Source organism: Bufo bufo, chromosome 4 (assembly GCF_905171765.1).
Source record: "Bufo bufo chromosome 4, aBufBuf1.1, whole genome shotgun sequence".
Classification (NCBI taxonomy): Eukaryota; Metazoa; Chordata; class Amphibia; order Anura; family Bufonidae; genus Bufo; species Bufo bufo.
This window is the reverse complement of record NC_053392.1, coordinates 233,443,306-233,515,394: the sequence shown is the minus strand read 5'-3', so window position 1 is coordinate 233,515,394 and position 72,089 is coordinate 233,443,306.

Below are 72,089 nucleotides of genomic sequence, written 5' to 3'. Positions count from 1 at the left end.
AGGTTATCAATAGAAATAACTTGGACAACCCCTTTAACATATTAACAGTACTGATGAGAAAAGCTCCACAAAGTTATGTTGCTAGTGTTTGCCCCAAACCTTATATGCTGCATTTAATATGTCAAAGTGCTCAGCAAGAGGAGGGACCTGGTATTTGCCTACCCGTCCCCACCCTTATTTCCCCAACACAGAGAACTTCAGTCCTTAATGTGAACTAGCTCCCTTCTGTTGTAAACTTGTAGATACTATGTGGTCACTTCTAATGTCTGATGCCTTTCAGCTGAGTTCCATTCCCTAAAAATGAATATATGATCAGCACTATTATAGCTGGTGCTGTTTTCTTAAGCTAGACCATTTTACTCCTATAACTGCCATTTTTAGCTCTCTAAATATATTTAAATTGTAACAAATGAAAAAGTAGTAATTGTGTATGGTTAAAGGGGTATACCAGTTAGAAGTTTTTCCCTATACACAGGATATGGGATAACTATCCCATCCTACTGCTAGGATCCCCATCGATCACGAGAAGGGAGCCCCATACCACTTACAGCCCTCCTGAAATGAACGGAGCGGCCGGTTAGGCATGCGTCTGGCCACTCCATTCATCTCTAGGGAAATTCCAGATACAGTATAGCCGAGTGCTGTACTCAGATATCTCCACAACACTCATAGAATTGAATGGAGCAGACACGTCCATGTGCGACAGTCTGCTCTGTTCATTTCGGGGGTGCTGCAGGGGGTACAGGGTCCACATTCTCGTGATCGGTGGGGGTCCCAGAGGTAGGACCACCAACAATCTGATAGTTATTCCCTATCCTGTGGATAGGGGATAACTTCCAACAACCGGAATACCCAGGACCGTCTTTAATATTGATTGGACCCTGGGCAAGAATTTACTTGGACCCCTGGATCCCGCCTTCCCACACCCTAGCATGCAATCACGCCCTCCACCACAACACACACAAAAAAAAAAAGTAGTATATATAATATAGCTTACAGTGAATTACTGTAAATATTTACAGTTCTGAAGACTCCAGCAGGCTCAGGATCAGTGCTCTGGGCAGCTGGGCTCAGGGCTGGAAGTGGGCACCGCTCTGCAGTTCAGGAAGGAGACCGGGGCTCGGCTCACCCTACCGTTGCAGTGCCTCTGCGTGACGTCACGGAGCGCGGTGTACGCAAAGGGCAGGGGAGATCGGGAGGAGGAGCAAGCACCGGGGGAGATCGGGAGGACAATAATAAAAAAATATTTTCCATTACACCTCAGGTCAGACCCCCAATGTTAATCAGACCTCAGCTGACAGACCCAATCAGACCCCCAATGTTAATAAGACCCTCAATCACACCTCATATCAGCCCCCCAATGCCATTTATCATCCCCCCAGCCTAATATATCATCCCCCCAATGCTATATATCAGGCCCCCAATGCCATATATCAGCCTCATGTATCAGGCCCCCAGCCTCATGTATCAGGCCCCCAGCCTCATGTATCAGGCCCCCAGCCTCATGTATCAGCCCCCCAGCCTCATGTATCAGCCCCCCAGCCTCATGTATCAGCCCCCCAGCCTCATGTATCATCCCCCAGCCTCATGTATCATCCCCAACCTCATATCAGCCCCCCAGCCTCATATCAGCCCCCCAGCCTCATGCATCAGCCTCATGTATCAGCCTCACAGCCTCATGTATCATACCCCCATGCTGCCCCTTTTGCCCCAGGTTAAAGACAGCCCTGTAAATACCTCTTTAATGATCAAAACACTGTCTGGACTCAAAACATCCAGGAGTTCATCTATAACTTTACAGTGGCGGTTGCTCTTGGCTTTATCTGCAGATCTTATTACATAATATATTAAATGAGAAAAATCAAAATTGATGGATTTCAACTAATAAAAAAATTTCCTTGTATTTCAACTCCAAATGTTTTAGGATTTTTAAACATTTCATTTATGAACCTGAACACTTTCTTAGGCTACATGCACACAAACGTATTTTGTTTCTATGTCCATTCCGTTTGTTTTGCGGATAGGATGCGGACCCATTCATTTCAATGGGTCCGCAAAAAGTGCGGACAGCTCACCGTGTGCTATCCGCATCCGTATGTCCGTTCTGTAGCCCCGCCAAAAAAAAAACATGTCCTAATCTTGTCCGTTTTAGGCATTGTTACAACGGATCTGCAAAAAAAACTAATGGCATGCGGATGTCATCAGTTTTCTTTTTGTGGATACGCAATTTGCGAACCGCAAAACACATACGGTCATGTGCATGTAGCCTTAGGCTACATGCACATGACAGTGAAAAAAAACAATTTTTAACGGACATTTTTTTCACGGATGCCTTTCTAAGAAATGGACGTTAAAAATGGACCCATTCAATTGTATGGGGGCAGTCTGTCAGTGAAAAACGGACAAGATAGAGCATGTTCTATTTTTTTACATCCATTTTTCACTGACAGTCAGAAAAACTGCCATGTGAATAACCCCATAGACTATCATAAGTCTTAAAATGGACATGTGATGGCCGTTAAAAAAATCATGTCCGTTTTTCACTGTCTTGTGCATGTAGCCTTATTCTCATGTTTTGTGAAGTTTGAGAATCTGGATTCTAGGATGCTTTGTTGAAGTGAATTCTATTTGTATACAAGAATCTGGTGTTTAACGTGTTTGATTTTAATTACTGTATTATGTATGTTCCAGCATTTTTATTATTTGAAATATTTCAGACCATATAGGACAGTGCTCTGTCTCCACCTAGTGGCCAGTTTCATGCTATAAAAGTCAGTAGCCTCTGTAATGTGTCAAACATGATTCTATAAGAGTTAGACTTTTACACTTCAATGTTCATGTTATGCTATGTGTCATGTAGTGTAAGTACAAATGGAACCATCACTTTTCAGACTGCTCCAATGTTTTTACTGACTGATATTGGCGATCTTATATTTCAATCCAATGCACATAGTGTGCATTAGTTATGACAGACAGGTTGTGGAGTGTGAATATGTAAACTGTGATTTCAGCCACGTAAGGCTATAGACTAAGGCTATGGGAATTTTGCACTGGTGTTTTCTATGTATTTTTTTTTGTGACAGTTTTTGTGACATTTTTTGTGTTTGTTTTTTTCTTATCTAAATGGCCATGTGAACTATGGGGGTCATTTAGGGAAACAGAAATATGCCTATATTAGGCATAATTGTGGTGCAGATCGCAGCGCAATGGTCCTTTGCACTGCATTCTACGACTTTTCTTTTTTTAATAGTATCTTTTTATTTATTAATTTAGCAAAAAGCATAACGAACACATCAAATACAGACAATCATCAATTGAGTCTAGTACAAATCAAATACATGGGATCCATCATAACAGTTCCTCATGACCCAAGTTCGGGACAGAAGAAAAAGATATCACTTTCAGGATGAACAGTACCCAAGATATCAATCCTAAGGAAGATTCAAAGTACTGCACACACGCACACACATTCACACACGCCTTCATTGGTCAGAACAGTCTTTCAGTCATCTATGGTACTAGAGTCTGGGCTCCAATGCAGGGGTCCCATATCTTCATGAAGCGATCAGGGGTCCCTCTTCTCTCAAACACAAACTTGTATAATTCAAGATCAGCATTAACCACCTCAGCCCCCAGTGCTTAAACACCCTGAAAGACCAGGCCACTTTTTACACTTCTGACCTACACTACTTTCACCGTTTATTGCTCGGTCATGCAACTTACCACCCAAATGAATTTTACCTCCTTTTCTTTTCACTAATAGAGCTTTCATTTGGTGGTATTTCATTGCTGCTGACATTTTTACTTTTTTTGTTATTAATCGAAATTTAACGATTTTTTTTGCAAAAAAATGACATTTTTCACTTTCAGTTGTAAAATTTTGCAAAAAAAACGAGATCCATATATAAATTTTGCTCTAACTTTATTGTTCTACATGTCTTTGATAAAAAAAAAAATGTTTGGGTAAAAACAAAATGGTTTGGGTAAAAGTTATAGCGTTTACAAACTATGGTACAAAAATGTGAATTTCCGCTTTTTGAAGCAGCTCTGACTTTCTGAGCACCTGTCATGTTTCCTGAGGTTCTACAATGCCCAGACAGTACAAACACCCCACAAATGACCCCATTTCGGAAAGTACACACCCTAAGGTATTCGCTGATGGGCATAGTGAGTTCATAGAACTTTTTATTTTTTGTCACAAGTTAGTGGAAAATGATGATTTATTTTTTTTTCTTACAAAGTCTCATATTCCACTAACTTGTGACAAAAAATAAAAAGTTCTATGAACTCACTATGCCCATCACGAAATACCTTGGGGTCTCTTCTTTCCAAAATGGGGTCACTTGTGGGGTAGTTATACTGCCCTGGCATTCTAGGGGCCCAAATGTGTGGTAAGGCGTTTGAAATCAAATTCTGTAAAAAATGACCAGTGAAATCCGAAAGGTGCTCTTTGGAATATGGGCCCCTTTGCCCACCTAGGCTGCAAAAAAGTGTCACACATCTGGTATCTCTGTATTCAGGAGAAGTTGAGGAATGTGTTTTGGGGTGTCTTTTTACATATACCCATGCTGGGTGAGATAAATATCTTGGTCAAATGCCAACTTTGTATAAAGAAATGGGAAAAGTTGTCTTTTGCCAAGATATTTCTCTCACCCAGCATGGGTATATGTAAAATGACACCCCAAAACACATTCCCCAACTTCTCCTGAGTACAGAGATACCAGATGTGTGACACTTTTTTGCAGCCTAGGTGGGCAAAGGGGCCCATATTCCAAAGAGCACCTTTCGGATTTCACTGGTCATTTTTTACAGAATTTGATTTCAAACTCCTTACCACACATTTGGGCCCCTAGAATGCCAGGGCAGTATAACTACCCCACAAGTGACCCCATTTTGGAAAGAAGACACCCCAAGGTATTCGCTGATGGGCATAGTGAGTTCATGGAAGTTTTTATTTTTTGTCACAAGTTAGTGGAATATGAGACTTTGTAAGAAAAAGATAAATAAAAAAAAAAATCATCATTTTCCACTAACTTGTGACAAAAAATAAAAAAATTCTAGGAACTCGCCATGCCCCTCACGGAATACCTTGGGGTGTCTTCTTTCCAAAATGGGGTCATTTGTGGGGTAGTTATACTGCCCTGGCATTTTCCATGGGCCCTAATGTGTGGTAAGTAGGTAAATGACCTGTGAAATCCGAAAGGTGCTCTTTGGAATGTGGGCCCCTTTGCCCACCTAGGCTGCAAAAAAGTGCCACACATGTGGTATCTCCGTACTCGGGAGAAGTTGGGGAATGTGTTTTGGGGTGTCATTTTACATATACCCATGCTGGGTGAGAGAAATATCTTGGCAAAAGACAACTTTTCCCATTTTTTTATACAAAGTTGGCATTTGACCAAGATATTTATCTCACCCAGCATGGGTATATGTAAAAAGACACCCCAAAACACATTCCTCAACTTCTCCTGAATACAGAGATACCAGATGTGTGACACTTTTTTGCAGCCTAGGTGGGCAAAGGGGCCCATATTCCAAAGAGCACCTTTCAGATTTCACTGGTCATTTTTTACAGAATTTGATTTCAAACTCCTTACCACACATTTGGGCCCCTAATATGCCAGGGCAGTATGACTACCCCACAAGTGCCCCCATTTTGGAAAGAAGACACCCCAAGGTATTCGCTGATGGGCATAGTGAGTTCATGGAAGTTTTTATTTTTTGTCACAAGTTAGTGGAATATGAGACTTTGTAAGAAAAAATAAAATAAAATAAAAAATCATCATTTTCCACTAACTTGTGACAAAAAATAAAAAATTCTAGGAACTCGCCATGCCCCTCACGGAATACCTTGGGGTGTCTTCTTTCCAAAATGGGGTCACTTGTGGGGTAGTTATACTGCCCTGGCATTTTCCAGGGGCCCTAATGTGTGGTAAGTAGGTAAATGACCTGTGAAATCCGAAAGGTGCTCTTTGGAATGTGGGCCCCTTTGCCCACCTAGGCTGCAAAAAAGTGCCACACATGTGGTATCTCCGTACTCGGGAGAAGTTGGGGAATGTGTTTTGGGGTGTCATTTTACATATACCCATGCTGGGTGAGATAAATATCTTGGTCAAATGCCAACTTTGTATAAAAAAATGGGAAAAGTTGTCTTTTGCCAAGATATTTCTCTCACCCAGCATGGGTATATGTAAAATGACACCCCAAAACACATTCCCCAACTTCTCCTGAGTACGGCGATACCAGATGTGTGACACTTTTTTGCAGCCTAAATGCGCAAAGGGGCCCACATTCCTTTTATGAGGGCATTTTTAGACATTTGGATCCCAGACTTCTTTTCACGCTTTAGGGCCCCTAGAATGCCAGGGCAGTATAAATACCCCACATGTGACCCCATTTTGGAAAGAAGACACCCCAAGGTATTCAATGAGGGGCATGGCGAGTTCATAGAAATTTTTTTTTTTTGGCACAAGTTAGCGGAAATGGATTTTATTTATTTTTTTCTCACAAAGTCTCCCTTTCCGCTAACTTGGGACAAAAATTTCAATCTTTCATGGACTCAATATGCCCCTCACGGAATACCTGGGGGTGTCTTCTTTCCGAAATGGGGTCACATGTGGGGTATTTATACTGCCCTGGCATTCTAGGGGCCCTAAAGCGTGAGAAGAAGTCTGGAATATAAATGTCTAAAAAATTTTACGCATTTGGATTCTGTGAGGGGTATGGTGAGTTCATGTGAGATTTAATTTTTTGACGCAAGTTAGTGGAATATGAGACTTTGTAAGAAAAAATAAATAAATTCCGCTAACTTGGGCCAAAAAAATGGCTGAATGGAGCCTTACAGAGGGGTGATCAATGACAGGGGGGTAATCAATGACAGGGGGGTGATCAGGGAGTCTATATGGGGTGATCACCACAGTCATTGATCATGCCCCTGTAAGGCTCTATTCAGACGTCCGTGTGCGTTTTGCGGATCCGATCCATCTATCAGTGGATCCGTAAAAATCATGCGGACGTCTGAATGGAGCTTTACAGGGGGTTGATCAATGACAGGGGGGTAATCAATGACAGGGGGGTGATCAGGGAGTCTATATGGGGTGATCACCACAGTCATTGATCATGCCCCTGTAAGGTTCCATTCAGACGTCCGTGTGCGTTTTGCGGATCCGATCCATCTATCAGTGGATCCGTAAAAATCATGCGGACGTCTGAATGGAGCTTTACAGGGGTGTGATCAATGACAGGGGGGTAATCAATGACAGGGGGGTGATCAGGGAGTCTATATGGGGTGATCACCACAGTCATTGATCATGCCCCTGTAAGGCTCCATTCAGACGTCCGTGTGCGTTTTGCGGATCCGATCCATCTATCAGTGGATCCGTAAAAATCATGCGGACGTCTGAATGGAGCTTTACAGGGGTGTGATCAATGACAGGGGGGTAATCAATGACAGGGGGGTGATCAGGGAGTCTATATGGGGTGATCACCACAGTCATTGATCATGCCCCTGTAAGGCTCCATTCAGACGTCCGTGTGCGTTTTGCGGATCCGATCCATCTATCAGTGGATCCGTAAAAATCATGCGGACGTCTGAATGGAGCTTTACAGGGGGGTGATCAATGACAGGGGGGTAATCAATGACAGGGGGTTGATCAGGGAGTCTATATGGGGTGATCACCACAGTCATTGATCATGCCCCTGTAAGGCTCCATTCAGACGTCCGTGTGCGTTTTGCGGATCCGATCCATCTATCAGTGGATCCGTAAAAATCATGCGGACGTCTGAATGGAGCTTTACAGGGGGGTGATCAATGACAGGGGGGTAATCAATGACAGGGGGTTGATCAGGGAGTCTATATGGGGTGATCACCACAGTCATTGATCATGCCCCTGTAAGGCTCCATTCAGACGTCCGTGTGCGTTTTGCGGATCCGATCCATCTATCAGTGGATCCGTAAAAATCATGCGGACGTCTGAATGGAGCTTTACAGGGGTGTGATCAATGACAGGGGGGTAATCAATGACAGGGGGGTGATCAGGGAGTCTATATGGGGTGATCAGGGGTGATCAAGGGGGAATAAGGGGTTAATAAGTGACGGGGGGGGGGTGTAGTGTAGTGTGGTGCTTGGTGCAACATATTACTGAGCTACCTGTGTCTTCTGGTGGTCGATCCAAACAAAGGGGACCACCAGAGCACCAGGTAGCAGGTATATTAGACGCTGTTATCAAAACAGCGTCTAATATACCTGTTAGGGGTTAAAAAAATCACATCTCCAGCCTGCCAGCGAACGATCGCCGCTGGCAGGCTGGAGATCCACTTTCTTACCTTCCGTTCCTGTGAGCGCGCGCGCCTGTGTGCGCGCGTTCACAGGAAATCTCGGCCATCGCGAGAGGACGCGCCGGCGCGTCCAGGAGGAATGAATCAACCACCTCCAGGACGCATCTGTGCGTACAGCGGTCCGGAGGTGGTTAACTAGATGTACCCATTGTTGCACAGTAGGATTCTTAGGAGGTTTCCAGTTGAGAAGGATAGTTTTCCTAGCATAGTACAGGGAGTGCAGAATTATTAGGCAAGTTGTATTTTTGAGGATTAATTTTATTATTGAACAACAACCATGTTCTCAATGAACCCAAAAAACTCATTAATATCAAAGCTGAATATTTTTGGAAGTAGTTTTTAGTTTGTTTTTAGTTTTAGCTATTTTAGGGGGATATCTGTGTGTGCAGGTGACTATTACTGTGCATAATTATTAGGCAACTTAACAAAAAACAAATATATACCCATTTCAATTATTTATTTTTACCAGTGAAACCAATATAACATCTCAACATTCACAAATATACATTTCTGACATTCAAAAACAAAACAAAAACAAATCAGTGACCAATATAGCCACCTTTCTTTGCAAGGACACTCAAAAGCCTGCCATCCATGGATTCTGTCAGTGTTTTGATCTGTTCACCATCAACATTGCGTGCAGCAGCAACCACAGCCTCCCAGACACTGTTCAGAGAGGTGTACTGTTTTCCCTCCTTGTAAATCTCACATTTGATGATGGACCACAGGTTCTCAATGGGGTTCAGATCAGGTGAACAAGGAGGCCATGTCATTAGATTTTCTTCTTTTATACCCTTTCTTGCCAGCCACGCTGTGGAGTACTTGGATGCGTGTGATGGAGCATTGTCCTGCATGAAAATCATGTTTTTCTTGAAGGATGCAGACTTCTTCCTGTACCACTGCTTGAAGAAGGTGTCTTCCAGAAACTGGCAGTAGGACTGGGAGTTGAGCTTGACTCCATCCTCAACCCGAAAAGGCCCCACAAGCTCATCTTTGATGATACCAGCCCAAACCAGTACTCCACCTCCACCTTGCTGGCGTCTGAGTCGGACTGGAGCTCTCTGCCCTTTACCAATCCAGCCACGGGCCCATCCATCTGGCCCATCAAGACTCACTCTCATTTCATCAGTCCATAAAACCTTAGAAAAATCAGTCTTGAGATATTTCTTGGCCCAGTCTTGACGTTTCAGCTTGTGTGTCTTGTTCAGTGGTGGTCGTCTTTCAGCCTTTCTTACCTTGGCCATGTCTCTGAGTATTGCACACCTTGTGCTTTTGGGCACTCCAGTGATGTTGCAGCTCTGAAATATGGCCAAACTGGTGGCATGTGGCATCTTGGCAGCTGCACGCTTGACTTTTCTCAGTTCATGGGCAGTTATTTTGCGCCTTGGTTTTTCCACACGCTTCTTGCGACCCTGTTGACTATTTTGAATGAAACGCTTGATTGTTCGATGATCACGCTTCAGAAGCTTTGCAATTTTAAGAGTGCTGCATCCCTCTGCAAGATATCTCACTATTTTTGACTTTTCTGAGTCTGTCAAGTCCTTCTTTTGACCCATTTTGCCAAAGGAAAGGAAGTTGCCTAATAATTATGCACACCTAATATAGGGTGTTGATGTCATTAGACCACACCCCTTCTCATTACAGAGATGCACATCACCTAATATGCTTAATTGGTAGTAGGCTTTCGAGCCTATACAGCTTGGAGTAAGACAACGTGCATAAAGAGGATGATGTGGTCAAAATACTCATTTGCCTAATAATTCTGCACGCAGTGTATAAGAGTATTCTATACAGCTTCCTGCCAAATTTGGTTGGAACAATCTCGTTGGCTACTCCCAACAGACTAGTGAGCTCAGTACAGACGTTAGGAAAGCCTAGTTTGTCATTAATATATTTATGGATTTCTTCCCAGAAGCCATGAATAATCGGACACTGCCAAACCATGTGTATAAGACAACCGTTTTCATGTCCACATCTTGTGCAATGAGGGTTCGGCAATTTACCCATTTTAAATAGCCTCACAGGAGTATAATAAATTCTATGAAGCCATTTAACTTGAATCAACTGATCCCTAGCACTTACCACTGTAGATCTCCATGTACAGCTAGATTCTTTAACATGAACATCTTCCAAACTTTCAATGTCCCTTTTCCACCTAATAAATGCCCTGTCCAGGGGGGAGTCCTGCAACGCCATCAATGACGCATACAGGGTCGACACTGGTTTGACCAACGGAACCCTCCTAATCGCTGCCTCAACTGGACCACACTCCAGCTTTAAAGGTTCTCTACCAAACTGAGCCTGACAAGCATGCCTGAGTTGAAGATATCTATACAAACAACGCTGGGGCAAATTAAATTCCTGTTTCAAACTATTAAAGGTTCTAAATAGGCCTTTATCATATAGTTGGGTAAGGTAGTGCACCCCCCTCTGAGGCCAAAATTCAAACTCCAGTAATGAGAACAGCTCCGGAAGCACTCTGTTTCTCCACAAAGGCAAATATGGCGACCAAGTAATATCATTCTCATCAGGGTTACATTTCTGACCCCATTTGACCCACATCTGTACTGCAGCAGCCATCGATTGGGTGTAGTGTACTGTAGACCTAGCCCCCCTCCTATATGCCAAGTTCGTAAGTGCCTCATAGGACCCCAATAAAGCTGCCTCCAACACTACCGCCGGGTTACCTGAGTCAGCCCGTACCCACCACGCCACATAGCTCAGCTGCACCGCTACATAGTACATGTACAGGTTTGGCAAGGCAAGACCCCCCCGCAGGTAAGACGCCTGGAGGGTGGATCTCGCTATTCTGGGAGAAGACTTATTCCATAGAAAGGGAGCGATTATCCTATCCAAAGTAGCAAAATGTCTCTTGGGGAGTAACACTGGGGCAGCCCTATATAAGTATAGCAATTTTGGGAGAAGAATCATTTTTACCACATTGATACGCCCAACCAGAGTTAAAGGAAGGTTTTCCCAAGCCTCTAGCTTTCGAGTAATGGATTGCATTGTAGGAGCAACATTCAAATCATAAAATTTTGCCACTTCTCTATGAACAACAATCCCCAAATATGTAAATTGCTCCACAATCTGAAGCTTATTGTTCACCGAAATGCGAGCTGGGTAAACATCATCAACCAGACACAGACTAGACTTAGCCCAGTTCACACGGAGACCCGAGAAACCCCCAAATTGATCAACAACACCTAAAAGGGTATCCAAGGATTTCCCTGAATCTGCTAGGTAAACCAGCATGTCATCAGCATATAATGAAAGCTTTTCTGATATTCCAGCTATTTCCCAACCTTCTATACCTGAGTTAGAGGATATGAGTATCGACAAAGGTTCCATGATTAATGCAAAAAACAGGCGGGAGAGAGGGCAGCCCTGTCTAGTGCCTCTACCCAAGGGGAAGGAGTCCGATGTGTACCCATTCACCCTGACTCTCGCCGAAGGGGATCTATAAAGCATTTGTAACCAGCACAAAAAATTCTCCGGAAAGCCCATTTGAGTCAGCACTGCCCACATAAACTCCCATTCTACTGAATCAAATGCTTTTTCATTGTCTAAGGACGCAAGAGCCCTCATACCTCTGTTATCATGTTTGACCTGAAGATTAGTGAACAATCGCCTTAAATTAATATCTGTGGTTTTCCCTGGCATAAAACCCGATTGATCTACCCCAACCAAGGAGAGAATTACCCCCCGCAATCTTAACGCCAGTACCTTCGCAAAGATTTTGACGTCAAGATTCAGAAGTGAGATAGGTCGATAAGAGCTACACTGGTCAGATGGCTTGCCCGACTTGTGAATCACTACTATCGTTGCCTCCAGAAAGGACGGTGTCAACGAACCACTTTCCAGTGCATACCTCAACAGGTTCCCAAATCTACTAACCAGGTCTTTAGAAAATCGCTTATACCATTCAGCAGGAAATCCATCGGGTCCCGGGGTTTTCTTGGTTGCTAAGGAACTAATGGCCGTTTCAATCTCCAGGTCAGATATGTCTGCCGCCAGGGCTCCCCTGTCATCTCTGTCCAAAGAAGGGATATTAATACCTGCTAAGAAATTGACAATTTCCTCCGAAGTACACGTGATCTTGGGGGCATACAATGTCTCATAATAGGAGGCAAACTGTCGGCAGACATCTCTGGGCTCCCTCAATAAGAGCCCCTGATCATTCAGAATTCCCACCACCACCGTTTGTTGAGTCTCAGATCTAGTCAAGTACGCCAAGGCCCTGCCACACTTATCACCATCTGAAAAAATTGTTTGCCTCTGATTTAAAAGTTTCTTCTCAGTATATTCAGTTAAATGCAAAGTAAACCTACGCTGCGCCTCAAGCCACAAAGTCTGCTTCTCAGGGCACGGATCTAGTATATATAACCTCTCCTTATCAGCTAGTTCCGTCTCTAGTTTTATCCGTTTGATATTCAGTTCCTTTCTATGAGTTGCAATAGCAGCAATCAATGCCCCTCTCATTACTGATTTGAAAGCATCCCATTCTACCAGAGGATTCGTAGACCCTTCATTCTCTGCCCAGTAATTCCCCATTGCATCTAGACTCTCGCTCACCACAGGTAATACCTCGAGCCACATAGGGTTTAACCGCCACTGCTTATCAGTCGAAGCCAGCGGCTGTGACAGAATCAGAAGGAGGGGGGCATGGTCTGAAACCCCTCTCGGTAGATAATCACTGGACTTGATATAGGGGGATAAGTCTCTGCTGACAAAGGCCAGATCTATACGAGAGAGTGAGCCAGTAGAAGCTGAATAGCAAGAGAATTGTGCATCTGTGGGGTGGAAATAGCGCCACGTCTCTACCAAATCATAAGTATTAGCCCAATGTGATAGGACATTGTTGTGTGAGGCCTGGGGAACCCTTCTGTCCCGTATAGGATCTAAAGTGGCATTATAGTCACCCATAATAATATAAGGTATTGCTGGAAATCCTGCTATTTTAGCTGTAATTAAGTCTAGGACCTCTCTGCGGAATGGCGGAGGAATATATAATCCCACAAATAGGTACTGCAGGCCTCTGACACAAGCATGTAAAATCACATACCTACCATAAGGGTCCAGCTGTACAGACAGTATTTGAAACGGAAGACATTTAGCAATTAAAATAGACACGCCTCTAGCGTGATTTGAGTAAACCGCATGATATGTGGGGCCTATCCATGGGCGCCGCAAAGCTAGTACTTTCTGGCCCTGCAGGTGCGTTTCTTGCAATAACATTATGTCAGGGTTATACCTCCTCAGATAATTGAACACTAAAGACCGTTTAATTTTATCATTCAGACCCCGAACATTCCACGAAAGTAGCTTAATTACCGCCATTTATTCTTCCAAAGATAACATCTCCATAATCGCCGACCAATGAAGGCACATTCACGCACACATACAATCCACATCAAAGAACCCCTCAACAGAGAAACCCTCTCCAACCCACCCATTCCCAACCTCCCTAACCCATCCTGCCCAAACCTTCCTAACATGGTTGAGCCTGACACCCCAAACTAGCAACTCCTGGGTACAGTAACCTACCCTAACTCATAAGAACATATATACCATATAGGTACGTTGGTGATAGGAAGCAAGTATATACGTCTACCCACAACAGTGCATAGTCATACAGGGTGTTGCCACCCAGCATACCAATATGGGGTTAAACATCTGATCAATAATCAAAGTCAAAGAACAGGGATTCTAACAGGAGTAATAATGGTGCATTTAAACCAGATACTCCCCCCCTCCCCCAACCATCTTGTCAGCAAAACAATTTAACATTTAATTATGTATTATTTGCTCCAGCTGCCAACACTATAGTATAGACCATCAACGGTGAGGCCTTGCATTTAGATTTCTCTCAATCCATTCATTAGCCTCTTCAGGAGTACTAAAAAAACGGACTGTTTCACCATCTTGCACCCTCAAGCGAGAAGGGTAGATCATGGCATATTTCACATTTTTGTCCCTTAGCCGCGCTCGGACTTCAGTAAACTGCTTCCTTTTCTTCTGGACCTCTGCGGTAAAGTCCGGGTAAAAGGACAAACGGACATTCTCATAGCTGACATTCCCCTTCTGTCGAGCAGCTAGCAAAATAGCGTCTCTGTCCCTGTAGTTCAGGATCTTCATGATGAAAGGTCTAGCAGGGGATCCCGGTGGTAAGGGCCTGGTTGGAATCCGATGCGCCCTTTCTATAACAAAGCAACTGGAAAGTGAGATGGGATGTAACACTTCTTTTATGAGCTGTTCCGCAAAAATTTCTGGGGTAGACCCTTCTGCTCGCTCCGGTAAGCCCAGGATACGGACGTTGTTACGTCTATTGCGGTTCTCAGCGTCCTCCGCCCTGGCTTGCAGCATCTGTACCTGTTGCAGCAGCTGCCCGGTGTCATTTCCAGCTGCTCTGGATGCATCTTCCACATCACTCACTCTTTGCTCCACTGCAGATGTTCTTTCACGTATTTTGTCAAAATCGTGTCGCAAACAGCTAAGGTCAGACTGTAAATGGTCTATCTTTGATGTAAGAGCAGCTTGACAATCAGCTATAGCTTTCATAATTTGAGAGGCTTCAGCAGAGGAACCAGGGACAGGAGACCCCTCACTTTCCTGTTCAGTTTGACTCATGGCGTCCATGAATCGTTTAACAGATGATGGAGCCACAGAAGAAGTTTTGCGGCCCATAGAAATAGTCCACAGACACTTTAAAGATCTGCTGGGGTTTGTCACTCATGCAGCAAAACAAGATAAGGCTTTGTTAAATTCAGCAAGTCCTGCCACACAGCCAAGTAGACTGCCAGATATCTTTACATTCCTCAGGGGGAGGGGGATAAGTACACCAGCACCACCACTAAACTTTCATATTAACTGCGGTGAACTCTGCAGCTTTCATACATAAGGGCTCCCAAGAGGATTACCACTGCAGGACTTCAGGATAATAGTGGAAGTAGGGAGATACAGAGCGTTTCGCAGATCCACTCCGTTTGCTGGGGCAGAGAGGAGCGCCGCTGCACATACACTTAACGGCAAGATGGCGCCCACCGCGCAGCTTCTTCCTGCCTCGGTCGCCGGGCTCAAGACTCCAGCAGGTATCGGCAGCAGTCCAAGGTAAGTTGTTAGCAACTTTCGGCAAGCCGTACCTGTGCTGTGTACCTTGCGGCGGATCGTGCCCCGACCTCACTCCACACTCTCCTCAGTTTGCGTCCCTCCGCTCCTCTCCCTCAATCCGTCGGCATCCACAGCGCCACACCCAAAACTCAGCAATCCAGCACCGGGCAGAGTGTCCCCAAGTATGAAGGGATCCAACATATGATGAATGAGCTCAAGAAACCCCGATTATGCCAGGTGTATAAAGGATATTTCACAGGATTTTGTAGGAGCACTGCAATCCTGCTTCCTCACTCCATGCTGGCTCGGCCACGCCCCATTCTACGACTTTTCCCCGCTCACACCAGGTCAAAAAAAGTGGGCGTGGCGCGGGTGGGGAAGGGGACGTAGAAGAAGGTCTAAATGTAAGACAGCTAGGAAGCTGTCTTACATTTAGAAGCGGCGGTGGATTATGTAGAGGTGTAAAATTGCTTTAGCTACAGCCTGCTGCGTTTTCGAAAAGAAGTCAGAAGGACCAAAAATTTTACCCAATTAATAAAAATTCCAGATTCAAAGAAAAACATTTTCTATTTCCGATAGATCTATAGCTAACATCTGGGGCTGGCGTATTTACAGCAAAAAATGCAGCGGAAGAAGTCTTTAGAAGTCTATGGCCAGCATGATGTTTTGTAATGGACATGCAGTAGACAGGGTCCACTGTGAGGTCACAATCCCTGACAGCTGAGTTGACTTCATTGTGACACGTGCAATGTTCCATCGATACAAGGAATCTTACAGTACCAGTCAGTCTACATTTTGATCAAAACAGTTGCCGTCATCCACAGCTGCGTTTTGCAGCCCTGAAGGGTGATCCAACAGATTGCAAAATGGAAATTAAGCATTCACAGGTGTTGCTGAGATCTTCCATGGTATGGTATGTCTTCAGGTGGACCTGCAATATATATCCATGCTGTATATTTGCAGCAGATATTTTACAAGGTAGGTACATTTTGCTTTAAAATATGTGGGAAATAGGGATGATTCACCACGAATCCTGCCAACAGTTTCTGGGAGGCATCTACTATCTTACTACTGCTACAGTTGCTTCATTTCATTTCTATCATTAGCTCTCCACTCAGGAGCATCTGTTAGTGGCTGCTTAGGTGTAGCTTGTTACCTAGAACAAGTAGAGCAACGGAGTGGGGCGCAGACAGTAGCAAAGTGTAACTTGACTTAGGGGGAAGTGTGTAGGCAGGAAAGGGTTAAGTTTGTGTTTTCGGGTTAGGTGTCGGTATGGTTAAGAAAGGGGGCGGGGGTTAGCTAAATTTGCGGTCTGTATATAATCTAGTGTAGAGGTGGGATCTGCATCCGGTATACCGGTGAGTTAGGAGTTGCATGTGAGTAGCGCTGCAGCTCTTAGTTAGTGATTATGGCTTCCCTGGACGAGTTGTTAGTTGCGGTCAGGGCTGTGGCAGAACAGCATGGTTCTGCGTGGCTTCAAAGGAGCTTGCAGGCAGCTATGGAGGCACCCACTGCTCTTCCGGCTACGTTGGTAGGTAGGGTTAGGGCCCGGCGGTCTGTGCCACCTGCGCGTTTGAGCTCTGAGGCGACCCCCTGGGTGCTGGTATGCTTCCGGAGCCTCCTGTCATGCCCGGCTCTGACGGTGTGCGGAGGTCTGTCAGATTGGCAGCACGTGTCTAACCTTTTGTTTGTTTTGGAATCATGCTGGATCCGCCTTCCTTCAGGTGCTCTGGGTGGGGTCATTGGCTTAAATTGCCTTCAATCTCAGAGGGCCGTGCGTGTTATAGCTTTCTCTCTGGCCTTGGATTCAAAAAAGGAAGGATTGTCTGTTCCAGCTCAGATAAGTTTGATTTCTGTTTGTGTTGTTTGCGGTCTAGAATATTTGTGTGTCTTCTGCCCCTTCTCCCCTCTCACCATCTCAGGGATCATAGGGTGTTTGCAGTCCAGGCACGTGGACACTTCATTCCTACCATTAAGGTCTGAAAGTGGGCTTAGCAGCATAGGGCGAGAAGTCAGGGATGTGCTAGGAGGTGACCTGTCCCCAGCATCTAGCCTAGACACTTGTGTATTTGGTTGTTTGTGTATCTGAGTTCCTGTCCGCTGTGACATTATAACACGCCATACTGTGACTGCCATCACTCAGCGATTTTGTGATGGTGTCAATTGATGCACTGGTTGACCGCATGCAGGTATTGTCTCTGGAGGTTGCGGATCTGCGTGGTTCGGTCACACAGTGTCAGAGGGTTCTGGCATCAGGTGCAGGTCAAATTGGTGGGGAGCCTAAAGTCGCTCTTCCCGAGAAATTTACAGGGGGTGCGGATGATTTTGTCTGCTTTAAAGAGTCATGCAAACTGTATTTTCGACTGCGTCCATTGTCGTCAGGTGATGAAAGTCAGAGGGTTGGTATCATCATGTCTCTGCTTAACCGCCTCCGGACCGCCTAACGCAGGATCGCGGTCCGGAGGCGGCAGCGCTGCGCACAGTCACGCATATACGCGTCATCTCGCGAGACGCGAGATTTCGCTCAAAGCCGGCCAGCGCATGCGCATCGCGGGCCGGCAAAAGTTAGAGGACAAGTTCGTCACCAGCCTGCCAGCCAATGATCGTGGCTGGCAGGCTGGGTATTTTTAAAAAAACGAATGAAAAGCCAGATAACACATCATATTAGTAAATATGATGTGTTAAATGGCTTGTCTGCTCCTCTGCTGGTCCTTTTCGTCGGTTGGTTCCAGCAGAGGAGCAGAGATCACTGTGAGTACCCACCAACACTACACTTAGCCCCAGATCACCCCCCATCACCCGAATTAACCCCTTGATCACCCCTTGATCGCCCCTGTCAATCACCTAGTGAAAGGAAAAAAGTGATCAGTGTAAACTGTCACTTTTTTTTTTTCACTGGTATTGACTGTTAGGTTTTAGGATAGTTTAGGCCCCTTGGTTAGGTAGTTTAGCGTCGGTTAGCGCCCAGCCCCCCGCACCGCAGTCACTGATTCGCTGATTAGCGTATCGCTAATCAGCATTTGTACATTTATAGTATCTGTAAGTGATCAAAACTGATCACAGTCAGATCTATAATTGTAATAGTGTCACCTTAGCTCGCCCTCCCAAAACGCAGTGTTTGCCCGATCAGGCCTGATCGGTCGCCCACACGTGCGTTCACCCACACCCGCCCCGCCGCAGTGACAAAAAATATATATATTTTTGATCACTGCACAATCACTTTCCAAGCGCTGCGGCGATAAAAAAATCAGTTTTGATATTTTTTATCAACCGCAGCGGCTTCCGGTACTTCGCTAGCCTCCTCTTTGTAAGACAGGCTTGCTTTTTTTCTTGGGTAGTCTCAGGGAATACCCCTAAATTTAGTAGTCCAAATGTCAAACAGGGGGTATTCTTCTGAAGAGGCCTACAGGATTCTGACCCAGTCGGATGAGGAATGGGAACCCTCATCTGACGAATCTAGCGGGTCAGAATACGAACCTGTAGAGAGCAGTGGCAGTCTGACCCAAAGTTCGGACGAGGAGGTGGAGGTCCCTGATAGAACCAGGCGTACCCGGCCCCGTGTCGCTAGACCACAGGTTGCGCAGGATCCGCTTCAAGAGCAGCAGAGTGGGGCTGGCGCTGTCGGATCACGTGGTGAGGCATACACCAGCAGCGCAGCCCTCCCTGGACCTAGTACCAGCACTGCCGTACAACATGGTGACGTGGCGAGCACCAGAAGGGCAGTTGAAGCTGGTACGGTGGCACGTGCAGTAGTTACCCCGTCGCAGCCCAAAAAAAGGTAAGCAAAAAAGTTAACTTCAGTTCAAAAAGTAAAAAAAAAGTTTATATGTTCTGTTCAAAAGTTATAATAAAGTTAATAAAATTTATTGTGTTGCGGCCTGGTTTTTTCTTTTTTGTTTTGTTTTTTTTACCTTCCAGGTGGACCAACCGATCGACTAGCTGCAGCACTGATGTGCATTCTGACAGAAGCATTGCGCTGCTGTCAGATTACACACAAGTCGGTGTATGCGGCGCTGCAAGACGAGATTTCTCCTCTGCAGTAAAAGATACGTTTGCCGAGGCATATGAGCTGAGGAGGTGGCGGTGTTCATATTCTTTGGCAAACACTTTGTATATATATAAAAAAAAATAAAAAATCCCGGCAATGATTTATTCATCCACATCGATTGATGTGAATGGGTAAATCTGGTTTGCCAGGGCATACGAGCTAAGTGGGTATGGATGTTGGGCGGAGCTCCTATGTCCTGGCAGACGCCTTTCCCCTCCTTTTTTTTTTTTGGCAGAGATTTTTTCATCCACATCCCCAAGGTATTCCGTGAGGGCATGGCGAGTTCCTAGAATTTTTTATTTTTTGTCACAAGTTAGTGGAAAATGATGATTTTTTTTTTCTTACAAAGTCTCATATTCCACTAACTTGTGACAAAAAATAAAAACTTCTATGAACTCACTATGCCCATCAGCGAATACCTTGGGGTGTCTTCTTTCCAAAATGGGGTCACTTGTGGGGTAGTTATATTTCCCTGGCATTCTAGGGGCCCAAATGTGTGGTAAGTAGTTTGAAATCAAAATCTGTAAAAAATGGCCGGTGAAATCCGAAAGGTGCTCTTTGGAATGTGGGCCCCTTTGCCCACCTAGGCTGCAAAAAAGTGTCACACATCTGGTATCTCCGTACTCAGGAGAAGTTGGGCAATGTGTTTTGGGGTGTCATTTTACATATACCCATGCTGGGTGAGATAAATATCTTGGTCAAATGCCAACTTTGTATAAAAAAAAATGGGAAAAGTTGTCTTTTGCCAAGATATTTCTCTCACCCAGCATGGGTATATGTAAAATGACACCCCAAAACACATTGCCCAACTTCTCCTGAGTACGGAGATACCAGATGTGTGACACTTTTTTGCAGCCTAGGTGTGCAAAGGGGCCCACATTCCAAAGAGCACCTTTCGGATTTCACCGGCCATTTTTTACAGATTTTGATTTCAAACTACTTACCACACATTTGGGCCCCTAGAATGCCAGGGCAGTATAGCTACCCCACAAGTGACCCCATTTTGGAAAGAAGACACCCCAAGGTATTCGCTGATGGGCATAGTGAGTTCATAGAAGTTTTTATTTTTTGTCACAAGTTAGTGGAATATGAGACTTTGTAAGAAAAAAATAAAAATAAAAAAAATAATCATTTTCCACTAACTTGGGACAAAAAATAAAAAGTTCTATGAACTCACTATGCCCATCAGCGAATACCTTAGGGTGTCTACTTTCCGAAATGGGGTCATTTGTGGGGTGTTTGTACTGTCTGGCCATTGTAGAACCTCAGGAAACATGACAGGTGCTCAGAAATAGTGATGAGCGGCAGGGGTCATATTCGAATTCGCGATATTTCGCGAATATTTTGCAGAATATTCGTCAAATTTGCAAATTCGAAAATTCGCGATTTTTTTTTTTACTCAAAAAATCGGAAAGGTAATGATTGTGTAATATGCGAATTTTCGGATTCAAACTTTTTATTGCGAATTTTTCAACTTACAACTATTAGACAAAGAAGATTATATCACTATATTAGCTAAATTGCTCTATTCGATTTTTTTCGAATATTCTCTATATTGCTATAACTTCGTTTTTTCAAATATTCGTAATATTCTAAAACAAAAATATATAGCAATATAGCGAATATTAAAAAAAAAAGAATATAGAGCAAAATTCGCAAACATTACTACTCCTAAAGTCAAGTATATTGCAGCCTTCTTATTGGGCCACAAGCTAGAAGCAGTGAGGGATCATGTGTACTGATAAAAAAAAAAAAAAAAAAATCGAAAAAAAAATCTGAAAAAATTTGAATATTCGAAATTTCGAATATATATAACTATATTCGTAATTTTTGCGAATTTTCGAAGTACCTATATTCGCGATAAAAATTCGAAATTCGAATATTCGTGATCAACACTACTCAGAAAGTCAGAGCTGCTTCAAAAAGCGGAAATTCAAATTTTTGTACCATAGTTTGTAAACGCTATAACTTTTACCCAAACCATTTTTTTTTTACCCAAACATTTTTTTTTTAGCAAAGACATGTAGAACAATAAATTTAGAGAAAAATTTATATATGGATGTCGTTTTTTTTGCTAAATTTTACAACTGAAAGTGAAAAATGTCATTTTTTTGCAAAAAAATCGTTAAATTTCGATTTATAACAAAAAAAGTAAAAATGTCAGCAGCAATGAAATACCACCAAATGAAAGCTCTATTAGTGAGAAGAAAAGGAGGTAAAATTCATTTGGGTGGTAAGTTGTATGACCGAGCAATAAACGGTGAAAGTAGGGTAGGTCAGAAGTGTAAAAAGTGGCCTGGTCATTAAGGCTCCATTCACACGTCCGCAAAAAGTGTCCGCATCCTTTCCGCAATTTTGCGGAAAGGGTGCGGACCCATTCATTCTCTATGGGGACGGAATGTGCTGTCCGCATCCACATTTGCGGATCCGCACTTCCGCATCCGTGCTTCCGTTTCCGCAAAAAAATAGAACATGTCCTATTCTTGTCCGCAATTGCGGACAAGAACAGGCATATTCTATTATGTCGGCAATGTGCGGTCCGCAAAATGCGGAACCCACATTGCCGCTTTCCGTGTTTTGCGGATCCGTGACTCCGTGTATCCGCAAAACACATTGCGGACGTGTGAATGGAGCCTAAGGGTGTTTAAGCTATAGGGGCTGAGGTGGTTAAAGGGGACGCGCAATCCTGGGCTTTTTCTCTGCCGCCCGGTTCTCTGACCCTCCGGTCGGTGGAGGAATTTTTCAAAGCCCTGGGATTGATTTACGATGACCCAGATCGGGTCTCGATGGCAGAATCTAAATTGCGTAACTTACTACAGGATAAACATACTGCTGAGGTTTACTGCACAGAGTTTAGGAGGTGGGCTACTGAGTCGGGGTGGATCGACCCCGCCTTACGTAGTCAGTTTTGTCAGGGGTTATCTGGAAGGTTGAAAGATGCCCTGGCTTTTCATGAGTACCCGGATACTCTAGAGAATGCAATGTCTTTGGCTATACGGTTGGATAGACGTATCAGAGAGAGGTGTAAGGGTCCCTCTGTGCAAGGTATCCCTTCTGCATGTGGTTTTGTCTCACCTACTGCCCAGGGTGATATTACTTATAACTCTGGGGTAGGGGAGGAACCCATGCAGTTGGGTCAGATATCTTTTCGTTCTGGTAGGAGAAACTTTAGGAGATTACATAAGCTATGTTACTACTGTGGTAAAAGTGACCATCTTGTTTTTGCTTGTCCTTTTGTTAAATCACGTGATGATATGAAAGAAAGAGAAACCGTCCTGACTCTTGGAAGCGTGAATGGAGTAGTGGAACAAGCTCCCTGTAATTCTCATTTTCTCCTTCCAGCCATGGTGGCGCTAGACTCAAGAAAATTCTTTGTTGAGGTATTCATTGACTGTGGTGCTGGCCTAAACCTTATTGACTTTCTTTTCCTTCAAAATCTGGGTCTAAGTACGTGCACTTTGGAAAGGGAGATTCCGGTGTTTGCAATAGATTCTTCACCTCTCTCTCAAAGGAGTCTCACTCATATTGCACATAATATTCAGTTGAGGTTGGGTGATTCACATGTAGAGCTTATTTCTTGTTTTGTCATGAGTAGGGATGAGCGAACCCGAACTGTATAGTTCGGGTTCGTACCGAATTTTGGGTTGTCCGTAACACGGACCCGAACCCGAACATTTTCGTAAAAGTCCGGGTTCGGTGTTTGGCGCTTTCTTGGCGCTTTTTGAAAGGCTGCAAAGCTGCCAATCAACAAGCGTCTTGCCTACTATTGGCATGGCTGTGATTGGCCAGTGCAGCATGTGACCCAGCCTCTATATAAGCTTGGGTCACGTAGCGCTGCACGTCACTCTGCTGATACAAGCGTAGGGAGAGGTTGCTGCTGCGACGTTAGGGTGAGATTAGGCAGATTAACTCCTCCAAAAGACTTAATTCAGTGATCGATCTCCAGCTGTGGATCATTGAAGTGTTGATATTGAATTGCTCACTTTTTTTAGGCTGCCCAGAGCGTTTTTATATCACTTTTTTCTGGGGTGATCTGCGGCCATTTTGTGGCTTGTGGTGCGCCAGCACAAGCTACCACCAAGTGCATTTAACCATCAATAGTGTGGTTATTTTTTGGCCATATACTACATCAGGTGCAGGCTGAGCCTGTGTCACCCAAGTGCATTTAACCATCAATAGTGTGGTTATTTTTTGCTATATCCTACATCAGGGTCAAGCTTTCATCAAGTGCATTTAACCATCAATAGTGTGGTTATTTTTTGGCCATATACTACATCAGGTGCAGGCTGAGCCTGTGTCACCCAAGTGCATTTAACCATCAATAGTGTGGTTATTTTTTGCTATATCCTACATCAGGGTCAAGCTTTCATCAAGTGCATTTAACCATCAATAGTGTGGTTATTTTTTGGCCATATACTACATTAGGTGCAGGCTGAGCCTGTGTCACCCAAGTGCATTTAACTATCAATAGTGTGGTTATTTTTTGGCCATATACTACATCAGGGGCAAGTTGAGCCTGTCACCCAGCGCCTAAAAAATAGGCCTGACATTTCTATTCCTCCAAATCAGTACAGTTTTAGCTGGTCAAGTTATATTTAGTGACCGTAAAAGCACAGTTTTTGTTCTGGGTTGAAAAACTATTCCCAAATTTGCCATTCTCAAAATTAGTAGTTTCTGCTATATCAGGCCTACTTTAAATCTATCCCAAAAAGGATATCTTAGATTGAAGGTGCTGATAGTGTCATTCTGAAAAACTTAACACACACGCTACAGTGCAGATACAAGTCTAATTCTGTGATTAAAGGTATATCTGTCACACAGCGCGTAAAAAATAGGCCTCACATTTATATTCAACCAAATCTGTACTGTTTTAGCTGGTCAAATTATTTGTAGTGACCGTAAAAGCACAGTTTTTGTTCTGGGTTGAAAAACTATTCCCAAATTTGCCATTCTCAAAATTAGTAGTTTCTGCTATATCAGGCCTACTTTAAATCTATCCCAAAAAGGATATCTTAGATTGAAGGTGCTGATAGTGTCATTCTGAAAAACTTAACACACACGCTACAGTCCAGATACAAGTCTAATTCTGTAATTAAAGGTATATCTGTCACACAGCGCGTAAAAAATAGGCCTCACATTTATATTCAACCAAATCTGTCATTACTTGTGTGCCTGTATTAGTGTAATACGGTACCTAAATAGATAGCCAGACAGTGTTAGGTGTCTGTAAAAAAAAAGGCCTAAATTTTAATTCAATACATTGGCCCGAATAATATTTTTCTTATTGTGGTGAACGGTAACAATGAGGTAAACAACTAGTAAGGGACGCGGACGTGGACATGGTCGTGGTGGTGTTAGGGACCCTCTGGTGCTGGGAGAGGACGTGGCCGTTCTGCCACAGCCACACGTCCTAGTGTACCAACTACCTCAGGTCCCAGTAGCCGCCAGAATTTACAGGGATATTTGGTGGGGCCCAATGCCGTTCTAAGGATGGTAAGACCTGAGCAGGTACAGGCATTAGTCAATTGGGTGGCCGACAGTGCATCCAGCACGCTCACATTATCTCCCACCCAGTCTTCTGCAGAAAGCGCACAGATGGCGCATGAAAACCAAGCCCATCAGTCTGTCACATCACCCCCATGCATATCAAGGAAACTGTCTGAGCCTCAAGTTATGCAGCAGTCTCTTATGCTGTTTGAAGACTCTGCTGCCAGGGTTTCCCAAGGGCATCCACCTAGCCCTTCCCCAGGGGTGGAAGAGATAGAATGCACTAACGCACAACCACTTATGTTTCCTGATGATGAGGACATGGGAATACCACCTCAGCACGTCTCTGATGATGACGAAACACAGGTGCCAACTGCTGCGTCTTTCTGCAGTGTGCAGACTGAACAGGAGGTCAGGGATCAAGACTGGGTGGAAGACGATGCAGGGGTCGATAAGGTCCTAGACCCCACATGGAATGAAGGTCGTGCCACTGACTTTCAGAGTTCGGTGGAAGAGGCAGTGGTGAGACCGAGCCAACAGTGTAGCAAAAGAGGGAGCAGTGGGCAAAATCAGAACACCCGCCGCCAAGAGACTCTGCCTGCTACTGACCGCCGCCATCTGGGACCGAGCACCCCAAAGGCAGCTTCAAGGAGTTCCCTGGCATGGCACTTCTTCAAACAATGTGCTGACGACAAGACCCGAGTGGTTTGCACGCTGTGCCATCAGAGCCTGAAGCGAGGCATTAACGTTCTGAACCTTAGCACAACCTGCATGACCAGGCACCTGCATGCAAAGCATGAACTGCAGTGGAGTAAACACCTTAAAAACAAAGAAGTCACTCAGGCTCCCCCTGCTACCTCTTCTGCTGCTGCCGCCTCGGCCTCTTCTGCTGCTGCCGCCGCCTCGGCCTCTTCTTCCGCCTCTGGAGGAACGTTGGCACCTGCCGCCCAGCAAACATGGGATGTACCACCAACACCACCCCCTGCGTCACCAAGCATCTCAACCATGTCACACGGCAGCGTTCAGCTCTCCATCTCACAAACATTTGAGAGAAAGCGTAAATTCCCACCTAGCCACCCTCGATCCCTGGCCCTGAATGCCAGCATTTCTAAACTACTGGCCTATGAAATGCTGTCATTAAGGCTGGTGGACACAGACAGCTTCAAACAGCTCATGTCGCTTGCTGTCCCATAGTATGTTGTTCCCAGCCGCCACTTTTTCTCCAAGAGAGCCGTGCCTTCCCTGCACAACCAAGTGTCCGATAAAATCAAGTGTGCACTGCGCAACGCCATCTGTGGCAAGGTCCACCTAACCACAGATACGTGGACCAGTAAGCACGGCCAGGGACGCTATATCTCCCTAACTGCACACTGGGTAAATGTAGTGGCGGCTGGGCCCCAGGCGGAGAGCTGTTTGGCGCACGTCCTTCCGCCGCCAAGGATCGCAGGGCAACATTCTTTGCCTCCTGTCTCCTCCTCCTCCTACTCAGCTTCCTCCTCCTCTTCTTCCACCTGCTCATCCAGTCAGCCACACACCTTCACCACCAACTTCAGCACAGCCCGGGGTAAACGTCAGCAGGCCGTTCTGAAACTCATATGTTTGGGGGACAGGCCCCACACCGCACAGGAGTTGTGGCGGGGTATAGAACAACAGACCGACGAGTGATTGCTGCCGGTGAGCCTCAAGCCCGGCCTGGTGGTGTGCGATAATGGGCGAAATCTCGTTGCAGCTCTGGGACTAGCCGGTTTGACGCACATCCCTTGCCTGGCGCATGTGCTGAATTTGGTGGTGCAGAAGTTCATTCGCAACTACCCCGACATGTCAGAGCTGCTGCATAAAGTGCGGGCCGTCTGTTCGCGCTTCCACACCCTGCTGCTGCACGCCTGTCTGCGCTACAGCGTAACTTCGGCCTTTCCGCTCACCGCCTCATATGCGATGTGACCACCAGGTGGAACTCCACCTTGCACATGCTGGACAGACTGTGCGAGGAGCAGCAGGCCATAGTGGAGTTTCAGCTGCAGCACGCACGGGTCAGTCGCACTGCGGAACAGCACCACTTCACCACCAATGACTGGGCCTCCATGCGAGACCTGTGTGCCCTGTTGCGCTGTTTAGAGTACTCCACCAACATGGCCAGTGGCGATGACGTTGTTATCAGCGTTACAATACCACTTCTATGTCTCCTTGAGAAAACACTTAGGGCGATGATGGAAGAGGAGGTGGTCCAGGAGGAAGAGGAGGAAGAGGGGTCATTTTTAGCACTTTCAGGCCAGTCTCTTCGAAGTGACTCAGAGGGAGGTTTTTTGCAACACCAGAGGCCAGGTACAAATGTGGCCAGACAGGGCCCACTACTGGAGGACGAGGAGGACGAGGATGAGGAGGAGGTGGAGGAGGATGAGGATGAAGCATGTTCATAGCGGGGTGGCACCCAAAGCAGCTCGGGCCCATCACTGGTGCGTGGCTGGGGGGAAACACAGGACGATGACGATACGCCTCCCACAGAGGACAGCTTGCCCTTAACTCTGGGCAGCCTGGCACACATGAGCGACTACATGCTGCAGTGCCTGCGCAACGACAGCAGAGTTGCCCACATTTTAACGTGTGCGGACTACTGGGTTGCCACCCTGCTGGATCCCCGGTACAAAGACAATGTGCCCACCTTACTTCGTACACTGGAGCGTGATAGGAAGATGCGCGAGTACAAGCGCACGTTGGTAGACGCGCTACTGAGAGCAATCCCAAATGTCACAGGGGAACCAGTGGAAGCCCAAGGCGAAGGCAGAGGAGGAGCAAGAGGTCGCCAACGCAGCTGTGTCACGGCCAGCTCCTCTGAGGGCAGGGTTAGCATGGCAGAGATGTGGAAAAGTTTTGTCACCATGCCACAGCTAACTGCACCACCACCTGATACGGAACGTGTTAGCAGGAGGCAACATTTCACTAACATGGTGGAATAGTACCTGTGCACACCCCTCCATGTACTGACTGATGGTTCGGCCCCATTCAACTTCTGGGTCTCCAAATTGTCCACGTGTCCAGAGCTAGCCTTTTATGCCTTGGAGGTGCTGGCCTGCCCGGCGGCCAGCGTTTTGTCTGAACGTGTATTCAGCATGGCAGGGGGCGTCATTACAGACAAACGCAGCCGCCTGTCTACAGACAATGTGGACAAGCTGACGTTCATAAAAATGAACCAGGCATGGATCCCACAGGACCTGTCCATCCCTTGTGCAGATTAGACATTAACTACCTCCCCTTAAAGGGAATCTGTCACTAGCAATTTACAATTTTTTTTTTTTCATGAATCCATGTTTAACAGAGTACCTTTTTTCCATCTGTCTGATTCTTTTGATTGTCAGTCTTGTCATTTCTTCATAAAATCGATTCTTATGATATGTAAATGACGCTGTAAGGAGCCCAGAGGGGCGTTCTTCTTTCTCCACGGTGCCCAGGAACGCCCCTCTGAAGTGCCGTGCCCGCCTAAATTTGAAAACTAATAACGCCTCCCAGAGGCGCGGCTAAGTGCTCAACACCCCCCTCCTCAGCGCCGCGCTCTGCGGCAAACACCCCGATCCTCCTCTCGCCGGCATCCCAAATCCCGCGCAGGCGCAGTGCCGTCAGTCATCTTATCATAGCGCAGGCAATCGATTGCCTGCGCTATGATAAGATGACTGACGGCACTGCGCCTGCGCGGGATTTGGGATGCCGGCGAGAGGAGGATCGGGGTGTTTGCCGCAGAGCGCGGCGCTGAGGAGGGGGGTGTTGAGCACTTAGCCGCGCCTCTGGGAGGCGTTATTAGTTTTCAAATTTAGGCGGGCACGGCACTTCAGAGGGGCGTTCCTGGGCACCGTGGAGAAAGAAGAACGCCCCTCTGGGCTCCTTACAGCGTCATTTACATATCATAAGAATCGATTTTTTGAAGAAATGACAAGACTGACAATCAAAAGAATAAGACAGATGGAAAAAAGGTACTCTGTTAAACATGGATTCATGAAAAAAAAATTGGGGTAAATTGCTAGTGACAGATTCCCTTTAACAATATATTATTGTACTCCAGGGCACTTCCTCATTCAATCCTATGTTTATTTTCATTTTACCATTATATTGCGGGGCAACACAAAGTTGAATGAACCTCTCCTCTGTCTGGGTGTCGGGGCCTAAATGTGTGACAGTGGCCTGTTCCAGTGGTGGGTGACGTTAAGCCTGATTCTCTGCTATGACATGAAGACTGATTCTGTGCTGACATGAAGCCAGATTCTCTGTTACGCGACCTCTCTCCTCTGCCTGGGTGCCTGGGCCTAAATATGTGACAGTGGCCTGTTCCAGTGGTGGGTGACGTGAAGCCTGATTCTCTGCTATGACATGAAGACTGATTCTGTGCTGACATAAAGCCAGATTCTCTGTTACGGGACCTCTCTCCTCTGTCTGGGTGCCGGGGCCTAAATATGTGACAGTGGCCTGTTCCAGTGGTGGGTGACGTGAAGCCTGATTCTCTGCTATGACATGAAGACTTATTCTCTGCTGACATGAAGCCTGAATCTCTGTTATGGGACCTCTCTCCTCTGCCTGGGTGCCTGGGCCTAAATATGTGACAGTGGCCTGTTCCAGTGGTGGGTGACGTGAAGCCTGATTCTCTGCTATGACATGAAGACTTATTCTGTGCTGACATGAAGCCAGATTCTCTGTTACGGGACCTCTCTCCTCTGTCTGGGTGCCTGGGCCTAAATATGTGACAGTGGCCTGTTCCAGTGGTGGGTGACGTGAAGCCTGATTCTCTGCTATGACATGAAGACTGATTCTCTGCTGACATGAAGCCTGAATCTCTGTTATGGGACCTCTCTCCTCTGCCTGGGTGCCTGGGCCTAAATATGTGACAGTGGCCGGTTCCAGTGGTGGGTGACGTGAAGCCTGATTCTCTGCTATGACATGCAGACTGATTCTCTGCTGACATGAAGCCAGATTCTCTGTTACGGGACCTCTCTCCTCTGCCTGGGTGCCGGGGCCTAAATATATGACAATAGACTGTTACAGTGGTGGGTGACGTGAAGCCAGATTCTCTGCTATGGCATGAAGACTGATTCTCTGCTGATGTGAAGCCAGATTCTCTGCTATGGGACCTCTCTCCAATTGATATTGGTTTATTTTTATATATTTTATTTTTATTTTTATTCATTTCCCTATCCACATTTGTTTGCAGGGGATTTACCTACATGTTGCTGCCTTTTGCAGCCCTCTAGCTCTTTCCTGGGCTGTTTTACAGCCTTTTTAGTGCCGAAAAGTTCGGGTTCCCATTGACTTCAATGGGGTTCGGGTTCGGGACGAAGTTCGGGTCGGGTTCGGATCCCGAACCCGAACATTTCCGGGAAGTTCGGCCGAACTTCTCGAACCCGAACATCCAGGTGTTCGCTCAACTCTATTTATCTACCATTAGTTTCCAAATTTGACATGCTCATTCTATTCCGCAAATTATTCATGTTTTCTATAAATAGATACTGATATCGACACTTTGTGTGTTTGGTCAAACAGATGTTTGAATAGCACAATAAACTTTTCACACTTTAGCTTCCTTTCCAGATTAAATCTGGTTGAAGTGGTACTCTTAAGTTGAGCAATGCACTTACATGGCAGGTGTTTGAATGATATTTGTGATCACCTGAACATGCTGATTACCAGTAAGTTATGGTTTCCCCTTCTTAAGAACATACTTTTTGTTGATTTATGTTTCTTATTTTGTCTTGGTTACCAGAACTACCGTAATATAGATCTATTAGAAACCATAACCGTAAGTGCTTTCAATTAGACAAGTGTTTTCAATTAGACAAGTGTTTGTTTAGTCTATGAGATTTTATTTGCTTATGAAATAGCAACACAATAGGGGTATGTTCCTTAAAGGGACTTTTTCACTGTGATCTTGGACTATTATCTGCAATACTACATGAGTAGTTTTTTGCGATACAGGGTGTAGCATAAAAGATGGGCTCAGAATGACAAACAGGCATCTTGTTCATACACTGCTCAAAAAAATAAAGGGAACACAAAAATAGCACATCCTAGATCTGAATTAATTAAATGTTCTTCTGAAATACTTTGTTCTTTACATAGTTGAATGTGCTGACAACAAAATCACACAAAAAAAAAATGGAAATCCAATTTTTCAACCCATGGAGGTCTGGATTTGGAGTCACACTCAAAATTAAAGTGGAAAAACACACTACAGGCTGATCCAACTTTGATGTAATGTCCTTAAAACAAGTCAAAATGAGGCTCAGTAGTGTGTGTGGCCTCCACGTGCCTGTATGGCCTCCCTACAACGCCTGTGCATGCTCCTGATGAGGTGGCGGACGGTCTCCTGAGGGATCTCCTCCCAGACCTGGACTAAAGCATCTGCCAACTCCTGGACAGTCTGTGGTGGATAGAGCGAGACATGATGTCCCAGATGTGCTCAATTGGATTCAGGTCTGGGGAACGGGCGGGCCAGTCCATAGCATCAATGCCTTCGTCTTGCAGGAACTGCTGACACATTCCAGCCACATGAGGTCTAGCATTGTCTTGCATTAGGAGGAACCCAGGGTCAACCGCACCAGCATATGGTCTCACAAGGGGTCTGAGGATCTCATCTCGGTACCTAATGGCAGTCAGGCTACCTCTGGCGAGCACATGGAGGGCTGTGCGGCCCTCCAAAGAAATGCCACCCCACACCATTACTGACCCAATTCCAAACCGGTCATGCTGGAGGATGTTGCAGTCAGCAGAAAGTTCTCCACGGCGTCTCAAGACTCTGTCACGTCTGTCACATGTGCTCAGTGTGAACCTGCTTTCATCTTTGAAGAGCGCAGGGCGCCAGTGGCGAATTTGCCAATCTTGGTGTTCTCTGGCAAATGCCAAACTTCCTGCACGGTGTTGGGCTGTAAGCACAACCCCCACCTGTGGACGTTGGGCCCTCATATCACCCTCATGGAGTCTGTTTCTGACCGTTTGAGCAGACACATGCACATTTGTGGCCTGCTGGAGGTCATTTTGCAGGGCTCTGGCAGTGCTCCTCCTGTTCCTCCTTTCACAAAGGCGGAGGTAGCGGTCCTGCTGCTGGGTTGTTGCCTTCCTACGGCCTCCTCCACGTCTCCTGATGTACTGGCCTGTCTCCTGGTAGTGCCTCCATGCTCTAGACACTTCGCTGACAGACACAGCAAACCTTCTTGCCACAGCTCGCATTGATGTGCCATCCTGGATAAGCTGCACTACCTGAGCCACTTGTGTGGGTTGTAGTCTCAGTCTCATGCTACCACTAGAGTGAAAGCACTGCCAGCATTGAAAAGTGACCAAAACATCAGCCAGGAAGCATAGGAACTGAGAAGTGATCTGTGGTTACCACCTGCAGAACCACTCCTTTATTGGGGGTGTCTTGCTAATTGCCTATAAATTCCACCTGTTGTCTATCCCATTTGCACAACAGAATGTGAAATTGATTGTCACTCAGTGTTGCCTCCTAAGTGGACTGTTTGATTTCACAGAAGTGTGATTGACTTGGAGTTACATTGTGTTGTTTAAGTGTTCCCTTTATTTTTTTGAGCAGTGTATATAGTCAGTAGGGGTGAGTGAATCAAACTTTGGATCCAAGATCCGAACTCGATTTGTTTCTAAACTTCGTTTTAATGCTGTCAGAGACCTGTCTCCAGCATTAATATGTTTGTGCCGCTCTGAGGCAAAATTCGTTAAGTCCAAAGTCGCGCAAGGCTTCGGTGAATTACTTCGGGCTTCGAACATTTTAAAACAGGAATCCGAAGTCGGCTCTGGCATCGGCTTTCCTGCATAAAAAAAAGTTTAGGAACGAATCAACTTTGGATCTTGGATTGTGCCCACTGAGAGAAAAGGCACTTGAACAGACACATCTCCGCTGACACTAAATAACAAGATTCATAAACTCTCAAGTTTGGGGTTGAAGGGTTGGTTTATTCATTCATCTCTACAAGGCAACTTTTCAGCTCCTCACTGGAGCTATATCAAATCGAAATTTCACACTGCATGAAAATGTCTCCAATGAGAAGCTGAAACATTGCCTTGTAAATACAGTGGCGGAAATAATTATTTGACCCCTCACTGATTTTGTAAGTTTGTCCAATGACAAAGAAATGAAATGTCTCAGAACAGTATCATTTCAATGGTAGGTTTATTGTAACAGTGGCAGATAGCACATCAAAAGGAAAATCGAAAAAATAACTTTAAATAAAAGATAGCAACTGATTTGCATTTCATTGAGTGAAATAAGTATTTGAACCCTCTAACAAAAAAAGACTTAATACTTGGGTGGAAAAACCCTTGTTTGCAAGCACAGAGGTCAAACGTTTCTTGTAATTGATGACCAAGTTTGCGCACATTTTAGGAGGAATGTTGGTCCACTCCTCTTTGCAGATCATCTCTAAATCCCTAAGGTTTCGAGGCTGTCTCTGTGCAACTCTGAGCTTGAGCTCCCTCCATAGGTTTTCGATTGGATTAAGGTCCGGAGACTGACTAGGCCACTCCATGACCTTAATGTGCTTCTTCTTGAGCCACTCCTTTGTTGCCTTTGCTGTATGTTTTGGGTCATTGTCGTGCTGGAACACCCATCCACGACCCATTTTCAGTTTCCTGGCAGAGGGAAGGAGGTTGTCGCTCAGGATTTCACGATACATGGCTCCGTCCATTTTCCCGTTTATGCGAATAAGTTGTCCTGTGCCCTTAGCAGAAAAACACCCCCAAAGCAAAATGTTTCCACCCCCATGCTTGACGGTGGGGACGGTGTTTTGGGGGTCATAGGCAGCATTTTTCTTCCTCCAAACACAGCGAGTTGAGTTAATGCCAAAGAGCTCTATTTTGGTCTCATCAGACCACAGCACCTTCTCCCAGTCACTCTCTGAATCATTCAGGTGTTCATTGGCAAACTTCAGACGGGCCTGCACATGTGCCTTCCTGAGCAGGGGGACCTTGCGAGCCCTGCAGGATTTTAATCCATTGCGGTGTAATGTGTTTCCAATGGTTTTCTTGGTGACTGTGGTCCCTGCTAATTTGAGGTCATTAACTAACTCCTCCAGTGTAGTTCTAGGATGCTTTTTCACCTTTCTCAGAACCATTGACACCCCACGAGGTGAGATCTTGCGTGGAGCCCCAGAGCGAGGTCGATTGATGGTCATTTTGTGCTCCTTCCATTTTCGAACAATCGCACCAACAGTTGTCACCTTCTCTCCCAGCTTCTTGCTAATGGTTTTGTAGCCCATTCCAGCCTTGTGCAGGTCTACAATTTTGTCTCTGACATCCTTGGACAGCTCTTTGGTCTTTCCCATGTTGGAGAGTTTGGAGTCTGCTTGATTGATTGATTCTGTGGACAGGTGTCTTTTATACAGGTGACTAGTTAAGACAGGTGTCCTTAATGAGGGTGACTAATTGAGTAGAAGTGTCTAACCACTCTGTGGGAGCCAGAACTCTTAATGGTTGGTAGGGGTTCAAATACTTATTTCACTCAATGAAATGCAAATCAGTTGCTATCTTTTATTTAAAGTTATTTTTTCGATTTTCCTTTTGATGTGCTATCTGCCACTGTTACAATAAACCTACCATTGAAATGATACTGTTCTGAGACTTTTCATTTCTTTGTCATTGGACAAACTTACAAAATCAGTGAGGGGTCAAATAATTATTTCCGCCACTGTATAGGTGAATATTTGCTGCTTCTCCTGGGAGACTAGCCTTTCGAAGCATTGCAGAGACCTTTTGGGGGTTTGGTGGCTATCATGATGCTCTCTCTCTGTTTCTCCAGTTTACAAGAATTATCTATTTCTATTGTTTACATTTACCTTATACCTTCTATGGAAGAATTGATTCACTAGAATCATGACTTGTAGCTAAATAGTTGGACTTTAAAGAATCAATTGAAATGAGAATTTGTATATATTTGCTGATCCATTATAACTTTTTATGTTTTTCCTTCACTCCAATGTAACTGTGTCATAGAATACTAAATGTCGGGTGCAGAACTAAAGATTGGTTCATTTTCTGCTCTGTACACAAGAGCATATCAGAGAACCACAAGAGGGCAGTCATAACCTATTACACAATTATGCACAATCATGTATTTTATGTATAGCATTTTCTAACTTTTGTCTTACTTTTGGAGAGCAAGTGCTGCATATCTTCTGACAGCAGTGGGACGATGCATTTGCAATACAACTGAGTGAATCGGCCATCAGATTCTATTTCAGTCCAATTTAAAAGTGCCCCAATTGCCCTGAATAGTTGTGTATGAAACTCTAAGGTCTCCTAGAACTGTATCTAAGCTCTTTAGTGCTAAAATGGCATTAGTAACAGCATTAGTATGGTTGTGGGTAAACATATGGTAGCTGGTGGTAACAAACAGCCTGTTTAAAAGCAATTGTCTGGTTTAAATGAAAAACTGGTCCAAAAAGTATATCATTTTAGTGGCAGATTACTTCTTTTTATGTCTTCTAATGTGTAAAGTAGTAGCCACCATTTTGAGCGATTCCTGCAGGATTAATTAAAAAAGCTTTGGATTCAGGACAATTATAATCTTTTGGGAAAATCATAATTTGTCTACAATCGATTTGCTCATCTCTAAATTAAAATCATATCATAAAACTCAGTTTAAAAAAAACAAAAAAGGCAAAAATGCATTGTAAGGGCAGACATAAATCCCAAAGTTGGGGTAACAGCAAACTGATCCAGCTTTTATTATACTTAATACTTTAAGCTCAAAGATTGGGGCGCTAAATAACTTAAGAATGAAAATTTAACTTAAGAGTGAAAATTAAAAATTTTTGACTCTCACAGGACGTTATAGTCTGGGCTGATGTATTATATGTGGATGACATATTGCCGTCACCAACGGAGCTCACGATCCAAGTTCCTTATGAGTTTGCCTTTGGAGGAAACTGCAGTACCCCACGCAGGCACAGGGAGAGTATACAGATACAGATGTTGAATCTAAAAAAAAAAATTCTGTATTTTTATTTATATACAAGGCTTCTAACACAATTGTTTCCCAGAGCCTTGTAATGGCACCTAAGCAAATATGAACAAAATTAGGGGATTGTGCAACGACACAGATGTTCCTGGTTTCACAGCTGCACGGGTAGTAATAGGCCAAAAGGTGTCTCTTTAAGGTAGTCTTTCTAAATCTTGCACGTCATTAGCTGACCCTGGCATCCAGATGTGGGGTGTACGTTTCAGACAATACAATGCAACCAGAGGGCGGTTTCTTCAATGCCAGGCAAACTCTTCTGCACCTTTTTTGAACATATTGCTGCACTTACATCACACTTTCATGATATCCACCTTGGAATGTGGAGATGCACACAGGTGATCAAGCTGCTTAAATGCATATCCAGGCACAGAAGACTTCTCCTGGACATATGTGCCGTAGAGCCTATGAGTACTTTTTAGACAGTTATCTTCTTCTGGACTTTCTATACACCTCTCCTATCACCTGGTCTGCTTCTTGTAGTTGTTTTGGGCCTGTCCTGGGTAGTACCAGGCCCAGGATGAGCTTGAATGTCAGCTCCACACGTGCTTCCTCCTCCTAGCCCTACATAGGCTAGACTTCTAACTAACTAGAATGTTCTTTCTCTTCATTTAATATAGAGGTTGATAACAGCCCCATCTAGTGGTGGCTATAATTATGGCCTGTTGTTACCATGTGCACATACACTGCCGAGCAAAAGGGTAACAATATTTTGAACTTTTGACTTTGAAGCTTCATATCTCACCGTCCACTACAGCTTCAAATGTGAGACTATCATCATTTAATAGACAATCATCTTGGCTATCCTATACATAAATTGGACTTGCAACTATTTAGCATATGATTAGTTTTGCAGATTCTTGTCATGTAACTGCTGTCACGGCTGAGGATGGGGGAAACCCTCAGCCGTGCGATGCCAGAAGATGTTAGGTCGCTGCTCGACCAGGACAACAGAATTAGGGAGCAGGTCACCTCCTACAGCGTTCCTAACTCTGACCCTGACTCGTAGCTGTATGAGCCAACCCTGATGGTAGGAGGGCTCATACTCCGTAACCTTGGGGTCCCTACTAGCCCTCAGGGTGGCCCTGAACTAGGAGCAGAGTAAGACGACCTGTTCCTCCCGGACATGGAGGAACAGGAGTCTCACTGGCCAAGCTGCAAGGAAGGGGAAACACATGAGGAACTCAAAAAGGGATGGGCTATGAGACCTCCTACCATCGGCTCATACAGCTAGGAGTAGGGTCAGAGTTAGGGACGCTGTAGGAGGTGACCTGCTCCCTAATTCTGTCATCCTAGTCGAGCAGCAACCTAACATATTCTGGCATCGCACGGCTGAGTGTTTCCCCTTATCCTCAGCCGTGACAGTATGACCACAAAATGTCACAGTGCACACCAGACAGGGAAAGTGCACACAAACACACACACATAGCCAGAGGCAACCGCACGCATACCTGTTGTCCGTGGCAACCGCACTTGAGGCAAACTACTAACAGCCCCCAGCTGCGGTTGACAAAACACTCAGACCGCGGGCAACTGCATGCGGCTCCCAAGGAGTCACGACCATAACCATGGGCGTGACAACTGCATTGTTACTGTTTTGCTCCTGGTGCTGGAACAATTTTTTTGTTCTTGTATACTACAAATTACAACCTGTTCTCATATTCCCTAAATCCCTAATAGCTCAGTGTGCTATTAGGTTGATTCTCAAGCAAAAGGTCACTGGTTTGACTCCATGAGCAGCCATAAAGAAGATTTCCCAAGAAAAGAGAAATGGCATCATCCAGCACATTGATAGCAGTATCTTGACCAAGAAAATTGCCAAACTGCATCATGTGAGTGCCATGACAGTTGGAAGAATATAAAATGAAGTCCGTTCATCCATTCCAAAGACAAGAGGTGAATGTCCAGTTCTGGTGCGACAAACGCAGCAGTGGAGGTGGCTCGTATGCTTCATAATAGTGAGATCACAAACATCCATGCAAGCACTCTCCAACACGCATTATATAAGTCTGGAATAATGGCCCGAAAAAAAGGTGAAGAAATTTCAACTTCAATATGGTCAAAATAAGCGCCGGCTCGAGTTTGCAAAAAAGTACGAACAGTGGACAGTAGATGAAATGAGTGATTTGGAATGATGAGATGAAGATCAATAGACTGGACTCTTATTGCAGCTAATGGATCTGGAAAATATCCCTGAAAGTATGCTGTGTGAAACAGTGATCTTCAAATGGGAGGCCTATATATACATGCAGGGCTGGGACAAGGTCCACCACCAACAGAGGCTGAGCTGCCCAAGTGCGCCCCCCCCCCCCCCCTTCCCGGGGCGTTCCTTGTAATTTTACCCCATCCAGAACCCCATCAGACCTCAGATCAGACGGAAAAGATTATCCTCATTTAAGAACTATCTTACTTCACTTCAGGGCAGACTCTCACGCTGTATCCCTGCTGGGGCCTGGGCTGGGTCATGACACAGTGCTGTGCTGCTGCCTGCTGCTGCCCGCGCTGCTCCGGGTCTCCAGAGGGCGCACATGTGACCTGACTGCGTACAGCGCGTCAGGTCAAAGTGCGCGCTGTACGCAGCCCGTCAGGCAAGCGACTGAGCAGAGACCAGAGCAGAGGAGCGGCCGAACCAGGAGGCGGAGCGGGGAGGGAGCATGTAAGTCAGTGCCAAGTGCTCACTACTCCCTCCGTCCTCCAGGGCGGCCGGCAGCTCGGCAGGCGCGGCAGCAGCAGCGACGTGGTCAGTGGCCTGCCTGCCGCCCAGAGGCTGGGGAGCTGGCCTGCGCCCTGAGGCTGGAGCCTCCCCAGCCTCTGTGTCGGCCCGACCCTGTAAATACATGTCTCCATGATTCAGAATGCTGTAATTAAAATCCACAAGAGAATGTACATTGGAGGAACAAAATGGCGGACATGTCAGATCTCAATGCTGCAGCATTTAAATGTTGGTAAGTGATCCCAAATAATGCTAAATAGCCCGACTATAGATAAAGTATAGTGTGTCCTTCTGTATGGTGTTTTGGAGGAAATTATTTGTATCTTAGCATTTTCATAGGCTACTTTCACACTAGCGTTCGGGTGTCCGCTCGTGCGCACCGTTTGAAGGGGCTCACGAGCGGCCCCGAACGCATCCGTCTGGCCCCAATGCATTCTCAGTGGAGCCGGATCCACTGAGAATGCATCCGCCTGCCAGCGTTCAGCCTCCGCTCCGCTCAGTGAGCGGACACCTGAACGCTGCTTGCAGCGTTCGGGTGTCCGCCTGGCCGTGCGGAGGCGAGCGGATCCGTCCAGACTTACAATGTAAGTCAATGGGGACGGATCCGCTTGAAGATGACACAATATGGCTCAATCTTCAAGCGGATCCGTTCCCCATTGACTTTCAATGTAAAGTCTGAACGGATCCGCTCAGACAACTTTCACACTTAGAAAATTTTCTAAGTTTTCTTGCAGACGTTCTGAACGGATGCGAACGTCTGCATTATCGGAGCGGATCCGTCTGATGAAACATCAGACGGATCCGCTCCGAACGCTAGTGTGAAAGTAGCCATACTTTGTCTTGAATGACCTTATATAGTGCTACATTTTTTCTTGCCAACAAGGGTAACTGTACAATTATATTATCTGGTGATTTTAACTATTGATGGTTAGAATAAAACCAGTACCACTATGTTCTGCTCACTATGTTCTGCTAAGCCCCACTTTCAGATTTACAGTACAGCCTGGGCAGATATGTTACTGTTCTACAGCTAGGAAGGGGCTCCTTCTCTTATGGGCCCCATTGCAGCCCTCTGCCCATTTAATTGTTTATTTCAGCCAACTTTTTGTGGCCAGCAGGGGGACCCTGATCTCAGGGGCACCATGCATTTGCTTGGTTTGTGTTTTGGTAATATCCACCCCTAGGTAATCTAAGGAAACAAATTTGTTATTTGCATAAAGCATTTGCTAAACAAGAAATTTAGCAGGAGAGAGTACACAAATGATTAGTGTTAAGCGAGCATGCTTGGCCGAATACCTGTACGGCTTGAGCATCGCTAGGTTCGACACATGGCGGTATTTGGCCGAGTACCGCATGTGCTTGAGCGCCGTGCTCGAGTCTCCTTCCCGCACGTTATGCGGCTGCTAAGCAGCCAATAAATGTGCAGGTATGTACTGCCATCACTGTAATGCCAGTAGCCATGTTGGCTACTGGCATTACAGTGATTGGCTGGCCAAAATGCCTCATCGGGTGCTATATATCACTTGATGACGTGGGTTCGGCTCATTGAGTCAGGGAGAGCTGCGCTTAGGGACGGATAGTTTCGGGAGTGTGATCGCAATATATTCGATAGAAAAACATTTCAAAGACCGAAAAGTCCTTTTAACCCCTTAAGGACTCAGGCCTATTTCACCTTAAAGACTTGGCCATTTTTTGCAAATCTGACCAGTGTCACTTTAAGTGCTGATAACTTTAAAACGCTTCGACTTATCCAGGCCATTCTGAGACAGTTTTTTCGTCACATATTGTACTTCATGACACTGGTAAAATGAAGTAAATAAAATTCATTTTTATTTATAAACAAATACCAAATTTACCAAAAATTTATAAAAAATTGCAAATTTCCAAGTTTAAATTTCTCTACTTCTATAATACATAGTAATACCTTCAAAAACAGTTATTACTTTACATTCCCCATATGTCTACTTCATGTTTGGATCATTTTGGGAAAGATATTTTATTTTTTGGGGATGTTACAAGGCTTAGAAGTCTAGAAGCAAATTTTGAAATTTTTCAGAAATTTTCAAAAACCCAATTTTTAGGGACCAGTTCAGGTCTGAAGTCACTTTGCGAGGCTTACATAATAGAAACCACCCAAAAATGACCCAATTCTAGAAACTACACCCCTCAAGGTATTCAAAACTGATTTTACAAACTTTGTTAACCCTTTAGGTGTTCCACAAGAATTAATGGAAAATAGAGATACAATTTAAAAATTTCACTTTTTGGGCAGATTTTCCATTTTAATAATTTTTTTCCAGTTACAAAGCAAGGGTTAACAGGCAAACCAAACTCAATATTTATGGCCCTGATTCTGTAGTTTACAGAAACACCCCATATGTGGTTGTAAACCGCAGTACGGGCACACGGCAGGGCGCAGAAGGAAAGGAATGCCATACGGTTTTTGGAAGGCAGGTTTTGCTGGAATGTTTTTTTTTTACACCATGTCCCATTTGAAGCCCCCCTGATGCACCCCTAGAGTAGAAACTCCATAAAAGTGACCCCATCTAAGAAACTACACCCCTCAAGGTATTCAAAACTGATTTTACAAACGTCGTTAACCCTTTAGGTGTTCCACAAGAATTAATGGAAAATAGAGACACAATTTAAAAATTTCACTTTTTGGGCAGATTTTCCATTTTAATAATTTTTTTCCAGTTACAAAGCAAGGGTTAACAGCCAAACTAAACTCAATATTTATGGCCCTGATTCTGTAGTTTACAGAAACATCCCATATGTGGTCGTAAACCGCTGTACGGGCAAACGGCAGGGCGCAGAAGGAAAGGAATGTCATACGGTTTTTGAAAGGCAGGTGTTGCTGGACTGTTTTTTTTGACACCATGTCCCATTTGAAGCCCCCTTGATGCACCCCTAGAGTAGAAACTCCAAAAAAGTGACCCCATTTTAGAAACTACGGGATAGGGTGGCAGTATTGTTGGTACTAGTTTAGGGTACATATGATTTTTGGTTGCTCTATATTACACTTTTTGTGAGGCAAGGTAACAAGAAATAGCTGTTTTGGCACAGTTTTTATTTTTTGTTATTTACAACATTCGTCTGACAGGTTATATCATGTGATATTGTTATAGACCAGGTTGTCACGGACGCTGCGATACCTAATATGTATACAATTCTTTTTATTTATGTAAGTTTTACACAATGATTTCATTTTTGAAGCAAAAAAAATCATGTTTTAGTGTTTCCATAGTCTGAGAGCCATAATTTTTTCAGTTTTTGGGCGATTACCTTAGGTAGGGTATGTTTTTTGCGGGATGAAATTACGGTTTAATTGGCACTATTTTGGGGTGCGTATGACTTTTTGATCGCTTGCTATTACACTTTTTGTGATGTAAGGTGACAAAAAATGGCTTTTTTAACACCGTTTTTATTTAATTTTTTTTACGGTATTCACCTGAGGGGTTAGGTAATGTGATATTTTCATAGAGCAAGTTATTACGGACGCTGTGATACCTAATATGTATACTTTCTTTTTAGTTATGTAAGTTTTACACAATGATTTTATTTTTGAAGCAAAAAAATCATGTTTTAGTGTTTCCATGATCTGAGAGCCATAATTTTTTCAGTTTTTGGGCGATTACCTTGGGTAGGGTATGATTTTTGCGGGATGAGATGACAGTTTTATTGGCACTCTTTTGGGGTGCGTGTGACTTTTTGATCGCTTGCTATTACACTTTTTGTGATGTAAGGTGACAAAAAATTGTTTATTTAGCACAGTTTTTATTTTTTACGGTGTTCATCTGAGGGGTTAGGTCATGTGATATTTTTATAGATCCAGTCGATACGGACGCGGCGATACCTAATATGTATACTTTTTTTTTATTTATGTAAGTTTTACACAATAATATCATTTTTGAAACAAAAAAAAATATCATGTTTTAGTGTCTCCATATTCTGAAAGCCATAGTTTTTTTAAGTTTTTGGGCGATTATCCTAGGTAGGGTCTCATTTTTTGCGGGATGAGATGACGGTTTGATTGGCAGTATTTTGGGTTGCATATGATAATAGCTTTTTTAAAACTAAAAAAATGATGTTTTAGTGTCTCCATATTCCGAGCCATAGTTTATATATACTTTTTTTCCCCCTATTTTTTACCAATTTTTTTTAACTTTATTTGGGGAAAATGACGTTTTTGTTTATTTTTACTTGAAACTTTTAATTTTTTGGGGGGAAAACTTTATTTTTTAAACTTTTTTTTTCACTTTATTTTTTAAACTTTTTTTTTCACTTTATTTTTTAAACTTTTTTTTTCATTTATTTTTTGTCCCACTTTGGGATTTGAACTTTTGGGGGTCTAATTCCCTTTACAATGCATTCCAATACTTCTGTATTGGAATGGATTGGCTGCATGAGTAATACTGTGTGTATTACTCATACAGCTTCCGGCCTGTGAGATCCAGGGGGCTTCCTTAGACATCGCGCTGCCTTCCATGCCATCGGGTCCCCCCTACAGCCGCATGGGGATCCAATGGCACCGCCGCCCGCCGCTGCCGCACCAGGTAAAAGCCGCAAACCACAGGTCTGAATTGACCTGCGGTTTGTGGTGATCGCCAACATCCTGTTCCGATTAACCCCCGCCGCAATCGCATTTTAAAGTTAGGCGGTACCGGTACGCCCTGGGTCCTTAAGGACTCGTGAAACAGGGCGTACCGGTACGCCCTAAGTCCCTAAGGGGTTAAGGACTATTGTGTGTGGTGGAGGCTGGCAGCAATATAATTTAGCCAGTGAATTTCTTTTTCAACACTTTACAATACTTTTTCGATAGAGGGTGTCTGCAGTGGCTTGTGACATCTGTGCTGCAATACCTTCTGTGTGTCAGGGCCAGATATTGAGAAAAATATTACTGACAACAAATATATATTTTTTTTCCATAATTTATCCACACTTTGCCTATAAACGGTGTCTGCAGTGAATTGTCACATCTGCGCTGCAATAGCATGTGTCAGGGCCAGATATTGGAAAAAATATTACTGACAACAAATATATTTTTTCCATAATTTATCCACACTTTGCCTATAAACGGTGTCTGCAGTGAATTTTCACATCTGTGCTGCAAGCGCGTGTGTGTGTGTCAGAGCCAGATATTGGAAAAAATATTACTGACAAATATATTATTTATCCACATTTTTCCTATAAACAGTCCCTTATAACATATAACATTTAATAGGAAGAAGGCGAGAAGGGACGGGGAAGTGCCCGTGATGCTGATGGCGCACACAGAGGCCGTGGCCCTGGGCACGGTGAAACTGTGCCTGCTGCCAGAGCACAAGAAAAACAATCATCCAAGATACCTGGCTTCATGTCCCAGTTTGCAGGGCGGCGCAGGACACCACTCTTGATGTCAGCCCAGTGCGAGCAGGTGGTCCGTTGGATTGCAGCAGAGAGTGCTTCCAGTCGGTTAAGCACCATACTGTCTTCCACCAAGTCCAGTCTCGGTAGCCAGGAGTCTGGTCCACACAATCCTCACCCTGATCCTCCTTCCTCCCACCATTTACAGTCTGGCCAAACAAGTGATCCCACACTCGGATATTTTGAGGACCTCTTTGCATCACCATTAATTGATTTGACCCTCTCGCCAAGCACGCTTGAAGAGGGACCTGAGATCTTGTGCCCTGATTGCCAACCTCTTGAGCATCCAGAGTCACCAGAAAATGACGCAGGGGAACGGCAATTAGTGTGTAAGGAGGTGGATGATGTGGAGACACAGTTGCCAATGACTCAACCGCAATTACTGTCTCAAGAGGTTGAGGAAGAGGATGACACACAGTTGTCAATCATTGAGGTTGTAGTTAGGTCAACAAATCAGGAGGATGATCAGAGTGCAGAAGTGGAAGAGGAGGTGCTGGATGACGAGGTCACTGACCCAAACTGGGAAGGAGACAACAAGCCGAGCGAGGAGAGCAGTACAGAGGGGGCGGGATCTGCAACAGGCTGGAAGAGGCAGTGGGGTGGCAAAAGGCGGGCACCACTGAACAGTCCCACAACTGTTCCACGGAGCATCCCCTTGCGTAAATCTCCCTTGCCAAGGGATAGGTGCTCGGCACTATGGCGCTTTTTTAAGAAAAGTGCGGACAAAAAAAGAATAGTAGTTTGCAACCTGTGCCACACCAAAATGAGCCTTACCCCAGGCATTTCAACACAAGCAAAAATACCCAGCCACCAACCCAAAGGCCATAGCACTAAATACGCAGCTTTCCAAATTACTGACCCTGGAAATGTTGTCATTTAGGCTTGTGGACACTGAGGCCTTCCGCAGCCTGATGTCTGTGGCCATCCCTCGTTACGCAGTCTCCAGCCGCCACTATTTTTCAAGGTGTGCCGTGCCCGCCTTACACCAACATGTGTTCCTCAACATCACACGTGCCCTAACCAAAACAGTTACTGGGAAGGTCCACTTAACCACGGACACATGGACAAGTGCTTTCAGCCAGGGATGCTACATTTCCCTGATGGCACACTGTGAGAATGTTGTGGAGGCCGGGAGCGACTCATACCCTGGGATGGCACAGGTGCTACCGACGCCAAGGATTGTGGGCCCTACTTCCATTAGGGTTTCCGCCAGCACCTACATTAGTAGCTCCAAACCCCACTTCTCCTCCTTCGCCTCCTTCTCCACTTCCACCTCCGAATTATCTGCGTGCAGCACCAGTCAGTCATCAGTCGGTAGCTGGAAGCAGTGTAGCACTGCTGTGGGGAAACGGCAACAGGCTGTGCTGAAGCTGATCTGCCTAGGTGACAAACAGCACACCGCCGCAGAGCTGTGGCAGGGGATTAGAGACCAGAGTGAGCTTTGGCTCTCGCCACTCAACCCAGAACCAGGCATGGTTGTGTCTGATAATGGCTGTAACTTGGTGCCAACTTTGGAGCTAGGCAATCTTAGACACATCCCATGCCTTGCCCACGTATTCAACCTTGTGGTTCAGCGGTTTCTAAAAACCTACCCCAATTTGCCTGAGCTACTGGTGAAGGTGCGCCGCATGTGTGCACATTTCCGCAAGTCACCGACAGCTTAAGCCGGTCTGTCAACGCTGCAGCAGCGCTTGAAATTGCCAGCTCACCAGTTGTTGTGCAATGTGAGCACGCGCTGGAACTCCCCGTTCCACATGTTGGCCAGGCTTTGTGGGCAGCAGAGGGCAGTTGTGGAATACCAGCTGCAACATGGTCATCGCCTTTCCAGTCAGCTTCCGCTATTCACAAGCGAGGAGTGGGCATGGATGTCTGACCTCTGTGAGGTTTTACACAACTTTGAGGAATCAAAACAGATGGTGAGCGGCGATAATGCTATTATCAGCGTCACCATCCCACTTCTGTGTCTTCTCAAACGCTCACTGCTCACAATTAAGGACGGTGCTGTGCATGTGGAAGAGGTGGAAATGGTTGATGATAGCCAGACCACCCTCAGTTCACCTTCTCAGCGCGAATTGGAGTCTGAAGAGGAGACGGTTGCCTCAGCTACCGAGGGCAGTACCCAAGTTTAATTCCATCTGTTCTGCGTGGGTGGGCAGAAGGGGGGGAAGAGGATGAGGAGATTGGGAGTGATCCTCCTGATGACGACAGCAAAGTCTCGCCTGTTGGTACTCTGGCACACATGGCTGACTTCATGTTAGGCTACCTTTCCCGCGACCGGCGCATTATACGTATTTTAAACAACACGGATTACTGGTTGTTTACCCTTCTCGACCCCCGCTACAAAGAGAACTTCTCATCTCTCATTTCTCTGATGGAGAGGACGAGCAAAATGGTGCAATACCAGAAGATACTTGTTGGAAAATTGCCCCAAAATTTTCCATCTGACAATGCTGACGGCAGAGTCCGTACTTCCTTGGCCAACCGAGGAGGGGAGACAAGGGGAACACACAACAGTTCCAACAGAGGCAGGGTAACACTCTCCAAAGCCTGGGACTGTTTCATGACATCCCGCCAGCCAGCACCCTCACCCTGATGTGCGGCCTACTGCCACAAGGAGAGAAAATTTTTGGAAGATGGTGAAGGAGTACATAGCAGACCGTGTCAGCGTCCTCAATGATCCCTCAGTGCCTTACAACTACTTGGTGTCCAAGCTGGACACGTGGAACGAACTGGCGCTCTACGGTTTGGAGGTGCTGGCCTTATCTGCCACCAGCGTTTTGTCTGAGTGTGTATTAAGTGCTGCTGGGGGCATTATAACAGATAAGAGTATCCGGCTGTCAACTGAAAATGCTGACAGGTTGACTCATATAAAAATGAACAAGGCCTGGATTGACTATGACTTCTCGACTCCACCAGAGGAATGCTGATGAACATAAACGCACTGCACATGTGTTGTTTTTAATGCAGTTAATAGACTGTATTCCCATGCACCCTTTTCACCACAAACAAGGGTTTATGGTTGAATCTTCCTTTTCTCATCCTCCTTCTCCTCTTCCATATCAACATGCATTGCTTATTCATCACATATAATGCCCTCGCATATATGGCCTTTGAATATAATTTTTTAGAGGGTCCGCTCACCAGCAGGCCCTCACATCTAATTTTTTACAGGGTCCGCTCACCAGCAGGCCCTCACATCTAATTTTTTACAGGGTCCGCTCACCAGCATGCCCTCACATCAAATTTTTTACAGGGTCCACTCCCCTGCAGGCCATCACATCAAATTTTTTACAGGGTCCGCTCAACTGCAGGCCCGCAACTCAAATCTTTTACAGGGTCAGCTCACCTGCAGGCCCGCTACTTAAATCTTTTACAGGGTCAGCTCACCTGCAGGCCTGCAACTTAATGTGAATGAGGCCCTCCTTTATGTGATATACAGGTTGTATTGGAGTGCCTCTCCCTTGTAATTTTTGGCAGCACTTGCACATTATATACAAGTAAATATACAGGAAAGAATGTTTTCAATAAATTTTTCCTATAAAATAGTTTTTTTACTTTGGTTTTGTGCGTAAAGCCTTAATTAGATTGTGGGCCTGGTGATCAGTTTAAGGCCGTTTAAGCAGCATCAGCAGCAGCATGGTGATAAAAATGAGTTGCAAGGTGACATGGTGTGGAGATGGCAGCATGAGGAGGCCACATAGTGGCACAATGACTGAGTCTGGATAAAAGACTGAGGCCAAAGATTGTTTAGAAAGATGCAGATGGAAACAATCTGTGGAGCTGTATGATGGTGCAGATTAATGCAGACCAGGGGGCGTAGCTATAGGGGATGCAGTGGAAGCTGCAGCTTTGGGGCCCTGACCCACAAGGGGCCCATCCAGGAGGAGGAGGACTAAAGGATTTGGTCAGGGCCCCCTGAACAGTATTACACAATGAAATTATATACAGTGAGAGTATAGACAGTGTATAAAACGGATGGAACAGCTGCCTGCCCTGGTCTGGGAGAGCAATTTTTACTAGCCACAGGAATGAGGGCAGCATGAAAGGAAGGGATCACTAAAAAATTACTGTGGGATGGAGCTACAGTCAAAAATTTGCTGTAGGGCCCAGTCATTTCAAGCTACTCCACTGATGCAGCCCACAAAAGCAAGTTGGGTTTATCGATTCCAAAATCTTAATTAAATTGTGGGCCTGGTGATCAGTTTAAGGCCTTTTAAGCAGCAGCATCAGCAGCAGCAGCATGGTGATACAAATGAGTGGCAAGGTGACATGGTGTGGAGATGGCAGCATGAGGAGGCCACATAGTGGCACAATGACAGAGTCTGGAAAAAAAGATTGAGGCCACAGATTGTTGAGAAAGATACATATAATGTTTTACAGGGTCAGCTCACCCACAGGCACTCGCATATAATGTTTTACAGGGTCAGCTCACCAGCAGGCCCGCACCTAAAATCTTTTACAGGGTCAGCTCACCTGCAGGCCCGCAACTCAAATGTTTTACAGGGTCAGCTCACCTTCAGGCCTGCAACTCATGCTGCCTTGCTTTGAAGTAGTAGCTGTAGCCGTTTATCAGGCTCCCTCTCCGAAATCGAACAATTATTCCCCGTTACCGGTGGTCACCATGTTAGGCGCATAAAAGAACATCGAAAGTTGATAGGGAAGATATCCAAATAGATCGTAGACGTTACGGGGACGTGCGATCAGGCAGAAGTTATCTAGATTCAACAAAGCGGCAGCAGGGCCCTCTCCTGTCTAACGTTTCCTCATCCAAAATACTGCAGTGACATTCCCTGTAATTTTTTATTACTCATTCCAATAACAGGGCCTCTTAAGAGTCCTGTATTGTTATTTATCGTCACTACCTCCACGAGTCGGGAGTGTGTGATTTGCGCGACACCCGCTTGCCTTCCTTGGATGTGGTAGCCGTTTCTTAGGCTCCCTCTCCAGAATCAAACACTGATTCCCTGTTACCCGTAGTTTACAATGGTTTTGAGCTGACAATTACATCGAAAGTTGATAGGCCATATATCCAAATGGATTGTCGCCATCACGGGGACGTGCCATCGGCCCCAGGTTAACTAGAGTCACCAAAGCGACAGCAGGCCATCGCCCATAATGTTTTAGATGGTCAGATCAGCAGGCCCTTGCTCCTAATGTTTTTGAGGGTCACCAGCAGGCAAACAATCATAATTTTTAAAGGGTATGTATGATGCCCTCCTTTATGTGTAAGTAAGGATGTATCGGAGTGCCTCTTCCTTGTAATTTTTAGCAGCACTTGCACTTTATATTCAAGTAAATATTCAGGAAAGAATGTTTTCTATAAATTTTTCCTCTAAAATCGATTTTTTGACTTCCAATATACTCGGGTGCTCGGTCGAGCACTCGAATATCACAATGTGTTCAGCCCGAGTCCCCGAGCACTATGGTGCTCGATCAACACTACAGATGATCCCTCAGAGACTAACAATGGCTTCTAGAATGCAGAAAATTTTATATTATTAATAGTTAATAAAGTACAAGAAACAATGTTTTGAGGGCAAAACTATTTAGTGAATCTGAAGACAAATATGGTATCTCTGTGATTTGGCTACATCTGGTCTGGGCAATCATCACAAAGGGCAAAAAAGGGAAACTTGTACTGTGCTGCTATCTCGGGGTAACATCTGCTGCTGTACACCACCGTTCCCCCGCTTACCGCCGCGGTCCTGGGCGCCGTGCTCAGCGGTGATCTTTTCCGTCCAACACTGCAGTCCTGGTCTCTGTCGCTGTACGTGCTGTGGTGCTGAGGATTCCGCTCCACAGGTTCCACTCAGCCCTGGCCACAGCATGCTTGCTGCTGGTTTCTTGTTACACTGCCCTAGGGGCGTCGTGCATCACTCCCTAGGCTGCATGGGTTGGGTTATGTGACCTCGCTGACCAACCCAGGCTCTCCTGCAGGTACTAAAGTGGCTCGGCCCCCTTCCCAGATGCCTTAGTGTCAAGGTCCTTGTGTTTGCTAAGCTCTTGATACCTGTGCTCCTGACTTATACCTCGTTCTTGGATTCTGCTACTCGTCTGATCCCTGCCTGCTTGCCTTGACTCTCCTGTTGCCGAATAGGATTGCCTGACCTTTTCCTGTGCCGCCTGCCCTGACCTTTTGCCTGTCTGACTACGCCTCTGCCTCATCCTTTGGTCCTGCACTGTTGCTCCTGGTAACGACTCCGCCTGCCTGACTACGCTTGTACTTCCTACTTGTACTATCTACTCAGGTACCTCCTGGTCCGCTTGGACCAGCTGCCTCATGTGCCTACCCTCCTCAAGAGGTAGCGACCTGGTGTTCCCCTCGGGAAAGTCTATCGAGGGGTACATTTAGACAATGCCCTTAGAGGAGATGGGACACGTGGCACAGTGGGTTCACATCCACTGGTTTGTGACAGTCAGAAGAAATTCCAAGGTACTGGTGTCACAACAAATTTATTTATTAAATGGATAAAAGCAACAAGTTTTGGGACTAGACTGCTCCCTTCCTTAGGTAATCCAGTGCCGAAAGGCATTGCTTTTACACATTTAATAAACAAACTTGATGTAAATCAGTACCTTGGAACTCTTTCTAGCAACGCTCTTTTTGCTCTTTGTGAGGATTTAGTATTCTGGATCTCCTGTCCTGTGGAACAACCAGGCGCAGCTTTCCTCTATCTCTATCTTTAGCCAGCTGGGTTGTTGTATCCCTAGCACAATGACAACTTTTTTTTTCTGAAAGGCTGGTAGATCTGAAGCTCTCAGCATTAATAAATGCTAGGAGCATCTGATACTTATGCAACTGGCTCATAGAATAAAGTACCTTTCTGCATTGCTGTCTTCAGGACAGTGATAGATTTGAATGCTGCAGTGGGGGCATCAGTATTTTGTGCTGTACTGTGTATTTGGTTCTGCTGGGGCAGTATTTTGTGCTGCACTACAGTATTGCAGGCGCCACCTATTTATGTTGACCCTGCCTTCTGTCAGTTTGGATATGTCTACAAAATGGGTCAATTTTAAGTTTTTTTTGCCAGAGCCACTTTAAGTTCCCAATCCACCCCTGGTATAGAGTATAATAAAGACACACTGAGACACAACTCTGTCAACATTAAAATAATGACAAGAACTAAAGAAGTGAAAAAAGTCATGATCAGCAGTAATGAATAGAGATGTCGCGAACATAAAATTTTCCATTTGCGAACAGCGAACGCAAATTTCTGCAAATGTTCGCGACCGGGCGAACCGGGCGAACCGCCATAGACTTCAATAGGCAGGCGAATTTTAAAACCCACAGGGACTCTTTCTGGCCACAATAGTGATGGAAAAGTTGTTTCAAGGGGACTAACACCTGGACTGTGGCATGCCGGAGGGGGATCCATGGCAAAACTCCCATGGAAAATTACGTAATTGACGCAGAGTCGGGTTTTAATCCATAAAGGGCATAAATCACCTAACATTCCTAAATTGTTTGGAATAACGTGCTTTAAAACATCCAGTGTGTGTATACGATCAGGTATGATGTTGTATCGATCAGGTAGTGTAAGGGTTACGCCCGCTTCACAGTGACAGACCAAACTCTCACAGACCAAACTCCCCGTTTAACGCACCGCAAACAACCGCAAACAGTCCATTTGCACAACCGCAAACTCCCCATTTGCACAAGGTTGGATACCAAGCTAGCCATGTCTCGTTCCTTGTATTCACTGACGTCATTGAAGGTCTCTTCCTCCACCCAGCCACGTACAACACCAAGGGTCCCCGAAAGGTGACAACAAGCCCCTGGGATGTCTGCTGTGGTTGGTCTTCCACCTCCTCAAAGCCACCTTCCTCCTCTGACTCCTCTTCTTCAGACTCCTCTCTCTGCATTGCCGCAGGTCCAGCAATCGACGATGACAAGGCTGCTTCTGGTGGTGACGGTGACCACAACTCTTCCTCTTCATTCCCATCTACGGCCTGATCCAGCACTCTTCGCAGGGCACGCTCCAGAAAAAACGCATATGGGATGAGGTGGATGATGTTGCCTTGGGTTTGACTGACCAGGTTTGTCACCTCCGCAAAAGGACGCATGAGCCTACAGCCATTGTGCATGAGCGTTCAGTAACGCGGCCCAAAAATTCCCAGCTCCGCAGAGGCTGTCCTCTTTTTTTTTTTATTAAAAAAATCTGTTCTTACCAGTTTAATCTCTGTTTTGTCCCCTATCAGGGGCCGGTGTATGGAATAGATTTTAGGAACCGGGAGATGGAAAAAGATGGTTGGTCGGTCCTCTTACTTCCAATTTGGGGCACTGCACTTGCGCCGTGCAATGTACTGTGCCACCCTATATGAGTGGTGTGTTAAGTAGTACTATTCCTATCAGTTTAATTCCGGTTACGTCCCCTATCAGGGGCCGGTGTATGGAATAGATTTTAGGAACCGGGAGATGGAAAAAGATGGTTGGTCGGTCCTCTTACTTCCAATTTGGGGCACTGCACTTGCGCCGTGCAATGTACTTTGCCACCCTATATGAGTGGTTTGTTAAGTAGTACTATTCCTATCAGTTTAATTCCGGTTACGTTCCCTATCAGGGGCCGGTGTATGGAATAGATTTTAGGAACCGGGAGATGGAAAAAGATGGTTGGTCGGTCCTCTTACTTCCAATTTGGGGCACTGCGCGTGAGCCGTGCAATGTACTGTGCCACCCTATATGAGTGGTGTGTTAAGTAGTACTATTCCTATCAGTTTAATCTCTGTTACGTCCCCTATCAGGGGCCGGTGTATGGAATAGATTTTAGGAACCGGGAGATGGAAAAAGATGGTTGGTCGGTACTCTTACTTCCAATTTGGGGAACTGTGCGTGCACCGTGCAATGTACTGTGCCACCCTATATGAGTGGTATGTTAAGTAGTACTATTCTTATCAGTTTAATCCCTGTTACGTCCCCTATTAGGGGACGTGTATCGAATAGATTTTAGACAACTGCAAAGAGTTGTTAATAGTTGACACTCATGACATAAATTTTATTCCTCTATGCGTCAATCTTGGTGTAGTGATGACTGTGCTTGCGCGCACATTTGGGAGATTGCAGGCGATGGCGGTTTTTCAAAGCCTATGGTCGTGCTGAGGTAGTTCAGTGACAGTTAAGTGACCCAGAAAACAATGATTCTGCAGTGTGGGCCCATTGTTGGCCTAGTAGGGTTTAATGATCACCTTAGATGATCACAAAGAAAATTAATGTTTTTTCTATGCAAAATTATCCAGCCGATCGCTTTTGGTCTGTTCACAATGAAGCAACGACCTTATCATCTGGAGTATGCCAACATTGCCAACACACTCATAGAGGTGATCGCTTCATTGTGATAAGCAAGCCCCTTCACCATAACAAGGTAACGATCACGAAGGGGAATTGACACATGTATGTGCCTTTTTTTTTGTTTTGTTTTTGCAGCCACAGTGCAGCACCAGAGGCCAGAAAAATAAAATTGATGTTTTGTTTTCCAGGCAGAAAGTGCACTAAAACATTGCAGCTTGAACCCTAGTTGGTGGCGGAGAAGTCACGCAAGTCATCCGGCATGCAGAGATTAAATACAGCAGCATGTGGACCATTTTTAGCCCAAGGCATCTCATCAGGCCTTTTTTTGTCAAATGCATCCCCCACTGTCAGTCCCTTCGGGAGCCATGCCTCATTCATCTTAATAAAGGTGAGGTAATCTAGACTTTTTTGACCTAGGCGACTTCTCTTCTCAGTGACAATACCTCCTGCTGCGCTGAAGGTCTTTTCTGACAAGACACTTGAAGTGGGGCAAGCCAGAAGTTCTATCGCAAATTGGGATAGCTCAGGCCACAGGTCAAGCCTGCACACCCAGTAGTCAAGGTGTTCATCGCTCCACAGAGTGTCGATATCGGCAGTAAAAGGGATTCTGTCATGAGATTTGAGCCCTATAAGCTAAACATATGACCAGGACCGTACTAATAACATGAATCCTAAACTGCCCTTATTAAACCTGCTTGTGGCTCTATTAGCCCAAAAAACTGTTTTTTATAAGCTGTCACTCACCTACCTAAGGTGCCCAAGGGGTTTTACGTTAACCCAGGGTGCCCGCCCACACCCCTCGCCGTCTGGTGCCCAGCGCCACCTTCCTCACCTCAGCCCCGCCTCCGCAATCCTCCCGTCCCTCTGCTAGATCCGGCTCCTGCGCACTAGGCTCAGCCTGATGCGCCACGGACTCCTGGCAGCGGCTTCGTTGAGCGAAGTGCGCATGCGCATAGGGCTCAAATCTCATGACAGAATCCCTTTAAGGCGAGGTAGTCTGCTACCTGTCAGTCGAGTCGTTCTCTGAGGGTGGACCCCGAAGGGCTGTGGCGATGCGTAGGACTTAAAAAGCTCTGCATGTCCTCCATCAACAACACGTCTATAAAGCGTCCTGTCCTTGCCGGCATGGTAGGAGGAGGATTACTTTCACCTCTTCCCCTGTTAGATTCCCGTTGTGCTGTGACATCACCCTTATACGCTGTGTAAAGCATACTTTTTAACTTGTTTTGGAACTGCTGCATCCTTTCCGACTTCCAGTAATTCGGTAACATTTCAGCCACTTTCTGCTTATACCAGGGGTCTAGTAGCGTGGCCACCCAGTACAGGTCGTTCTCCTTCAGCCTTTTTAGACGAGGGTCACTTAACAGGCATGACAGCATGAAAGACCCCATTTGCCCAAGGTTGGATGCCGAGCTACTCATGTCCCGTTCCTCGTCCTCACTGATCTCATTGAAGGTCTGTTCTTCCCCCCAGCCACGTACAACACCACGGGTACCAGATAGGTGACAATGAGCACCCTGGGATGCCTGCTGTGGTTGGTCTTCCTCCTCCTCAAAGCCACATTCCTCCTCTGACTCCTCTTCCTCAGACTCCTCTTCCAGCATTGCCGCAGGTCCAGCAAGCGATGATGATAAGGCTGTTTCTGGTGGTGATGGTGACCACAACTCTTCCTCTTCCTCTTCACGCTTCTACAGCCTGATCCAGCACTCTTCGCAGGGCACGCTCCAGGAAGAAAACAAATGGGATGATGTCGCTGATGGTGCCTTCGGTGCGACTGACTAGGTTTGTCACCTCCTCAAAAGGACGCATGAGCCTACAGGCATTGCACATGAGCGTCCAGTAACGTGGCTAAAAAATACCCAGCTCCGCAGAGGCTGTCCTAGCACCCCGGTCATACAAATACTCGTTGACGGCTTTTTCTTGTTGGAGCAGGCGGTCAAACATTAGAAGTGTTGAATTCCAACGTGTCGGGCTGTCGCAAATCAAGCGCCTCACATGCATGTTGTTTCGCCGCTGAATATCGGAAAAGTGCACCATGGCCGTGTAGGAACGCATGAAATGGCCACACACCTTCCTAGATTGCTTGAGGACGTCCTGTAAGCCTGGGTACTTATGCACAAAGCGTTGTACGATCAGATTCCACACATATGCCATGAACGGCACATGTGTCAACTTGCCCAAATTCAATGCCGCCAACAAATTGCTTCCGTTGTCACACACCACTTTGCCGATCTCCAGTTGGTGCCACTGATCCACCTGTGCGTTCGGGGCGGACATAGTGATGAGCAGCAGGTGCCATATTCGATTTCGACTAAATTTGTATTCGTCATATTCCTCAAAACGAAGATAACGAAGTATTCTACATCTTCGTTTTAGCTACCTATTCGTCAACTTCGCTAATTCTAGCAATCAAATAGGAAAGTTGACTATAGAGACAGCTAAGTTTAATTCGCTATTCGATTATATTACTTTTCTTATTTTTTTTAATTGAATAGTTAAATACTTGATTATTATAATGATTCTATTTATATATATATATATATATATATATATGAAAAAAAGCAAAGTAATATAATCGCATAGCGAATTAAACACAGCTGTCTCTATAGTCAACCTTCCTATTTGATTGCTAGAATTAGCGAAGTTGACGAATAGGTAGCTAAAATGAAGATGTAGAATACTTCGTTATCTTCGTTTTGAGGAATATGACGAATACATTCGTCATATTCGCTAATTCTACCAAGCCAACCATAGTAAACCAGGTCCAAGTTGAAATAGCAATTTGATTAATTCAAGTTATAATAATCGAATTGCGATTTCAACTTAGCACTGCTATATTCCATATTCGTTAATTCTAGCCTAATATGGAATATAGCAGTGCTAAGTTGAAATCGAAATTCGATTATTATAACTTGAATTAATCGAATTGCTATTTCAACTTGGACCTGGTTTACTATGGTTGGCTTGGTAGAATTAGCGAATATGACGAATGTATTCGTCATATTCCTCAAAACTAAGATAACGAAGTATTCTACATCTTCATTTTAGCTACCTATTCGTCAACTTCGCTAATTCTAGCAATCAAATAGAAAGGTTGACTATAGAGACAGCTGTGTTTAATTCGCTATGCGATTATATTACTTTGCTCAAAACGAAGATATTATTATAACTTGAATTAATCGAATTGCGATTTCAACGTAATTCTCAAATCCGACAGTACATTCTAGTATGGAGACGTTCCCATGGTGATGGGGACGCTCCATGAGCACGGAAGTCATCAGAAGCGGCAACGGGCACTGACTGGAGCAGCCAGGAAGCCAGGAATCCTAAGGACAGGTAAGAACTACTTTTGGGAAGTGGGAAAGAAAAAAATCTAACAATAAAAAAAAAAAAAAAAGAATATTCGAAATATTGAATTTATAGCACTATATTCAAAATATTCACGAATTATCGAAGTGCTGATATTCGCTAAAAAAATTCGATTTTCGAATATTCGCGCTCAACACTAGGCGGACAGGAGTGCTGGTCCGGTGTGACTTTCTGCTTTCAGGCAAGTCAACCACAAGACGGCGTGACACTGTCGTATCCGGGATGTGGAATAGCCCCTGGGGAGCTGGGGGGGTGCAGTTGATGTGGAGCAAGACGCAGCAGCAGAAGAGGACTCAGCCGAGGAGGTTAGCGAAGAGGATGGAGTAGGAGGAGTAGAGGAGGTGGCAGCAGGCCTGCCTGCAAGTCATGGCGGTGTCACCAACTCCTCTGCCGAGCCACGCATTCCTTGCTTGGCAGCCGTCAGCAGGTTTACCCAATGCGCAGTGTACGTGATATACCTGCCCTGACCGTGCTTTGCAGATCAGGTATCAGTGGTCAGATGAACCCTTGCCCCAACACTGTGTGCCAGACATGCCATGACTTCCTTTTCCACAATAGAGTACAGGTTGGGGATTGCCTTTTGCGAAAAAAAAATTCGGCCGGGTACCTTCCACTGCGGTGTCCCAATAGCTACAAATTTTTTGAAGGCCTCGGACTCCACCAGCTTGTGTGGTAAGACGCCGGGCAAGGGGTGACTCTGTGACATTGGCTTTTTGCGCTGAAACATTTCCTTGACAGACACCTGACTGTGGGCAGATGAGCAGGAACTGCTGAAGGTGAGAGGCGGAGTGGCGAGTGGTTGAGAGGGGGCAAGGAGGACAGCAGTGGTTGACGTGGCTGAAGATGCTGGACCAGGAGGAGGATGGTAGCTTTGAGTTTCTGTGCTGCTTGTACTCATCATGTGTTGATCCCATAGGCGTTTGTGATGTGAGATCATGTGCCTTCGCAAAGCAGTTGTACCTAGGTGGGTGTTGGACTTCCCACGACTCAGTTTCTTTTAGCACAGGTTGCAAATGGCATCACTGTTATCAGAGGCAGACACACAAAAAAAATGCCACACTGCTGAGCTTTGCAATGACGGCATTCTGGTGGTGGCAACAGCATGCATTGATTAGCGTGCTGTCTGGCTGACCCCGGGTGCCGATACATGCTGTCTGACTGTGCCACTAGCTCCTTGCGACGACCTCCCCCTGCTTCCAACTCGTCTCCTCCTCTCTGTCTCCCCATCTGAACTTTCCCCCTGTTCTCCTTCTCTTCAAGCGGGCACCCACGTGACATCCACGGACACATCGCCATCATCAACCGATTCACTTGTATCTGACAACTCAGCAAAGGAAGCAGCAGCGGGTACAACATCTTCATCATCACACCGTACATCCATGTGTGTAATGCTGCCTGACTAAGACATATCCCTGTTATCTACATCCTCTGGCAATAATGGTTGCGCATCACTCATTTCTTCCAACTGATGTGTAAATAACTCCTCTGACAGATCAAGTGAAGCAGCTGTGGTGCTAGTGTTGGTGATGGAGGCGGGCTGGCGAGTGGTAACTTGAGAGGTGCCCAAAGCTGAGCTGGAGGAGGATGGTGCATCAAGGTTCCGAGCGGAAGCTGTAGAACATTGGGTATCCTGTGTAAGCCAGTCAACTATGTCCTCAGAATTTTTCGAGTTCAGAGTACGTGGCCTCTGAACACTGTGCATTATTCTAGGGCCTAAGGAAATCACAGCACCACGACCACGACGGCCCCTGCGGGGTGGCCTGCCTCTGCCTGTCATTTTTTTTTAGATTAGTGGTACTAATATTACAGAGAAAAAATTTAAAGACTTTTTTATCTGCAAGGTACTGTGCCACCCGATATGAGTGATGGGCCGTGGGCACAGTACAGTCTGTGGGCCTGACACTCACTGGCAGGCAACTGCAATTATATTACAGTGAAAAATTTAAATGACTTTTTTATCTGCAAGGTACTGTGCCACCCGATATGAGTAATGGGCACTGGCAGTGGGCACAGTACAGTCAGTGGGCCTGACACACACTGGCAGGCAACTGCAATTATATTAAAGGGTAGAAATTAAATGACTTTTTTATCTGCAAGATACTGTGCCACCCGATATGAGTGGTGGGCACTGGCAGTGGGCACAGTACAGTCTGTGGGCCTGACACACACTGGCAGGCAACTGCAATTATATTAAAGGGTAAAAATGAAATGACTTTTTTTATCTGCAAGGTACTGTGTCACCCAATATGAGTGGTGGGCAGTGGGCACAGTACAGTCTGTGGGCCTGACACTCACTGGCAGGCAACTGAAATTATATTACAGAGAAAAAATTGAATGACTTTTTTATCTGCAAGGTACTGTGCCACCCGATATGAGTGGTGTGCACACAGTACAGTCTGTGGGCCTGTGGCCTCTCACACACGAGCAGGCAACTGCAATATATATATAGAAATTTTTTTATAAAAGGAGACTGATGTACCAGCCCTAAAAAGGGCTTTTTGGGGTGCTGTCAGGAAGCTGTCCTTACAGCAGATGAGTCTTTGAGGACTGGAGTGGACACAGAACACTGGCCTAGCTAACGATTTCCCTATTAATTTAGCAGCAGCAGCACTCTCCCTGCTCTAACACTGCAGCTTCAGAATGAATCTAAGATGGATGCTGTCCTTGCTTTTTGATAGGAGGTGGGAGGGTCTGGGAGGGAGGGTATGCTGATTGGCTGGAATGTGTCTGCTGACTGTGAGGTACAGGGTCAAAGTTTGCTCAATGATGACGTATAGGGGGCGGACCGAACATCGCATATGTTCGCCCGCCGCGGCGAACACGAACAAGCGATGTTCGCCGGGAACTGTTCGCCGGCGAATAGTTCGGGACATCTCTAGTAATGAACAGTCATACAATGTAAAGCACTGCATTACAGGTAACCTAAGTAATCCTATAAAGGAGTATATAAGATAAACCCATCTTATTGAGGCCAAAATGTCAGGCAAGTTCTTGGGAACCTGTAAGGCTCAGAAGCACAGACTTTATAAACTGTATGACAGCAGGGGTGGATTGGCCATAGACCTTACAAGGAAATTTCCCGGAGTGGATTTTTTGGAGATGCATTTTGTGCTGCTGCCAGTGATTTGTGATGGACTGTGGTATTTGGCTATGTTGGGGTGGTATAATGTCCCATAATATGGTATAACTGGCCCTGCCTTTCATCAATTTGGACCCAACCACAAAACGCGGCCACTTTTAGTAATTTTTCCAGTGCCACTTTAAGTGTCACGGCTGTGACTGATCCAGACAGGTCTGGGAGGAGAAGGTCGCAGCGACTTGCTACTCGCGATAGCTTGTGAGTTTGCTCCGTGGTTCAGGGTATGTCATCCGGGTTTTGCCTTGTGAACCTTTTTGTCCTGACTGGGAGTTTGTAGGCATCCTTCTCAGGTGAGTCCTGTCTGCCACTCCCAGATACTATATTAGTTTCAGTTTCACTTGCAGTCATTGCCAGATATAGTCCTTACTTCCAGTGCTATTCTGACCTTTGAAGCAGATCGTTTGACGGTGTTGCTGTGGAGCTCTTGTCCGGCGTGGACTGTCGTGTTTGGGATCGCCTTCTCTGCTTGTGACTGGATAAGTCTATCTCTGCTCTTGATTGTTTGTTTGTTGCTGTCTTCCCCTGTTGTTCTCCTAGACGTGAGTGATGGTGACTAGTGCTCCCATCAGCCTTTCCCCAGTCTAGTCTTGTTAGGGTGACTGAGGGTTTAGGCATCCTGCTCGCCGCACGGGTTCACACCCCGTCTAGGGTATCAGGGCAGACAGGTGCCAGCTTAGGGTTAGTCAGGGGTGGCCATTCTATTTCCCATCCGTAGATAAGGGTCCCCCTTCCCCTCCATCTGGTGCGACCCGACTGCTGCTGGGGTAGCGGCCGTGACAGTATATCTGGCCTTTTAAAATAAAAATAAAAAAGGGACATTTCTCTTCTTTTTTTTTTTTGCTTGCTATTTTGCTTTGTATTTTTTCTTTTCCACAATGGATCCGGTTACGGTTTTGGCGAAACAATTACAGGGGTTATCCCTTGAAGTGGCAGGATTAAAAGCAACAGTGCTGCAGCAGCATCAGCAATCCTTGGGTTCCACCGTTGCTACGGGAAACCAAGGTACTCCTGAGCCAAAAGTGGCTTTACCTGATAGGTTCTCAGGAGGGAGAGACCAATTTGTAACCTTCAGAGAAGCTTGCAAATTGTTCTTCAGGTTACTCCTAGATCCTCCGGCGGTGAGGAACAACGGGTGGGCATTGTAATTTCTCTCCTGCAAGGAGATCCGCAGGCTTGGGCTTTCTTCCTACCATCAGACTCTCCGGCCTTACGATCAGTGGAGGAGTTTTTTGAAGCCCTGGGTCTCGTATATGATGACCCGGACAGGGTCTCACTGGCTGAGTCTAAGCTACGTAGACTTCGGCAAGAGAACCGGTCTGCTGAACTATATTGTTCCGAATTTCGTAGGTGGGCTACTGATACGTTATGGAACGACTCGGCCCTTAGGAGTCAGTTCTGCCAGGGGTTGTCTGAAAAATTAAAAGACGTGCTGGCGGTATACGAGGTCCCTGGGTCTCTTGAGGCTGCTATGTGTCTGTGCATAAGAATCGACAGACGACTCAGGGAGAGACTACTAAATTTTACGGAGGCCTCTATAGGGCAGGGATCGGTTTGTTATGATCCAGTCGAACCAATGCAAATAGGGGGCGCCACTAGACGGGTGAATCCCCCTAAGTTCTGCCGTAGGTCAGAGGTTTGTTTTCGTTGTGGGGGGAGGGGTCATTTTGTAAAGGTTTGTCGCTCAGAACCCAAGAGACCACAAACAAAGGAGCCGCCGAAAAACTAGAGTCCCCAGATTGTGCGGAGGATAACAGTCTGGGCGTATTCGTTTCCTCCATACGCATGTCTCAGTTTTTGTTGTCCGCTACCGTTGAGGCGGGCAATAAGACTGAGATCTGTTCCGTCTTTTTGGACAGTGGGGCGGGGGTCAACTTGGTGGATTCACGGTTTGCTCAGGCTCTGGGTTTTACTCCGGAACCGGTACGCAGAACTATTCCTGTTTTTGCCATCGACTCCTCCCCTCTTACTCAGAGAGAGTTAACTCAGATCATCCATAATATCCATCTGCAGGTAGGGGACCTCCATAAAGAGCATATCTCTTGTTATGTCCTGGACGGTCTTCCAGCTCCTATGGTATTGGGGCTTCCCTGGTTGGTGACTCACAATCCAGTGGTGGATTGGCAGGCCGGGGAGATTGTGGAGTGGAGTGAACATTGTAAGGACAACTGCTTGAGTAGTAGGTGCTCTACACTCTCTGTAACATCTTTACCTGCCTTTCTGTCAGATTTTATGGATGTGTTCTCTGAGAAGGGTTGTCAGGGGTTACCACCTCATCGTTCATATGATTGCCCGATTAATCTATTACCTGGGGCAAAACTACCTAAAACCCGGTTATACAATCTTTCCGGCCCGGAGAGGAAGGCTATGCAAGATTATATTTCGGAGAGTTTGGCTAAACGACACATCAGACCCTCTTCTTCACCCGTGGCTGCAGGGTTCTTTTTCGTTACAAAGAAAGATGGGGGCCTGCGTCCTTGCCTGGATTTCCGGGAATTAAACCGGATAACTATCCGAGATCCCTATCCTCTTCCTCTCATTCCCGACCTCTTTAATCAGGTTGCTGGTGCTAAATGGTTCTCCAAAATGGATCTCAGAGGAGCCTATAACCTGGTTCGCATGAAAGAGGGGAATGAGTGGAAAACGGCTTTTAATACTCCGGAAGGGCATTATGAAAATCTGGTCATGCCATTTGGTCTTACTAATGCGCCTGCGGTGTTCCAACATTTTGTCAACGATATTTTTAGTCACCTTATCGGGAGATTTGTTGTGATATATCTTGATGACATCCTGGTCTATTCCCCGGATCTGGATACACATAAGATCCATGTGAGAGAAGTGCTGCAGATATTAAGGGCCAACAAATTGTTTGCTAAATTAGAGAAATGTGTGTTCGCCGTAAAAGAACTGCCATTTCTGGGGTATGTGTTGTCAGATTCAGGTTTCCACATGGATCCAGAGAAAGTCCGGGCGATTATGGACTGGGATCTGCCTGAGAACCTGAAGGCATTGCAACGCTTCCTGGGGTTTGCCAATTTTTATAGAAAGTTTATAAAGAACTATTCCTTGGTGGTCAAACCACTGACGGACAAGACCCGAAAGGGATTCGATTTTTCCAAATGGTCACATGCAGCCAAAACTGCCTTTACATCTCTGAAGGAGAGATTCACCTCGGCCCCTGTTCTTGTACAGCAAGATGTCTTGCTTCCTTTTATTGTAGAGGTTGACGCATCAGAGGTGGGGGTGGGAGCGGTACTATCTCAGGGCCCGTCCCCTGGTGAATTGCGTCCGTGTGCTTTCTTTTCGAAGAAATTGTCTACTGCAGAAAGGAACTATGATATTGGCAACAGGGAACTTTTGGCTATTAAGTTGGCCTTTGAGGAGTGGCGTCATTTTTTGGAGGGGGCGGTTCATCCCGTCACGGTGATTACTGATCACAAAAACTTATTATATCTGGAGTCTGCTAAACGTCTCACCCCTAGACAGGCTCGGTGGTCGTTATTTTTTACTAGGTTTAATTTTGTAATAACCTATCGCCCGGGGCAAAAAATACTAAGGCGGATGTATTGTCCCGAAGTTTCCCTGAAGGGGGTCATGTTGATGTACCAGAGCCCATTTTGCAAAAGGGGGTGGTGGTCTCTGAATTACACTCAGGTTTGGAGGGGAGAGTGTTGGAAGCTCAGGGGGACGCCCCGGCCTCCTGCCCCTCGGGTAAACTGTTTGTGCCAGAAAATTTACGCCTGGAGATACTAAAAGAACACCATAACTCCACACTGGCAGGACACCCAGGTAGTAGGGCAACCTCTGAGTTAGTGTCTCGTCGGTTCTGGTGGCCTAAGTGGCGCCAGAAGGTGTTGAATTTTGTGTCTGCATGTGCTACCTGTGCTCGTTCTAAGGTAGATCATACTCGTCCGGCAGGGCGTCTTTTACCTCTGGCCATCCCCAACAGGCCTTGGACGCACCTATCAATGGATTTCATTATGGATCTACCAGTATCAGCGGGGAAGACTGTCATTCTTGTAGTTGTTGACAGATTCAGTAAAATGGTGCACTTTATTGCTCTTGCCGCATTGCCTAATGCTAACACACTGGCTCAGGTTTTTATTGACCACATCGTGAAGCTTCACGGGGTCCCTTCCGATATTGTTTCGGATCATGGTACCCAATTTGTTTCTAAATTTTGGAAAGCTTTTTGTTCTCGTTTAGGGGTTCATCTGTCGTTTTCTTCATCTTTCCATCCACAGTCCAACGGTCAGACTGAACGTACCAATCAAAACCTAGAGACATATTTGAGATGCTTTGTTTCCGAAAATCAGGAGGAATGGTCATCTTATTTACCTTTAGCCGAGTTTGCCATTAATAATCGTCGTCAAGAATCTACCGATAAGTCACCATTTTTTGGTGCGTATGGTTTCCATCCTCAGTTTTGTACGTTTAGTGAGGGGGGGCCGTCTGGGATTCCCGAGGAGTAACGATTTGTGTCTTCACTTTCTTCAGTGTGGCAGAGTGTGCAAGAAAGTTTGAAGAGAATTGGTGGTAGATACAAACGTGTGGCTGATAGGAAGCGCTCTGAAGGTCCGGACCTTGGAGTGAATGACTTGGTGTGGTTGTCTACCAGAAATATCAAGTTGAAGGTTCCCTCGTGGAAATTAGGTCAGAGATTTGTTGGTCCTTATAGGGTAATTAAGATCATTAACCCGGTGGCTTTTCGTCTGGAGCTACCTCAGACTCTAAGGATCCATAATGTCTTCCACAGGTCTCTGCTTAAGAGATCTGTAGAACCTCCTGAACCATTGCCACTACCGCCTACATCGGTGGTTGTTGATGGCAGTCTTGAGTTTCAGGTAGAAAAGATTGTTGATTCACGATATGTTCGCCGCTCTCTTCAGTACCTGGTGCACTGGAAAGGTTATGGTTCCGAAGAGAGAATGTGGGTTCCAGCATCAGAGATAAAAGCGAACAGACTCATTCGGGCTTTTCATAGCTCCCATCCGGAGAGGCCTGGTCTTGAGGGTCCGGGGGCCCCTCGTAGAAAGGGGGGTACTGTCACGGCTGTGACTGATCCAGACAGGTCTGGGAGGAGAAGGTCGCAGCGACTTGCTACTCGCGATAGCTTGTGAGTTTGCTCCGTGGTTCAGGGTATGTCATCCGGGTTTTGCCTTGTGAACCTTTTTGTCCTGACTGGGAGTTTGTAGGCATCCTTCTCAGGTGAGTCCTGTCTGCCACTCCCAGATACTATACTAGTTTCAGTTTCACTTGCAGTCATTGCCAGATATAGTCCTTACTTCCAGTGCTATTCTGACCTTTGAAGGAGATCGTTTGACGGTGTTGCTGTGGAGCTCTTGTCCGGTGTGGACTGTCGTGTTTGGGATCGCCTTCTCTGCTCGTGACTGGATAAGTCTATCTCTGCTCTTGATTGTTTGTTTGTTGCTGTCTTCCCCTGTTGTTCTCCTAGACGTGAGTGATGGTGACTAGTGCTCCCATCGGCCTTTCCCCAGTCTAGTCTTGTTAGGGTGACTGAGGGTTTAGGCATCCTGCTTGCCGCACGGGTTCACACCCCGTCTAGGGTATCAGGGCAGACAGGTGCCAGCTTAGGGTTAGTCAGGGGTGGCCATTCTATTTCCCATCCGTAGATAAGGGTCCCCCTTCCCCTCCGTCTGGTGCGACACGACTGCTGCTGGGGTAGCGGCCGTGACATTAAGTTCCCAGTCTGTCCCTGTATGACAGTACATCATATAGGAACACCAACAGAAAGTATTGCACACGGCTCCAAATAACATATGTCCTGACCAAGGCCTGCCCTGCACCTAGTCTAAATAATACCCATGATTGTTTGATCATTAGAAGTTAAGAGAATAGATAACTAACTTGACTATTATATGAATTTCACAAAACATATTAGTAGTTATTAGTATTAGTCACACCTTAAAAATCAACTCAGTATTCTTAAGAATTTCTGAGGCACCAGATCCTGGCCCTGTTGTAATCATAGCAGTAAATGCCTGTAGTTTTATTAAGTTGAAAAATCAATTTGGTGGATTTTGTTAAATTGCCCAGTAAATAGAATAATTAAGATGTGCAAACACACACAGTCCATTTATGGCTCAGAAGTGCAGCTCCGACTCGTGTCCCTGAAAACAAAGGATAATTTATTATAAGGGCACGTGGAGTTGGGAAGGGGCTTGTTAGCGTACCTTGCGAGAAACAATTAGGGAGCTTATGGTCTGGGTGCAGGGACATTCAATACAACGATTAAGTCTTTTCATGTCTTAGGAATGTGCTTATGTCATGTAACTAAAACATACAATTCGGTTAATCCCTCTGTTTAACCCCTCTACTGTCAGGTGGTAACAGTATAGTTGCCAGTACATCACAGGTGGTTCAAAGCTGGCCTTTCTGGGTGGATTTCAGATTGTCTGACGACAATCTAATGTCAATGGTATTTACTTTGGAAGAACCCATGTTATATATTTCCAGTGGATTTTGAACTATGGAATAAAATGTCTCCTGAAGAACTGTCTGTAGTTTCCTCTTGTCTCTTATCAGTAGGTTCTCATGATTAATGGGCAATTTATTGATAGATAAAGTGCAATTCCAAGTTCTTAAATCTCAGTCAACTTTGTAAACTCCTTTGTTTTAACAGCCTGGGGGTTAAAGCAAATATTTTCTCCCTGTTAACACTTGACACGGTTCTGAGTGGTGTGCACCCAGTAGATAGCTGACGAGTTCAGGTCCTGTCAGCTATATGAAAGACTGCTGAAACTAGACAAACCACACAAGCCTCTTATTTTGAGGGACACTGATTTCAGTGCTTCATAAAAGGAATCCACTTGTCTAAATTGACTGCACTGCCTTATGTTACTTTAAATTATATGTTCTTAAAAACAGAATATAAATAGGCTTTTCATCAATATATCAATGTACTAGTCGCCTAGTCAGTCAGGAGACCGCACACCATGGAAAAGCTGATACTCCACTCATAATGCCAGCCCCGCATTATTAGTACAGTTTCTAAGACTCGAGAGGGTGAAGGTTCTGTGGTGATAGCATGGTGTCATGACCACAGGTCCTGCACCCAAATGCTGTGCAGCTGGAATAATAGGATCAGAAATGAAGTGCAGAAAAATCACCTTAAAATATAACCTTTATTCAAAAGAATCTAAAAACAGCAATAAATCACAATAGAAATATCTATATAGGACAGAAAGCTAATACATGCTCACCTTATACTACCCCTCATGAGCCTGCCTATGACAGAATTCCACCCTGATACAAGCGTTCAAGCACTTAATAGGCCCTATTTATTGTTTGACAAGGAAGCCACCACCCCACCAAAAAAACATATCAACTAGATGAAATCGGTCTCCCCCAAGTCTCAACCAAGGTAGCAAGTTATGGAAAGTGTGTAGACAAGACAAATTGACTGTTACCATAACTCCATCCACCAGTGGCCATCACTTATGAGGGTTATTCAGATCTCAGCCATGAAAGACTGAGAAATAACCCTTTCAATTAGAATCCATTTCAAGTTTCCTCGATCTCACAGTTAAATTTGAGGACATGACAACATTTACATGTATTGGGCAGACATAGCTTCCAAAGTATTTCTAGGTAAATGAGTTTTTTTATTTTTTATTGAAGTTTTCATTTCTGGCACCAGGAATCATTTAAAGGAAATAAAAATGCTAATGCAAACAAGGTACTAAAATAGCCAAGTAACAGTCACTGGTCTTTTTATCCCTTAACCGTAAAGATGCACATGACTTATTCTTCTATTGAAGTAAGAATTCATGGATTGCTGAAGTCCTTCATGGAAACTGTTTCCAGTATACTGCATCTATTTCCTGGAAACCTGCCAGTGAGATATGTCTTTGCCAACAGCAAATTATTATCCATATTACAGAACCCCCCACATCTCTGCAGGAGACCACAGCAGCTTGCTTTTAATTGAACAGAGAAATGTGGCTCAACCAGATCCCTAGACTCACTGGCACTGCCCAATAATTCTTGTCATGATGGACAACATGTATCTATGTACGTATGTGGGTGGGGAGCCTGGCAAGCGCTTCACAGAAAACATCTCTGTGTTTTTTTTCATGATAGGTATTGTAATTGAAGAAGCAGTCACTTTGTAATCATTTTGCTATGTACTTAACCCATTAAGGACCGGGACAATTTTTTTTTTTGCGTCTACATTTTTTCTCTTCTACCTTCCAAAAGCCACAACTTTGTAAATTCTAAATTCACATATGAGGACTTATGAGGACTTACTTTTTTTGCAGGACAAGTTGCATTTTAAATTACACCTCTTAATGTACATGTCTTGTATTGGAAAACAGGAAAAAAATCCATTGAAGGGTGAAATTGAAAAAAATAAAATTGTGATTATGGCCCTACCAAATTTGTATGGTTCTTATTACTGTATGCTTCTTTTTTTTTTTAAATCAAATGCTTTGAAAAAATGAAAAAATTCTCTGTATTGCCATATTCTGACTGTATGAGTGCTTGTTTTTTTTCGTACCATTTTTGAGAATGCACAACTTTTTGAATGCACAACTTTTTTTAGGAGGCAAGGTGACCAAAGAATAGCAAAATATGGATTTTAATTTCTTTTTATTCCGTTACATCATTTATAGTGCAGAAAAAATATTTGATATTCTAATAGTTTGGGCATTTTTGGACACAGTTATATTTGTTTTTATTGTTTATTGTTATATGTAAAATTGGGAAATGCGTGATTTTTTATATTTCTTTTTTTATTTTATTCTTACATTTGATTTCTTTTGTCTCCTTAGAAGACTTGTACATGCAACATGGGTTTACTTCAGGGAGATCATGTCAAACAAATCTTATATATTTTTTTGACTGGGTGACTAAAATAATAGACGGTGGAGGTGCAGTAGACATCGCATATCTAGATTTTAGTAAGGCTTTTGACACTGTCCCACATAGAAGACTTATCAATAAACTGCAGTCATTGAGCATGGACTCCCATATTGTTGAGTGGATTAGGCAGTGGCTGAGTGACAGACAACAGAGGGTTGTAGTCAATGGAGAACATTCAAAACAAGGTCATGTTACCAGTGGGGTTCCACAGGGATCTGTACTGGGACCAATTTTGTTTAATATCTTCATAAGTGATATTGCAAAAGGCCTCGATGGGAAGGTGTGTCTTTTTGCTGATGACACAAAGATATGTAACAGGGTTGATGTTCCTGGAGGGAAACGCCAAATGGAAAAGGATTTAGGAAAACTAGAAGAATGGTCAGAACTCTGGCAACTGAAATTTAATGTGGATAAGTGCAAGATAATGCACCTGGGGCGTAAAAACCCAAGGGCAGAATATAGAATATTTGACACAGTCCTGACCTCAGTATCTGACGAAAGGGATTTAGGAGTAATTTTTTCAGAAGACATAAAGGTGGGAAGACAATGTAATAGGGCAGCACGAAATGCCAGCAGAATGCTTGGATGTATAGGGAGAGGTATAAGCAGTAGAAAGAGTGAAGTGCTTATGCCGCTGTACAGAACACTGGTGAGACCTCACTTGGAGTATTGTGCGCAGTACTGGAGGCCATATCTCCAGAAGGATATAGATACTCTAGAGAGAGTTCAGAGAAGAGCTACTAAACTAGTACATGGATTGCAGGATAAAACTTACCAGGAAAGGTTAAAGGACCTTAACATGTATAGCTTGGAAGAAAGAAGAGACAGAGGGGATATGATAGAAACTTTTAAATACATAAAGGGAATCAACTCGGTAAAGGAGGAGAGCATATTTAAAAGAAGAAAAACTACCACAAGAGGACACAGTTTTAAATTAGAGGTGCAAAGGTTTAAAAGTAATATAAGGAAGTATTACTTTACTGAGAGAGTAGTGGATGCATGGAATAGCCTTCCTGCAGAAGTGGTAGCTGCAAATACAGTAAAGGGGTTTAAGCGTGCATGGGATAGGCATATGGCTATCCTTCATCTAAGATAGGGCCAGGGGCTATCCATAGTATTCAGATATATTGGGCAGACTAGATGGGCCAAATGGTTCTTATCTGCCGACACATTCTATGTTTCTATGTTTCTATGTTTCTGATCGCTTGTCCCAAAGGCTGCAATAGAATACTATTGAAGTATATGGGATTCTGACAGGCGGCCCAAGACACAACAGTCCTGAGAACCTTCACAATTCCCCAGGCTGTCATGGCAACTGATCAAGGTCTCACGATTTTGACACGGTGGGTCGGATCGGGGGCAGAGGCAGCTCCCTCCCCCTGTCTAACCCCACGGATGCCACAATTGCTATTGACAGTGACATCTGAGGGGTTTAGTGACTGGGAATGGTGTCATCGCTGATCCCAATCACTGCCAGCAGGTGCCTGATAGATTGTACAGCCTGCTCCTGCCATGTAAGAAGCAAGCTCAATGTGTTATCTGTTTTTTTTTAAAATGTATGTGAATATGTGTATTTTATGTAATTTATTTTTATAAAAATGGATGAATAGTTCAGTACATGTGTGGTGGAAGACCTGGGTTTAACCATTTCATGACCATGCCTAAAAAAGGCCTGAATGTCCAGGCAATTTTTCGTGATTGTGTGCACGTGCTAGTTTAGTGCCCCTAACTTTTTTATTCTTTTGACTATCAAAATAATGTTTGCAATGTTTTTTACTGGACACTTAGAACTTTTTATTAGCATGTTTTTTTTTAGAGATCCCTTCGCCCCCTTGTTAGGTTTAGGCCTCTTTCACACTACCGTATGGCTATTTCAGTGTTTTGCGGTCCGTTTTTCATGGATCCATTGTTCCATTTTTTTGTTTCCGTTGTGTTTTCGTTTCGGTTCCGTTTTTCCGTATGGCATATACAGTATACAGTAATTACATAGAACAAATTGGGCTGGGCATAACATTTTCAATAGATGGTTCTGCAAAAAACGGAACCGATACGGAAGACATACGGATGCATTTCAGTATGCATTCCGTTTTTTTGCGGACCCATTGACTTTAATGGAGCCACGGAACGTGATTTGCGGCAAAATATAGGACATGTTCTATCTTTGCACGGAACGGAGATACGGAAACACGGAAACGGAATACATACGGAGTACATTCTGTTTTTTTTTGCGGTACCATTGAAATGAATGGTTCCGTATACGGACCGTAAACGAAACGCAAAAAAAGTCCCGCAAAAAGGAAAAAAAAACGGTATTGTGAAAGAGGCCTTAATTTGGGGAAAACTTCTAATTCTTATTAAGTATTCTTAAGTATAAAAAAGTATTTTTTTTCAAATTATATTTTTTTTTTTATTGTTTTTTTTTTAAACTAAAACATTAACAGGGCAACAGTTTCCATTGGCATTAAAAAAAAAAAATTTGGCTTTTTTTTCTTTTTACTAAATAATTTAATTTATTTTTGGCACGTAATATGTCCCAGAATACATATGAATACATATACATGTGACTCTTAATCATAGCAAAATCAGGCCCTTCCTAAGCACAGAACCATCTGCTACCAGTGCGGAGACTGGAAAAGCCGGCTCAGAGCATTGCCTGTATTGTTTTGCACTTAAGTTCCTCCAGTAAAGAAGGACATTGGTTTGCTGCAAAGTGCAAACCCTGACTCTCTGGACTTATTTCCCATTGGAGTGCAACCCTTCGGAGAGCAACAACACATGGTCTTAGGGACCCAACGTAGCATTGGGGACCACCTCAAACCTGGCCACTGCAGAAGGGTCACTGAAAGTTGTCATAACTGTAACAGTTAACTCTCATAAAAACCTAATGGATGTATATATGTAATATATCATATATCATATTAGGGAGTAATACAAGAGTATGTTGCTGGCATCATCCACAACGGGGGTCAACTGTACCATATGTGACATAAAAATGGCTAGACATAGTAAGAGGGCTTCCTCTGTCACCTCTATGCCCCTAAACTATCAGAATTACATTTTATAGAAGCTAAGATTCGAAAGTTCAAGTTTCTACCAGGACTAAAAAAAAATTCTAAAGGTTTTAGAAAAAGAAAAAATATATAAGTAAAAAACAACGTAGTTTTTAAAAGAAGTGTTTTTTTATTGCGCCAAGTATATATAGGGTTTCTGCATAATTATAACAGCAACAGATTAAAGTTAAGAGGAATTTCATAGAAACAGAGCTTTGTGATAGTTTTTTGCCACCATGATCATCTCTACCAGGCAATATGCCTG